Source organism: Apteryx mantelli, chromosome 9, assembly GCF_036417845.1.
Source record: "Apteryx mantelli isolate bAptMan1 chromosome 9, bAptMan1.hap1, whole genome shotgun sequence".
Taxonomy (NCBI): domain Eukaryota; kingdom Metazoa; phylum Chordata; class Aves; order Apterygiformes; family Apterygidae; genus Apteryx; species Apteryx mantelli.
The window spans coordinates 9,872,129-9,943,883 of NC_089986.1; the positions used below are offsets into that span (position 1 = coordinate 9,872,129).

At 38.4% G+C, this 71,755-nt stretch overlaps 2 protein-coding genes across 7 annotated transcripts; one reads left to right on the forward strand and one right to left on the reverse strand.

Annotated features, from left to right (window-relative positions):
* The first annotated feature begins 14,983 nt into the window (after positions 1-14,983).
* TTC14 (tetratricopeptide repeat domain 14) lies at positions 14,984-25,774 on the forward strand. Of its 6 annotated transcripts, none has more exons than XR_010885005.1 (12): positions 14,984-15,166; positions 15,284-15,405; positions 15,672-15,871; positions 16,531-16,615; positions 16,707-16,836; positions 17,470-17,622; positions 18,328-18,399; positions 20,135-20,254; positions 20,336-20,458; positions 21,126-21,243; positions 21,374-22,879; positions 23,378-23,456. XR_010885005.1 is itself a non-coding variant. In XM_067301644.1 (12 exons), exons 1-12 carry the CDS (start codon positions 15,003-15,005, stop codon positions 25,258-25,260), a joined length of 2,382 nt encoding a protein of 793 aa, XP_067157745.1. In that variant the 5' UTR covers positions 14,984-15,002; the 3' UTR covers positions 25,261-25,774. The 6 variants fall into 6 exon arrangements, 4 of the variants coding, with proteins under 4 accessions (XP_067157745.1, XP_067157746.1, XP_067157747.1 ...); XR_010885006.1 differs by having other exon boundaries at positions 21,374-23,254; positions 23,378-23,448; XM_067301644.1 differs by lacking the exon at positions 21,374-22,879 and adding an exon at positions 24,276-25,774 and having other exon boundaries at positions 23,378-23,487.
* Positions 25,775-26,908: 1,134 nt separating this feature from the next.
* CCDC39 (coiled-coil domain 39 molecular ruler complex subunit) lies at positions 26,909-51,756 on the reverse strand. Its single transcript, XM_067301643.1, has 20 exons — positions 51,637-51,756; positions 50,944-51,063; positions 49,802-49,948; positions 48,568-48,726; positions 47,834-47,926; positions 47,622-47,750; positions 45,686-45,877; positions 43,816-43,919; positions 43,346-43,478; positions 40,031-40,225; positions 39,139-39,303; positions 37,679-37,816; positions 35,727-35,935; positions 34,015-34,138; positions 31,753-31,912; positions 29,929-30,035; positions 28,384-28,524; positions 28,065-28,244; positions 27,735-27,823; positions 26,909-27,090 (listed from the first exon to the last, which is right to left on the reverse strand). The coding sequence occupies exons 1-20, from the start codon at positions 51,739-51,741 to the stop codon at positions 26,961-26,963; spliced, it is 2,820 nt and encodes a 939-aa protein (XP_067157744.1). The 5' UTR covers positions 51,742-51,756; the 3' UTR covers positions 26,909-26,960.
* Positions 51,757-71,755: the final 19,999 nt, after the last annotated feature.

Consider the following 71,755-nt stretch of genomic DNA (forward strand, 5'->3'; position numbering starts at 1 on the left):
TCAAATTCAGACGCGAGCTGAAATAACTGCTAGCAGAATCTTAAAGTTATAGATGGTACAGATATCCACTGGAACTGGATTTTAGAGGAAACATTCAGAAAGGAATACTGAATTATATATCATTAGGCATTGGTACAGTTTCCTGCAAATGTTTTGAAAAGTACATACATGGACACAATACATTTGGGCTAAATTTACTACTGCCATAAGTGTTGTGACTTCAATAGTGTTTGCTCTCATGAAATTCTGACCTTCGTATATCATTATTGTGGGGAAACTTGTGGAGAGTAACATAGTTTTAAGAAGAGCTTTCAGCACACAGCTTTTCAGGTCACATAACGTTGCAAAATATGTTCAGGGGAAGGTCACAAAAGTGTGCAGAGGCCCGTAAGTAACAATACATCCCTGTTCAACAAATCACTTAAACATACGCTTGGCCCAGAGACTTATGATTATATTGTGATAATATCCTGCTCTTTCTTGATCTCTTTTGTCTTGTATGAGATGAAATTTGTGGGTTCTCTTGTTGCAGCTGCCTGAAAGAGGTACAATAGCAGAAGAGGGTGCCACCTAGGAGAGAATTGCCCATGCCCAGGCATTGTGGAGGACACATCCACACCACGCAATGAACCTTAGAGCAGTGTAGCTTCCTCAGCGCAGTGTACGTGAACTAACAAGTCTGCCTGTGAAGCTGTTTTTGTTACCTCGGATGTGGCACCACAGCTACATTGCTGTCAAGACCTGAGCACTGTATGCCCTGTCTGAATGTCCCAATCCCGGTCCCGGTGAGCAGTGGTCATGGGTTCTCCATGTGGTGCTCTTATGACCACAGAAAGCTGCCTGCAAGATTTTTGTTTAAAGGACATATTGAAGTTGAGAGACATATCATAGATCAGACTATATATATATTGATATGTAGATTCTGAGTTGAGTCACAGCCCAGAGAGATCATCAAACTTAAGATGAATCCACTATTGACCCATAAAAAAAGGCAGATGTTCCCAAGGAGATTGAGCTACAGCACTTACGCATTGGTATCACCTGGAGTGGTCAGGTGCAGCTACGCAGTCCTCCAGCAACAGTGGAGCTGCCTCCAGCTCTGTTTAAGCCATCAGGGCTTGCTATGCCATGGGCTGGGATTTCTGTGCTGCATCTCTTAGAGGCACAGCACAGGTTCTCACCATTTTTCTTCCATTTTCATGGTTTGGCACAAACAAGTAATAGCTGGAACTAAAATAGTTAGCATAGGTTTATTAACCGTGAGCAAAACAAATCATAATGGGGTAAATTGAAATTAGCTGGGTTGAATACAGGGTAAATCAATAGGATTATACAAAGGTCACAAAAACGACGAACTCGTTCTATTCCATGGCCTTCTGTGAGGACAAGCTTGAGAAAACATACATGAGACATATAAGAAAAGAATTTGAGCTCTAGTTAAATAGCAATAACCAGATGTTGATAGCAAGTGCTGTAAGCCCTGAACAGTGGCTTTTTGCTATATTAAGTCTTGTTTGTCTGCACCAGAAGAAGGACTTAGTCTAAGACCAGAATGATGCAGGTGGCTATGCTTCCAAAAGCTCCGTGCCACCTCACTGGCACTGGCTGGAATGCAGAAGGAAAAAATTTCTTGTCAACAGACAACTGATCTAAGAATAACTCTATCACATAGGCTTTCAAGCTTATTTTGTGTATAGGTATTAAACAGGCATAATTCTATGACTACTAAGACTAACTCTATTACTAGACATTTGCAGAAAGTTCTTGGTGACTTCAGTTCACCATCCAGGGCAGTTTACACTATTGTTTTGTAATGTATTATTACAATATTCCAGGCTTCAAGCTTGCCTGAGCTATTGCTGCAGGCAGCAGTTGCTGCAGTATCTAATATTTTACTAGAAACTGATTGAAATAATTTTGAGTATGAAATACAAAACTTCAATCTCTGCAGTGAATGATAGTCATCTTCATAAATATATCTGTGCATACATACATCAAAATTGCAGTTGTCTCCATCCTTGCAATTTGATTCAATTAATGTTATACTTTTTAATGTAAGCCAAACAATTGTTTATTTCCTAAAGCTACTGATTAGTAAAGAGTAAAGTCTATATGCAGTCTGATAAATGGGCAAATGCTGAGTTAGAATAATATGACTAATTGTATAACAGAGAACAGTGGTAGATCCTGGGAAAATAAATTCACTAATAATCTAGAAAAGGATGTAACTCATATGTTATGAAACTCCCTGATTATTCTTTGGATGTGCTCTGGATGAGTTAGAGGGGGAAAAAAGGATAGAAAGGAACAAAAATAGTCTGTTTCTCGGAGATTTTAAAAACTTGATGAAATGCAACAAACATTGGATTCAACCTGGAAAAATGCCAGCTAATCCATCTCAGGAAAAGTAATTCAGGATGTATACATTAACTGTGAAAGCAGTAATGTGAAGGACTGGGAAATTGTTTGCCTGCCTGTGTTCCTGCCGCAGGAATAGGGAGGTCATTGTTCTCCATACAGCTCTGATGTGCCGGTGGTGGAAGAACACATTCACTTCTAGGTAGCTCATGACAACAAACAAATTGAAGGTCATTCAGTGTAGAGCAGAAATAACTATTGAGGGTTTTTTGAACAGACAAAAGAGGGATGATTGAAATGGATAAATATTTATAGCTTGGTCAAAGGAGGGTTAAGTCGCTGAGAGCTGAAAAACTTACCAACTATCTGCAAATGGGATAAGCAGCAAAAAGGAAGAGGAACTATTTAGGCTGTTGCGAGGCAGAAGAGCCAGTAGTGAACACTGAGACAAAAAGTTTCATACAGAAGTGAACTAGACAGTTCTCCCAGGAAACTATTTAAACCTAATTGTTTGAAAACTTAGAAATTGGACGAAGTCTCAGTTAAATATATTTCAGTGAGTAATTTGTTTATAGTAGCATGAGGACATGACCTTCTCACAAACTCCCACTAACTTCAGCGCACGTTGTATGTGCCATATAAAGTGATAGGAGGGACTGGGCCAGCTGTTAGAAGTGCCTTGGCTAGGGTATGGTGAACTCCAAACAAATGACCCATGACCGGACCCTGGACCAGCCAGACCTCTAAGATGAGTCTGTATAGATCTCCATAGACTGAGTACCCCCCAAAAGGCTTTTAAACTCAGAAGTCAGGTTTTATAGGAATATAAACTAAAGCAATTAACTTCTTTAACTAGAACAATCTCTAAAGAGACCACAAATTTAAAAAATAACCTGTCCTTGCTGTTTGTGAATTTGCAGAGCAGGTCCTTCCTTCCAGATTTACCTTTTGACCACTCAGTGTCTTCCTGTGCCTGGTCCTTTGGAAGTTTCTCTATGTCAGCACAGCATGTCGCACTGTCTTTGCTTGGGCTGCAGGCAAAGCTGCTTGCTGTGTTTTTTCCATCTTCTTTTGCCTTACTGTGCCAGTGAAAGCACCTCTGCCAAATGGTCTCAGTTGTGCTTCCATGGAAGGAGCAGTCTGCCCACCAGCTAGATGGGTCCATCCAGTTCAGATGCATTTTAAAGGAATATTCACAGGCAGAGAACTCACGAATCAAACACTTACTGTCCATTACAAGCTCCCGAATAACTCATTTCTCACCTGTAGTTTAAACAGGTAAAATTAAAAGCCTCTGGACTGTTTGGTGATATATATGAAAGTAGTTAGTGACTTCAAGCTATTATCTGTCTCACAAGTGGTCCAGATAAAAAATGCTAAAAGCTGCTACTGGAACTGGTGTTGACAACGCTGTTGGAAATCACAGTTAGGAGTGTCACTTAAAGATGAATCACAGAGTCCAATTTCCCACAGTAACCTTTGAATCAGGTAAGATATTGCTGTTGGGGAAGTTTTTGCTGACACTACCACAGTCTCTTCATATGATGCCAAGACCAAATTATTACCTTTATATTCACATTATTATTAAATAAAGGAAATAAAATTCTATGCAATTATCTCCCAAAGTATTTGGGGTGACTAGCAAGAAGCAGCACAAAACTACAAGACCTTTCTGTTGTTTTGGTGTTCTAGGACAGGTGACGAGACCTTTTTCACTGACAAGATCCTTTTCGTTTTCAAGTGTGTTTTGCCCTATAGAAATGTCCTCTGTTTGTTTGAGGATTTTTTTATGTCAGTATGGGAGTACAGTGTGTGCCGGGAGCAAATAATGACTCTAAGATGATTAACATGTTATTATTAAACTACGGAATAATCGCTATCCTGTCAAGCGTCAGTGTGTGCATTTCATCAACCCCCCAGGTGACTACAGCTCCTCTCCTCAACTCCCAGAAGCTTTCTTTGATCTACGGAGAGAGTTTTTCACGGTCAGCCCCTGAATGTGACCCATTTGGAGCTGCAAACAGTGTAAAGAAAACAAAGGTGGGAAAACACTACTAAGTCACCCCCGCAAAAATACTGTTTTGTACTATCTGGAGTGAGCCTAAGCTGACTTTCCAGATGGCACTATACTGTTGGGACTGGTAATACTGAACAAGCTAAGGCGTAAGAAAGTGTGAACTGCTCAAGAAATACAGCTAATTCTGCTTTTCCAACTGCCTGGTGAGTCACATTGAAGGCACCTGTCTGATGAAATGGACCCGTACGATACGCTACAATTGCTTTTCCATTGGTCAAAGGGCAAAATCCGAGTCCATCTGAGTCAGGTCTCTGGAGTTTCATTGGCTAAGTTAAGCGGCTTGGCGGGCCGAGCCCAAGGTCAGCATCTTCACTGGTAAGAGGTGTTGGAAGCAAGCTAGAAGCGAGGGCAGGCCTCTCCTTGCCCTCGGGAGCTGCTTTTAAATGGAGGCGTTACCGCCGGCCCCATCTGTGCTGCATCGCAGCTGCGTCGCCGGTACATCTGCGCCCAGTCTCGCGCCTCTGCAACTCTGGCCCTGCCCTGCTGGCTGGGCTTCCCGGCTCGGCCTCAGACCTGCCTTGGCACTGCCGCCTCGCTGGTGACCGCTGGGCTGCGTCTGACCCTGACCGCTGCCCTCGGCCCCGGTGCTCCCCCCGGCCTGCCGCTCCGCGTCCCGGCTCCTTGGGGGCAGGTCACTGCTCCCGCCCGGCTCACCTGCCCTCGCCGTGCAGGCGGCCCTTGCTGCTCCCTGACAGTTTGTCACCTTATTGATTTCCTATAGCTGGGTAACCGAATTAACTGAGCTTTTGGGGGAGGTTCAAAATAGAATATGTGGACTTCCATAATAATTGCTTTCTAAGGTCCAACGTGTTACACAGGAGCAGCAAATATTATTTTCCCAAAGCCAGGAGTAAATGGCTTGTGGGCCATAGGGAACACTGAAAATATAAATATGTAGGAAATCACCTATTAGAAAGCTTACAAAATAATAGCATCTCTCAGTTAGGACTTAGAGAATTTATAGTATTTCAGGTAGTGATTAGTAGAGCTATACCAGGACTTAATCTCTTCTTCATATAGACATGGCTCTGCAGACAAATACAGACACATATGTGCGCACACATGTAAGAACCACTTAAAAAAATTACTGTATAGAGGCTGGTTTTACCTTTTCAAATACAAGATTATTCAAATCAGTTTCTAACAGTATATAAATATTCCAACAGGCATTGCTTTCAGCAAAGCACCATGCAAAATTTTCTGGCTGAGATATTGTTAAAATACTTTATGTAGCACATCTTAAGCTAATTACTAGCTCAAACAATTATCTAATTAAGTATTTTTGACATATGTAAACATTATTATCCCACTGTGACAGAGGAGGAAATTTAACACCTGAATTCAGTTCCATTTTATTATGGGAATGTTTCTCACTTAATTCAAAAGGACATCATTTGGTCTGGTACAACTTCTTCTGAGCTTTTACCAACAGCAAATTGGATTCTTGACAAAATTATTTTGTATGGAAAGTGTGTGATATTAAAAATTTCTCACCCAAGCTCACAAAATATTGTCTGTAAGATTTTATCTTGTCATCAACCAAAATAGGTTATTTGGGGGTTTAGTTTTTGTATTTATTTTTATGAATGAAATATTAACATTTTTCACTGAATATTTGTTAAAAAGAGTTAAAAAGAAAAAAAAAAAAGCTTGTGTGGTGGACATCTCAATGTTTTGTCAGCAGGAGAATGATTCCTGTAACAGTTAATGGAATCTGTCTTACATTCATACCCATAACACTGGGCCAGTCTGTTTTCTGGGAGGAAAGAAGAGATTCCAGCTGGATAGAATAAAATGTTCTAACTTTATAGGCTTTCACTTGACAATTCTTTTTTTTGTGTGTGCTCTTTACTTCTTTTTCATTCTCCCAGCCCATTTTTGCTGTTTCTTGCAGCCTTTATGTCCATTAGTTTTATCTGGTTGCCAGTCTGAGTCTAAGATAATTATGCAGAGGAAGAGACAGTGCTATTTTACCCTGATATGACATTTACAAATATTGGGTTTTTTTGTATTACTGAGTTGTTAGCATGTTGTGAAAAAAAGCCAGATTTCCAAATGATGGCATATTTTTCCCAAACAGCCAAGTGAGACTGAAAGGAGACAGATAGACCATGAAGTGGTATGTTCAAACCACAGTTCACCTGCTGATAGAGTTTAATTCCTGCCATCCTGCTGCTGCATCTTTTCAGCTGTGAGAGCCACTGTACAACATAAGAGAACAGTGGCTTTTGCCACTGAAAAATTAATTTGTTTTGTTTTTGGGTTTTGCCAGGGAGCTGGCATTTAATCACCAAGATGTGTCATGCTGCTAAGCTGCATGACAGCTTGATGCACCAAAGGATGCTCCTCACTGAAAATGTAAACTATTTATGCAGTATGTTTTTCTAGTTAAGGAGTCTACAGATTGTTTCCTGTAATGGCTTTCCTTTTTTCCAACTAAATTTTGAAAGCATAATGCACAAAGTGTCTGAATTGCCATTCTGGTATCAGTGAAGCTGAAGAGCTCTTGTACTCTTATCTTACTTTACAATATATTTCTTCCTGTAATCATTATTTTAAAGCAGGAAAGCAATAATATGTTTTCCCTGTAAAAAAAAAAAAAAAATGTGTATCACACTATCCAAGCTACAGTTTTCTCCTGCTCTTTGTGGCTTCTGACATAGCTGTTAAAGAGACCGAATGACTACTTAGTCTCCCAACTGTGTAAGCTGCAATTTCTAAAGTAGAATACATAGCATTATGGCAGATCTTAGGTAGCAACGATTGCTCAGGGTTTGCAATTACAACGTTTTAGACTTCTACTCATTATAGCCCTCTTGTTATATTTTAATTCCTCCATTCTTTATTTGAATTCATTGCTTTCAAAGAAAAAGCATACCTTATACTTTTCAGATGAACTTTGCGATCACTCCCAACACCAAGCAGAATTATTCCATTTTATTTTAGAGAAATAAAGGATTAAAATTTGCAAAATGAAATTAAAAATCAAGTTAGAGAAGTGAAACATAAAATATGATGAAACACTACATTTAAGGATACCTGACAGTAATTTATTTCCCTAACTGTCCCTTAAATTTCTCACAGGCATATTTTGGCAGTGGGAGCCAACAAGACAGTTCAGCCACGTTTGCTGCAAGTGTTACTTTTCGGGATGAGCCTCCCTCCTGGATCATTGACCTTCTGTTTATATTTGGGAGTGTGTGTGTGCTATCTAGCATAAGCTAAGTCTTACAGCATTTTTTGAAAGTGATACATTATTTCCTTCTAACTTTTTAACTTAGGAAAACATTGTTTTGGAGCTTTGATTAACTCCTGGTGTCAATGACAGTACAAATTAGAACCAGACTAAATTTGTGCTTGTCAGGATTTTGTCGATGGCTTTTTACAGAGAGTATGTGTGACATTATGTACAGATGAAAAAATGTGGATTTCTTTCTCCCACTTAATATTCTCCTACACATGAACACACAGTCCCCTGTGTTTATACTTGTCAGTTTTAGGAGGATTACACACAATTACAAGAGGGGAGTTTTAAACACTAGTGTTTTAAATTTGTATGTTTATTCAGCACTCACAGTCAACTCAGCACAGAGTTACATCTGTAATTAGTTGTGACAGCAAACACTGACATTTGCATATGTAAGAACTTGATTTGTGGCACTAATTATCATCTTTTCTTAGGCAGAATTTTCAAAGGTATTTACACACCTAACCTACTTACATGTTTCTGGAAATCTTGTTAGGTACCAGTCTGTGAGTTTTCATGGCAAATACCTTTATGGTAACAGTTTCATAGCATATATTACAAGCAGGAGAAAATAAAGATGAATGGAATGCATAGTTTGCATTTGCAATTTTGTCTCTGTATTTGATCAGTGATGAAATATTAGAGATTGTATTAAAAAAAAAACAGAAACTCAACTCTTACTTCACTTTTGACATGCGTTTCTTGCTTATTCTGACTTACTTGCTTACTCTGCTGAGTTACTCTGTCAGTGCTTGTTATCTGCACACATACACATCGTTCTTTCACAGATGTATTATTTTTTCACATTTCAAGCTACCTGCTTTTTCCTTGTTTCTGCTTTAGATTGAGTAGTACATTTTCATTTGTTTCACAGCTATTTAATATGTTCTGTTCTCTGCGATTGTGTATTTGAGTTCAACAGCCTTATTAAAACAAGAATCTAGGGAACATCAACAGATATATATTATTTACATTTCAACAGCACCAGCCAAACAGTGTCTGGACTTCGATACTTGAACACTGATATGTTGTGATTAACGTTTTCCTAATTGTAGACAGCAGTGCAGGCACAGAAAGTTTAACGGCTGATTTCTGATTTTCTTGCTTGACCTGAAATCTGCTGAAGTCAATTGGAGTCCTCAAAGACTTCATCCAAAATCCATCAAAGAGGCACTAAACTTTCCATTAAAATCAGTGGTAGTTCCCTGAGCCAAAAGGCAGACTGGAACACCAGGAACACATCTGTGTTGCCTGGTATTAAAAAAGTTTTATGATACAAAATGGAAACCTCTATTGACATAACCTAATTCATGTTAATGTTAAGAAATATTTGTGAACAACAAACACCTGATACACTCAGAATAAAATTCAGAGCAGATTTACATTCTTTCATGACTTATTAATTTACTTGCAAAGCAGTCCAGCTGTCTAGATTTGACGCTGTGAGTAATTCACTGAGTGTTTAAACAAACAAATACCATACACAGAAATCAGTTTGGTATTTCACTGTTCCATATTGTGTCTTTGGTCTCTGCTTTTGTTTGCTGAATGAATTACTGAGTGTTTTCTGTCAGGAGACCAATGAACGTCTTCACTACCTCTGAGGGTTACTGTTCATGGACTTTAGTTACTAGCATTATGCCATGCAGATAATACTGGAATTAACTTCCCTTTCCATTTGCAAAAGGATTTGTTAATCACTGTATTTTAAGCCAGTTCTTATTGGAAATAATAATTGCTTGAACATCATACCGGATCAAATCAGCTTATCAACTTTAATAGGAATTTCATCTGCTTAGGCCAAAATTCAATTTTTGATACATTTTATTTAATAAACGTATGCTGGTACATTAAAAGGGAGCTAATGTGAAGATAATTAATCTGAAGTTGACAACAGTTTAACTCTTCATGAGTTAATTAAAACAATTTTCGCTTTTTATATTTAAGGTAACTAGTGACAAAATTTAAAAAAAACAAGAGGCTGCTAATTAGTTCATGGCAATCTCTGGTTCATTGAGAGCAATTAATGAGATAACTTCCAATAGTTATTTGTTAATTGCTCTTCAGTGAGTATTTATTATACATGCTACAAAAGTTAGAACAAGTGACTGTGAGATAGAAAAAGAAAGAGGTTGTTCTTACCAGAAACAGAAGAACTCCAACAGGATTAAATCTTCAAAATACTTTAATGACTTCTTTGAATCTCTTTGGAAAGTTCATATATGTCACATAACAATTTAGAAAGATGAGAATTGCTGGAGAGAAAACTTTACAATGAAAGCATTAGTATTTTTCTACTAAGGATGAGAAGACTTAATAAATTGAGATTGGTCGTAGGCTTAAATTTAAAATTTTAAATTTTTGCAGACTTGAGATTCAATATTGTTACTACATTTTGCTGTACACTGTAAATATAATTTGGGGTTGTAAGTGATGTCTACTCTGCTTGCTGTCTTGGAAGCTGTGTGATGGTTGACTCTAAAACTCAGAAACCGTGATGACTGTCCCCCACTATAAAGCAGTCGATGCTATCGGCCTATGGAGTGTGAGAGGCTGAACGTCCCTAGAAAACCCCCAAACCTGTCTGTTCAGCATACCTTCCACCGAGTCCCTCATGTATCATAGGTATTTCCTCTATAGGCAGTCTTTCTAGATATACTGCATTGCGTATAGGTGGGCGTATACATATAGTCTGTGTCATAGTTATCACTGAGTTGTGTGACTGGTGTCCTTGTCAAAGTAAGCAAACCTTCATTCGCTACAGCCCGTTTTTTCACAAGTAGAATACAAAATGTCAGTGCCAATGTTTCCTTCAGTAATATTTTAAGTCTCACCTGAAACCTTCAAACTCTTCTCACTGATCTGCTGGCCCAAAATGCTGCGCCAGGTGCACAAGCAGTTATCCCTAAAGCCACACAAAGGCTCAGCAGTGCTTCTGCCGGCAGAGTTTGACAGAAATCACTGAAAGTCCCGGGGGGTTCTTGGCTGACATTTCTTAACTGTTACTTCTGTTGTGCTCCAGCAGTGTCTAATTGTTGATTCAGGGCAGTTTCCACAGTCCATCTTTGCTTATTTATTACATGGGACAAAGTATTCTCTCTCTATGCATTTCCAGAAATCTGTGAAGTACAAAGGTCCATGACGTTCTCAAAATATCTCCAGGTAAGTCTACATGTCACTTAACCCTTAATCTCTCTTACAGACCATGCCAAAGTTGGCTTTATGATGAACTTATTAAAAGGGGAAGTGCTTGAATGGACACGGCCTGTGTTGTCATTCTGAGTTTGTGTTGTTTTCACACATTCTTCATATTTGGTGATTTTGTTTGCAAATGTACTGTTTTCCTCAAAGTAGGGCTACTAACTGGCTACCAGTCATTTTGCCCTGAACTTCTTCTCATCGCTCTTGAACTAAAACAGTATCTTGGATATCACGTCATCTCTGAACAATCCCTTTGCTGTTTTATAAATTGTCAAGAAAACTGGGCAGTAGGACTGCTTTTGGCAGTTTGCTAAAACAACCCTGACAAACAGCTACAAATATAGCTCTTTATGTTAATTCTCAGTAATACCATTAGTTTCATCTTTCTTTGCCCAAAAAACATACTTGAACATTTTGCTCCCATTTGCACTGAGCTAAAACTTAAAAGTCCAAACTGTCTCAAATATGTCCAAACTTTGCAGAAATACTCCTTTGACAAGCATGGTGTTGGAGGATCTAATCTTTTTGTCAGTGATAAAATGTGACTCTTGACATAAAATCCTTTCCCCTGTGCGATTTTCTTGTAAGCTTTACCACTGGTACTGGATACCTGGGAACATTCGAAAAGCAGCTTGACCTTGTTGCATTCAAGCTGTGCTTACTGGAGTTTGATGAAAAATCTACTTAGTACTTCACATATCTACTTTAAAACCTTGTCATAGCTGTCAGGTTTGGGGTTGTTCAGGGGCCCTGTCACTGTCAGTGATGTTCTGGGACCATGAGGAATTTATGGTAAGTGAGACTCTGGGTTCAAAGCTAGCTTGGTGTAAATTCATAAAGCTTGGTACTGGGAGAGTGACAGGGTACATGATGGATCTTGGGAGCTGCCTTATAACATGTATTGACCTGAACTCTCACAAAACTGGCATCATACTCATTCGGACATGTCTGGTATCAATGGACCTGGAATGTTCCTCTTCGAGTAGTGTGATAAGTTCATTTTCATCAGTTTTTCCTCAAGAAGCAGCAGACTTCTGCACACCATCTTTCCATACATAATATATGGGACGGGTCACTGTTTATCCACGCAGTCCCAGAAGTCTATGGTATAGAGGAGTGATGACAGCCTAGTGCTGTATATGCAGCATACTCCCACCTGAATCCCTGGAGTCTCTTAACCTATGTACTTACAGGTTTTAGTATGTAACCTGTGAATTACAGGGTTTTATATATGGGTTTACTCCATACTGTCCTATTTAGTATTATCCCTGCTTGAACTGTGGTGGCTGCCGTATCCTTCTATCTAAAATATTTCCTATTGGGTAACGGGAGGCAAACAAGCGAAGCTTGAAACACAAAAAATGCACCATTGAAAACATACAGGGAGATTTTTAAGAGCACAGAGGATATCTGGGCAGTATCCCGAGAGAGACAAGGATAGCAAAGGCTTGTGTGTGCCCTGAGTGAAGCGGGGCAAAGCATGAACGATTCATATTTAGCAACCATGTTTTGCTTCTGAGTTCATTATAAAAAGCTGAAAAATAGGAAAGAAAATTACAAATTCATGCATATATAGCCTGCTTTGGCAAAGCCATTTCTGAAGATGGAGTAATTTGGGTGTATTTTAGTATTTTTGATTAAGATAACTTCAAAATTTGTTGGACCCAGTTAAAATTTAGTATAGCCAAGTAATGCTTGGAGAAAGCTAAACTTTTGTTTTCTGTTCCAAAGAGCTTTCTAGAATCTCGTTCTTTACTGTTGTCTTTTGTTCACATGCTATCTCTAAATCAGATGTCCCTGTCCAGTGGCAGTGACAGCACGCAAGGAGAAACAATCACTTTCGATCTCAAATTAACCCTCATGTTCAGGAGCAACTATGCTACAATCTGTGTGTTAGCATGATGCTTAAATTAGTGAATTTGCTATAACACAATTGATTTCTACTCACAGAAGGAAATGTCTGTAAGAGAAGTCAATAATTATAGGTAGTTCAGCTTTAGCCATGCATTTTTTTTCTGGTTTGGCTCATCTGGAAGCCACAAGGTACTTAAAATATTTACTCATAATGTCTTACTTCTTGTACTTTCTGTGTGTGTGTGCATACTGGACTGGAAAAATGCTTGCATAAGAAGAGTTTGTGCTTCAAACAACTTTTATGGCCAGCTGTTTTTATTTGCTAGGCCACACAAATTAACTCTTCCTCAAAATACTGTTCCCTCAAATAAAACTGTCAGTGTCTGCTATTGTACCGCATGGTTCAGGAAAGTGCACTGGCACAGTGATTCATCCAGGAAAGGCTCCCAGTCTACATCTGGATCTGTGCAGGTGCATTAACCTGTCCATGTGGATCCATCCCTAATCAGTCTTAATGTCTAGAAATTTCCTTCTAGCGTTCATGTTTTTTTCCACTATAGTAATCAGAAATCTAAGTACACACCTGGCATTATGCAAATCAGAAAGACTTTAAATCCAAATGCTGACGGCTGTAATTGTGTTATGTCTCCTCTTTATCTTCTGTTATGATCTTAAAAGAGGAGGACATACAATTAAAAGAAAACATAAATGTGCCCTTCTAGTGTCTTCCCCGAGTCTGTTCGACAAGCGAAATGCCTGCTGGCTTTGAGCTGAGCTTCTGAGACCAGCGTCTTTGATATGATCCTTGCCCTCTTAGTCATGCTGCTTCCTAGAGGAGTTTGTGTAACCGATCTGCTGACAGTCGGATTGCTATTTTTTCTTCCTCAACACTGTATTGAGGGTAGAAGTGACAGTATGCTGTTTGCAGTGGGTTTTCTTCCTTCTTTTCTTTTTTAAATTACTGAATGTGATGCCAGGGACAATTTTTTCCTGGGGATTCAAGAACTGGGATCTCTCCAACAGGCCTGGATTAATTCCTGCTGTTTTAGGCACCTTTCTCCGTTAGCTGGAAGAAGAGATCAGCGTGCAGAGCCTCCTGATTTAAGTGTCTTTTTAGGTTCTAAACTTAGTAAACTGAACCACAGACTCCAGCACTAGGCTTATTTTAACTGTTCAACTATCTCAGTGCATTATCTTTTCCTGAGATAATTGCTCAGTTTTCCCATTGTTTCAATATAGCTATTCTGGAAAACAGACTTTTTCTCACCAGCATACTTCTTTGTATTCACTGATATGAATTTATGATGAGAAGCCTCACAGAGGGCTACATTTAAAAAGAAATGTTATAAACATTGCAAGCATTTACTTTCAAGGTGAAAAAAAAAAAGCAGTTCACCTGCATAGTAAGTCCCAGCTATGCCCAGCAGTTGTTTCTGTAATGCAATTTCATTTATTCGTCTTATAACAGTTCAAACATTTGGGAACCGATTGAGAACTAACCAACAACTCTCTGAGTGAGGTATTTCCTCACAGCTAAACAATAATATATCTATCTTCTGAAGCAAATATGCTTAACATTGAGAAAAATGTATTTTGCAGTAAGTACCCCTGCTACGCCTTCCCAGAACAAGATATAGTAAGGAAACGATGCCTTTTCTTTCTGAAGATTGGAAGTTGAGTCTCGATATAGGTGTATCTCTCTGCCCGTGCCGCCGGGACGGGCTCGCTGCGGGCAGGGAGGCGGCAGGGGCCCCGCGATGGCGCAGCACCCTCTCCCGGGCGCGGGCGGCAGCTCCGCGGCAGCGCGGGAAGCGGCCGCCGCAACGGCCGCGGCGGGAAAGCCGTTAGCGACCGTTAGAGCCGGTGGCCCACCTCAGCTCCCCCGAGCCGGCAAGTGTTTCAGTAGTTCCTGACAAGAACCCTGCAGGGTTTGTATTTTTTTGTGTGTGTTTCAGTGTTTATTTTTAGTTATGCTTGCACGCCCTTTTTAATATTAGCGCCGCAGACCCGAAAAGGTGTCGCCAAGCCCTGCGCCGCGGCCGGCGCCCCGCGCCCCCCTCAGGGCGCCCCGCGCCCGCAGGCTGCGCCGAGCCGCCGCGGCGCGTCCTCCGGCGCCCCAGGGGGCGCTGCGGGCGGCGGGGGCCACCGGGCCCCGCCCCTTCCCGGCGGCTCCGCCCCGCCGGCGCGGCGCATGCGCGGCGGGGGCCTCGGGGCGGGGGTTCCGCTTCCGGCGGCGGTGGCGGCGGTTGCCGGCGGCGCGGCGCGATGGACCGAGAGCTGCTGCGGCAGGCGCTGAGCTACCACGGCCCCGCGCTGCTCTCGCTGCTCCGCGCCGAGCAGCACGACAACCCCGACTTCCGAGGGCTGCTGCCGCCGCCGGGCGCCGCCCCCGAGCCGCCCCGCGGGGCCCCGCACTCGCCGCCCGCCTGGTGAGGGGCTGCGGGGCCGCTGGGCTGCGCCGGGAGCGGGGCGGGAGCGGCGGTGTGGGGGAGCGGGCGCGCCGGGAGGGGGCCCGGGGCCTTTCTGACGGGTTCCTCTTCCCCAAGGAAAGAGAGGACAAGCACCGACACCGAGATCCAGCGCTTCATTGCGCGGAAGGCGGATCTCCTTTTCGCTCAGGCCTGGAAGCCCAACGGCCCTCTTTGCGACACAATTGAGGAAAATGAAGGTAAGCGTGCTCAGAGGTGAACCGAGCTCTTCCTGTGAAAAAGTGTAGTTGTGCGACGTCTACTACGTAGCATAAGGATGCAAAAAGCTGGGTGCTGTTAAAAACAAGGTTGCAGAGTTTTTCGTGTTGTGCTTTTTCTAGTTCGTGCGTAAACTTCGTTATCACAAATTAATCAGTTTTTAAAATATTTTGCTGCAGTGAAGTAGTCTGTAATTTCAGGAGGTAGCTCGGTCATTAGCTAACTGTGAATGTCTCGTGTGTTGCAGAGTATTATGCTGTTATGCCTCCCCTGGAGCAGTTCATGGAGGTTCCCAGGGAAGACAGGAGAGAACTGTTCTTTCGGGACATCGAACGTGGCGATATTGTGATTGGGAAGATTACTTCTATTCGTGAATTTGGCTTTTTCATGGTGTTGATTTGTCTGGGAAGTGGTGTCATACGGGAGATCTCGGATTTAGAAATCACTGTAAGACAGCAATGATTAACAGTATTTTACTCTAGAACAGTAGTATTTTTAATGAGTGGCTACATCTTGCGCCTTTTAATGGAATGGCATGGGTAAAGGTAGAACTGAGCTCTGGGACAGGGAGCGATAGTCTGATTTGACAACATGTGATGCTCTGCTGAGTCAGCAAGTACTTCCACCCCTCTTCCCCTCCCCCCCCACTCAAAATGTGTTAACTGTGCATCAAAAAGTTCATCTATTTATGGATGTGTAAATTCTGATTTGCACCAAGCCATGCTAATTTAATTGTGTTTTTGTTATCTGAGGTTGGCTGTACACTAAAATTAAATTGGTATTCCTCTAGTTTAATCTTGGAGGAAGAAAAAAACTCTTGATTTTGTTGAAATGCTTTGGACCATTTAGCTGTAAAGATTGATAGAAATCGGCTAGTCCTGTTGGCTTCAACAATGTTACTGTATATTTTACTTCAGTGGGATAACTGCTTCTGTTTTTAAAAACTTGTATATGCGTGTATTTTAAGGTGACTTTGCATGTTAAAAGGTTGTTGTGCGGATGAATTCTGAGTGGAGGGGGAAAAAAGGGCAAGTTTTGTAATGCAGCCTATTTGGTTTTATAATTACCTGTGATCTTTATCATAGTTTTACTCTTTTTCATTGCAGGCTCTTTGTCCGTTGAGAGATGTGCCTTCCCATAGCAACCATGGAGATCCTTTATCTTATTATCAGGCTGGAGACATTATTCGAGGCAAGTAGCCACAGAAGTTGTTTCAGGAATCTGTTTGTTTCATTTTTGAGAGAATTCTGCCGTTTTGTCATAATTCTCACTGTTTTTATAGCTGCAGTCAAGGATGTTGATCGTTACCATGAAAAGCTCACGATATCGCTTTACATCTCGGCTCTTCCACCCAATCTTTCTAGTACAAAACTCGGAGTAATTACCTCTGATGAATTTCCATTACATTACAGGTAAGAATTTACTGTTCAGCTGTACTTACTAGGTGTGTTCAGTGTGTCTGAAGAGTGTCTTTGACAGACTGTCCTTTAAATTTTTTGGGGTTGTGTGTGATTTAGTTAGATGGTGACATACTTTGTTCGTTGTTCATCTCTTTAACATATGTGTTTCTGGATATGTTGGATGTGATTTGTTTTTAGAATCTTTCCCAAAAGGTAACAGAAGCAAAAAGCAGAGCGAGGTTATGTCCTCTAAATTTAGAACTTGAGGTATCTGTCGTTGTGAGACTGTTAAGAGAGACTCGCCAAAAATCTATTGACTTGGAAGCCTGAAATGTTAAACTCTAAATGACCCTTAACAAATGGCTGTCTCACAGCTGTCTCTGCAATTTCATAAGACTTTTATGTGCACTAGAGGATAGGTGCTAAAATGAATTCCAAAAAACTCTTAAGCTGTAGGACGAAAAATTTGCTAAATAGTAAGAAAATTTACACAGTGAAAGGGAACAAGATACCATTACATAATTTGCTTGTTTGCTAGTAATAAGCATCAGTACATGCGTACTTGCTCTGAACAGAAGCATCATAAAATTGAATGTACAACAGTAAAATAAGATTGTGTTTGTGTGCATCGGTGCTTTCTTTAAGGCGAAGCATGGAAGTTGCCAATACTTTAGAGACATACGAAGAGGTTTTGCATCGTTCTCCAGGATTTGCTAATCCATCAGTAGTTGAATATTTAGCAGAAAAACTAGGACTAAGTGAATCAAACCCACCATCTTTGATGAGAGGTCTTCAAATGTAAGTGATTTTTACATTGGTTCTATAGCTTTGTGGAGGTTATTCTAATCCACTGAAATAGGCTTGTGATTGGAAGTTTGTGTTCAGCAACTTCCTAGACTGCTGATACTTAAACCTTAGTCATTCTGTTTTGCATGACTGCAACCTACATGTCCTTAAATATTTAAAGCTAACTACTCTAGAGTAAGAAGTTTAAATTTGAAATTCTTTTACTTTGAAAAACCAAGATGCCTTATCCAACAAAGTACATTTGATACTGATTACTTTAGGAAGTTATTACTTAGATCTTGTTAACATCTTTGGATTGAAATGTGAGATGCTTAGGTTCTAATGTGTTTTATGTCACACGTTTATTCATAATGTTTGTTTTAGTAATAGATCTGAAGTTTTGGGGAATATAGCTTCAACTTATGTAGCTATTGATAATCTGAGCCCTTAAATATTAGGCTCCCAAGCAGGTGTGAATATGGTATCTTGTTAAATGTACTGCAACCGTATTAGTTCAATTCAGCACCTTAGAATGGGTCAGGAAAAACTGTTTTGGAAATGTAAAAGAATATTCCTGACTGGAGGACAGGAGGGCATTGTACAAATAATATTGCAGCCTATGTTAGATTTCATTACAGCTTTTAAGTTCAGTTTTATCGATTTAGAAGACAACTTGAGTTTTTGTTCATTTGCTCTTTTTTCTTTCTTTTCTTAAAGCAAAAATTTCAATGAAGAAGACTTTGCTCCTGCATTGAGGAAAAGGCAGTCTGCATCTTGGGCCTTGAAATGGTACGTAATACTTCGTTTTCTTGTCAGCACTTATTCCAAGATGAGGTTACAGGTTATATTTCTTAAAATAAAATATATTCTGAACCAGTTTTTCCACAGTACGTACACAGTCTGGCTGTAACCAGGCAGACTTGCTTGAAAGTAGCCCTAACTGCCAGGTAGATACACGATAGAGAAGGTTTGCAGATATGCTTGCAAATACATATCAGGTTTAATGAGAGAACTTTCCAGGATACTTACAGTATGCTGGCCAATAGATTACATGAGAGCCACATTTGTGACAATACTGAGGAGACAAAGTGCACAGTTCTCAATTTTACAGTTAGCAATTGAATGATCTAATGTTGCTTGCCATGCCATTTAAGCCTCAGACTGTAGATTTAACAACTGCACCTGCTATCTTTGAAAAGTAAATACACTGATGTGGCTGCATTTGGAACAGCAGCTCTGGGTAGGTGCCGTTGCGTGTAGGCTAAGCAGTGTACTTGGGCATGCTAGAGAGTGGAGGAGATGGGGGTGAGAGAGACTTTTTTTTTTTTTTCCTGAAAATGTAAATTGTTTGTAGAAAAAACTTCTCTTTGAATCTACCGGCTCAAAAAAATGGGAGAGAGGCCTCAGAATTTCTGACTTCTGTGCTAGCAAAGCAGCTTTTTTCATGAAACAATAGTGCTTTGTGACTTCAGCTAATTATAGAAAGGCTTTTTTCTAATGTTTAATATTAAACTTAATTATTTTTACCTGAAAAAGGTAAGAAAAAAGCTTGGTCTTTAAGCCAAGAAATGGGACTGAATGTTTTTTATTGCCTTGAAAAGGGGAGTAGCTATGGAAATGGAGGAAAATCGCTATGTGATGATCATTTTGTACTTGTCCTTGTTTGAAGAAGCATAAAGTTGCCAGAAAACAGTTTTCCCCTTCGCTGCTGGTCTGGGGGCGGTGGATGGAAACAGATATGAGTCTTTTCCCATCTCGACAGCCTCTGCTGTCGCATCCATACAGGTTGAAAAGTGTCCTCATCGTTCTCTTCTGCACATCCTTCCTCAGTTCCCAAAGAGAGAATTTAGTTTCCCTGTGAAAAATTTGTATGGCCGGCTGGGAAAAGAGTAGGATGTAATATAGGCTGATGACAACTATGACACCAATTTTAATGTAGTAAATCAGTTATGTTACTAGAGTTATAAGTAGTAATGTATCTAACAAGTTATTAAATCTGATTTTTTTTTTTTAAATAAAAAATTGAAGTCTCTAGATATTCCTCTTGTATCAGTTGCCTTACAGTAAGTTAATCTTTTGGCAAATGTAGAAGAAAGATTCAGATAATGAATATGAAATATAAAACCTCCAAAATATTTCAGTTTAAGGTGAACTGGCTTCAGTACATACCTCTACCAATCTCATCTCATGTCCTTGGTCTAATAGTGGATTTCGCTCTGTGTGTTATTAAAACTGTTCCAGTGTTAGCATGATAGTCGTATATACAATTCTGTGCACAAAAGTGCTTAAATGTTCGTTCTGCAAATGAAAAAAGTGTCATGTAGTAGTACTGTCTGAGGAAGTGCTCTCAGATGCCTTAAACTTTCAGATTAAGGACAGTATGTTGGTGTGCAATGATGTGAATATGGCATTGATATAACGAGCTAAGCTTAAGCACACACAACCATAGTTTTTAAGTTATTAATGGTATGGAATCTGCTTAGGCTAACTGTACACAATATTTTCTAAATATTTTCTTCTCCAGTGTGAAGACCGGAGTTGATTATTTTAAGGTTGGGCGCCACGTGGAAGCCATGAACGAGTACAACAAGGCCCTGGAAATAGATCCACAGAATGTTGAAGCTTTGGTAGCCCGTGGAGCTCTGTAAGTATCCTTGCTTCGTTGGGTTTTTTGCTTTGCGAAAGACTAACTTTGTTTGACTCTGTAACTCTTCTGTTCTTGTAGGTATGCAACAAAAGGAAGTCTAAACAAAGCCATAGATGATTTTGAAATTGCATTAGAAAACTGTCCCACCCACAGAAATGCAAGAAAATACCTCTGTCAGACACTTGTGGAAAGAGGCGGGCAGTAAGTGTTAAACTGTTTTTATGAAGTTGTTAGCAATTTTTCTCATAGTATTTTTATTATATAGTTCTAGTTAGGAGACAGAATGGCATCTTTCCTTCTTGGCTTTTGCCAAAAAAATGAAGTCTGCCTTGGAAATAAAACTGCTTGTGCAGTTGGCTTACACTTTCTCCTCTGTCCCAGTTAAAATCCTTGCAAAACAGTGGAGATTTAATCCTTGATACGCTTTAACTTATAGGATACCAGGCTTATGTACAGTTTTGTGAAATATTTGAATATATTAACAGAGATTATTTTTAGAAAGTATTTGTAACTAAATTGTATTCTGTTACTTTTCTGAAATATTTATGGTAACTACTGTAACAAAAAAATATACTTTTTAACTAATATTCAGGGAACAGATTTCTTTTGAGACCTGTGTTAAGAAGAGATGCAGTATTTTTTGAAACTGGAACTGAAATTCTAAACATGCTTGATGATGATTAGGAGATAATGTAGTGTTGGGAATATTGTTTTATTTCTTTACTGAGGTGGGCTAAGATGATAGATTGGGTCTTGGAGCGATGCAGTGTCATAGTACAAGTAAGAAAGGTAGTCCAAAAAATAATAAAAAAAGTCAGAATAAATTCTGTGGCTTACCTGTATATAAAACTTACAATTTGAATGTTAGGTTGGAAGAGGAGGACAAACTACTAAATGCTGAGAGTTACTATAAAAAAGCCTTAAGTTTGGATGAGACTTTTGAGGAAGCAGAAGAGGCCTTAACGAAACTCCGTAAGCACATGCAGGTGATTCTTTACTTTCTCTTCATTTAATTCTCTCAGTTACAATAAATGACCATAAAAATTATATTAAATCTTTTGAACGGAGAGTAATAAGTTCCTTATTAGTCTTATTCTCTGCTTCCCCTCTCCGCAGTAAATCTTTTATAGTAAGCATTATGGCTGTACCTACCAGAAGTAACGTACCTATTGATGACTTTACTGTTCTGAACAGGATAGTAAAGAAATGCCCAGCAGTGGCAGCAGGGAAAGAACAAAAGCCATTAACCCTATCAGCCAAACCTGGGATGAGAATACTCCACCACACAAGCAAGACTAATAATGTTGAATTAAAATATTTGGTGAATACAAACATGCAAAGTATAAACTCTTAGGCAGGCCAAGTAAACATTGCAAGCCCTGTCAGCAGCAAGATAGTTGTAATTTGGAATAATAAGAAAAAGATACAATAACATCAGCCAAAACTAACTCACAGGAAGATCATGTGAGAGGGAAGATTAATAGCTGATCAGTATTTAAGATTTAAAGGAAAATAGCAGGTGGGAGAGGTGGAGGGTTGGAAGAAGTTCGAGTGTCTTATTTTCTTCTCTGGTGTATGGGTTTGCACTTGTCTATGTACTTTTGAACTAACTGTACTTTTGTGACTGTCACTATGTCTTCACTTCCACACAGCACATTTCCCAAGTGAGCCCTGGTGGGTCGCTATGCTAAACTTTGTTGCCCGTTGCTTTTTTCTTTCATTTATCTCCTTTCCTTGTATTGTCTTTCAGAGAGGATCAAAGAGTAAGTTCAAGCACCGAGGCACAGGGTTGTTTTGCTCTATGCTTCTGTGTTTAAGGAAATAAATAGACATAGGTAGATATTAACAGGGCTTAATTGACACTTCTTTAGTTGGTGGAGCCATAATGCTCACAGGTTGTGCTGAAAGAAGGGGGAAGCGGAGATGTATGATAATCCTTAATGAAACTGAATTACACTCCGTATATACAGCACCGTATGCTATTTGAGCACTACCCATATTTGGCAATATAAAGAAGTATGACTGCTTTAGAAAGAAGTTTCAAAGTCTTGGTTAAAATGATGAATATTCTCAGCAAGTAGGAGATACAGTTTACTCTTCTTTAGCATTATTCTGGTAGAATGGTCATTGCAGCAGCTAAAACACACGATCGATGGAACTATTGTTCATTGCTTTGCATAGCCTTATCTGCGATTAAGGATTTCCTTTATTGTATCTGTTATGACGGTTGCTAAGTATTGAAAACCATAACCAGACTTTCTGCTCACTCTGAATAGAGCTATTCTTTAGGGCTGTAGATCACAGAAGTCTGTGATCTTTAAAGGACTTAAATAGTGTATCTTTAAGGATTATTCATCTGATAATCAGATGCTCTATTGCACTTACATGTATTTTAATATGCACTCCAGTACTTTCAAACTGTTGTGCAAGAATGGCTAAAACATAATTAAAAATGTTTTCCTGTAATACTGATTATGTGTTTTTCTCCAATGCATTTTCTTCTGAATTGGACCGTTGTTGCTGTATCTGACATCTGGTGCTGCTCATCACCCACAAACCTTTGGAACATGATTTCTTATGTAAACCATGCATCAAACTGGTCTGTGAAATTATTACAAAATGGTTTGTATTCAAATGTGGCCAATTTGACTACACTTCAAAATGGGTTCTGCCATGCCTTATTTGTAAACTACAATAATGATGCTTTCCCTCAAAATCCTCTCTCTCTCTCTCTCTCTTTTTTTCTCTCTCTCTCCCTCTCACTTCCCTCCCCCCTCCCCTTCATACTGCTAACATTGATTTTCTTGCATTTGCCATCTATACCTTTTGGGCTGCGTGCTTCATGGTGTGCTGGATCACGGGTACCACTGCAATGGCTGGTCAAATTTATCTTTTAATGGGATAAAAACTGCAATATGGTCCTTAATGTAAACCTGATTATCACAACGGCTAATGCCACACTCCTGAACAATATTAATTCTTGATCTGGGAATCCTGGTAAAACATCTTTGGTGTAATTATACATTTGAATGGGGTTGGGGACATGGGGAAAAATACCTGTGGTAACATTTTTACTTTTAATGTGATTTTTTTTTTTTTTGATGTTTGGGTTCAAAAAAGAAATCTTTGGAAATGAGGGAGAAGCAAGCTGCAAAAGAAGAGAGACAGAAAGAAAAGAAAGTAGAAACAAGTGCAGAAAAATTGCGTAAGCTCTTAAAAGAAGAGAAAAGGTAACCTTGTTATATTCAGTATTCTGATTCTTGAGCCTATTGTGCCAGAGCATTAATTTCTTTAATAAGAAAAGAAAACCCACAAACCCACCCCAAACCAGTAAGTATAAGAACTGTTATCTTAAGATAAAGGACCCATTGCAAATGCTGGAGTTTTCTGACAGTTAAAGCACAGATTAAATAGCCAAAGCATGATGCTCAAGCAACACCATTTAATGATTGTCTGCTGTTTTCTTGGCCCTATCCTTTTTACCTAGGTTGGTGACAAAAATAAGCTCTAATATCAGGAATTTACGAAATTCTGCTACTAAATCTGAATTTCTAATTATATTATCTTTACCATAACCATGGAAAAGGTCCTATGGTTTCAAAGAGGAAATGGCAGTAAGTGCAGTTAAGACTGTGAACAATTCATTTCCAAACAGATTGTCTAAGAGTAAGCGAGGTAGAAATGTAAGTTTCTTCTCCAGCATTTTTCCTGGGCAATGTTCTTTAAAGTATATAGCCTCTAGTAGAAAAATATGTGGAAGATAAGTTGACTAAAAATATTTAGGAAGTGCAATGGGATATTAAACTGGGAAAGATTACTTTTATGATAGAAGTGCTCTGTGGATTTAATATGAATTCTCTTTATAAAGAAATGGTATTTGAAATCGTGTCTTGACAGGTCAGGCCCAGTTTCCTTTCGTGTCCAATTTCAGCCAAACTCTGGAGAGTACACTTTTGCCTTGAACATACAATCTTTCCCTGATACTGAAGATTATTTCATAGGTTAATTACATTTTTAGGTTGAAGAAGAAAAGGAAGAGATCAACTTCTTCCTCCTCCTCCTCCTCCTCTTCCTCCTCCTCGTCCTCAAGTGACTCTTCATCAGATGTATCAATTTCTTCTTCCTCCTCTTCTTCTGATCACAAAAAACGCAAGAAAAAGCATCGGAATAAATCCGAGTCTTCCCGCAGCTCCAAAAAGCACTCATCTAGATCTTTGCATTATAAAGATCAGATTAGGAAAGATGAGTGGTATTCGCCTCCAGCTGATACCTCTGCTTCCTTTCTTAACCAAAGGTTTGAAGTGGAAAAACTGCTGGAAAGGCAGGACAGCTTAGTGTATCCAAAAACAGAGGTAAGAGAGAAAGACAGACACTGTTCTCTATCGAGGACTTCAGCTGAGGATGAAGACACTTTTGGAGGTAGGTCTGAAGATTCAAGAGATTCTTATAGTAGCTCCAGAACTCAAGCAAGTAGTAGCAAAATTGAACAATATGGTAAAACGGACAGATTTTTCTCTGGTAGGAGGAGTTCATCAGGTTTGTTTTATAAATCAGATGATAAAACTAAGATGCATTATTTTAGGAAATTAGACAGGGAAGTAGAGGGGAAAAGAGAACAGTTTAAAAGATATGGCTCAGGTCAGGACAGGTACTATGCATCTCCAGGAGGGTCTGACTATTCTGGCAAGTCAGTGGGAAAGTACAAATCATATTCTAGCACTTGTTTACATGAAAGTGATAAAAGTTATGATGGTGGTAGGCATTTATTAAGTCAGCATAAAAATGAAAGGAGAGAGTATAAACATAGAGAAAGAAGTTATGAGGAGACCGAGGAGACGAAGGAGACTAGTACAGCAAAGGAAGTGGACGAGGAAACTACTCTAAATGGTAAAGAACAATCAGAAGGTGGCATTAAAAGAAACCTGCCCCAGAACTTACTTAACATATTCAACCAAATTGCTGAATTTGAGAGGGAAAAAGGAAGTAAGCAGAAGAACCAGTAAAGTACCTAAGAAAATGCTATTATGCTGGATGTAGGTAAAGGAATTATTTTCAGGTATCTGTTAAGGAAAAATATGCCCTTGAAATGCATATGAAAAGTGATAGTAAAGCAGAATCTGTTCTGTTGTGCAGAATGTGTGGCAAATATTCTTTAAGGTAAAGAGATTGCATCTCTTTCTGCCATACAAGGATATGTCATATTAAATATCAGTTGTTATTTAAAATCAAAGTTCCTTGTACTCTTGACCTGGGATGTTCCTGTACAATATTCTTGGTGTGACTGGATGAAATCTTAATCCTTTGATGCCCTTAAACTGTAGTTAGTTGTGTAACTCACATCAAATATGCACTTTAACGACAGGTGATTTTTCTTCTTCCTAGGGTACTATTGACTGTTAACTATTTTTGTATTAAACCTAACCTCCAGCTATTCAAAGGGGATAACTGAATGGAGCTGATGTGCCATCAATGTATATAACTTATTTGATCATTAAATTTTATTAGTTTTGTGTCTTAGTTTTTGTTTTAAAGTCACTGGTATGTTTGACTGATACTGCTGAACTGGTGCATTGGTTGTATATACTGCTTATACTACCTTCTGTAGAGAGACTTCAGAGTGCTTTATAATTTAAGTGAATTCAACCCACCAGTGTCTGTGAGAAGGCAAGTGTATTATGTTCATTAAATGCATCAAATACATTCTTTAAGTAATGTATATAATAAAGTTGAGGTAGAAGCAGAGGGTGCTCTAAAACAGTGCTTATTCTCCTGAAACATTCAAGTGTGGGCCTTTGATCATTGCTGTTGTTGTGAGGGATCTGTGTTACAGCAGCTTGAAGGCAGTGGTTGCGTTGCTGTAAGTTTTCCCTATTTAGAATGAGCTCTCCAGAGATGACCGGCAGAGCACGCTGAACTGACTGTCTGGCTGGTTATGCAATACTGATTGCACTTCCATCTGCAAGTTTTCAAAGTAATTCCTAACATATAGCCCAGCTGCCAAAAAGGCACTGTGTGATGTTGAATAGGAAAAGTATAATTCTACTGACTTGAATCCTGTACTACCATCTCTCCATTAAGATATGGTCTCCGAGATGAGTATTTGATTTATGGTCCAGAATGATCTTGAAATGAACCATAAGTTTTATTGCCCAGGTTGTTGCAACTGTAACCTAAAATTATTTTCAAGATAAGTGCTCTGAATCACTTTTAAGGAGGGAAGATATTTACATGAAAAGTTCAAATCTTTGTTATGAAGGTTAAGCTTGTCCCTTTTGGACAATATTACTGCCTGTTCTGCAGGTTTTGAAAATATGTAATAGACATAATGTAGTCAGCTTTTCCCTTGAGATAGGAGCAATCATAAGATATCAGTTTACTAAAATTAATTGCTTTAACATAACTATCCTTTTCATTGTAAGAACATGAATTACTGGTTTCTGAAGAGTTTCCCAGATCTTCAGTTCTCCAACAGCGGAACTTGAGAAAGTAATTTAAAAGTTAATTTATTGTGTAAAACATACACTTAATAACATTAATACTATATAATTTATTGCATACTCTGTTAAGAAGTTATATTTCTGGTAGAAATTAGTGCTAAGATGTATTCTAATTGCCATTAGATCTTGCTAAATAAATTAAGGTACAACTTAATCAGTTTAGAAGCTTTAATCAGTATAAGGTCTTTACTATGGCATTCCAAAGATTAAGATTTTTTTCTGGGTGGCTGTGAACCAAGGGCAGCTGCTTCTGCAGAAGTGTTGACAGAAAAGCTCAGATCTATGACTTTAAGTGCTGAAGTCTGACTAGAAGCTGAACTTAAGCTTCTGGAGGATCTGAAAGACAAAAACTTATTCATCAGAATACTGAAATCCCTACATGTAAAGTAGAGCTTCTCCTAAAGGTTGCTTACCATAAAGCCACTTGGCAGCAGTGTTTATTCTAGATAAGTGATAGACTTCTGTAGTAGATCTATGGGAATCTTGTTAGATCATAATTGATTCAACATGTTAAAAGCAATATTTTAAGTAGAATATACTTTGAACAAGGGGAAAAAGATAGCTTATTCTAGGTACTTGGCAGTTATCAAGAAAAGCATATATGTCTAGCTTCCCTATTTAATTAGGAAGGAGAGTGCACATGAGCAGCTACAAGTGCAAAATCTGGCTGGAGCGCACAAACTTGTGTTTTTATAATGGGAAACCACTTTTTAATTAGCACAATTAGAAAAAGTAAATGTATTTATTCTGCAATTACTGTTTTATTTTAAACTGTGATGGATGCTGACGTAAATTGTTATTGTGTGCTAGAAAAATCTAGTAGACTTGACAGAGGGGAACATATAAAGAGACATTTTTCATAGATGGTTCAGTAGGTAGGGACAAGACTCAGGGAATCTGGAAGAATGAGGAATTCTGTTATTTAGGGAATAATTTTACTGGTTTAAGTTTTAAGTTAAAAGAGCATTGCAAGCACTTACCTGCTAGAGGCCAGTGAGCTTTGCGATGATGGTGAACTAGAACTTTGACTACCACCAACAGAGGAAACTGTAGGAAGTTCTAAATTGGACTAGAAAATTAAAAAAACAAATTGTGTTGACCTTAGGATTGTGTAATAGAACTCAGTATATTAGGAAAGTATAAAATTCTTCTTTGTATTTCAAGACATGTTAAAAGCAGATGAATGTTTCTTTCCTATTTTACTGTAAGCAAACTTTATGATAGAATTGAGGAGTTGCCTTTGAAAGACACTCATCAGTAGGTCTGAACTATCAATCAAGATCTTAGCAGCAGTCAACTAGAAAACTCACCTGGTGAAAGTACATTTGAAAGGGTGTAGTTAAATCAGGATTTGCTTCTAGAACATCAGCTAACTGCTTGTCAATGGTTCTGTTGAAGTTTTTCAATTCACGAAGATCAATGTCTCTTTCTTCTTGTGTTTCTGTTTTAGTTTTCTTTACAGACTGAATTTCTCTGGATAGTCTGGAACACTTTTAACATAAATATTTTAAAGTGTGCTATTGTGAAAATGCTATACTTCAGAAACCTACCAAGTATAAATTCTGTAGTTTTAACCATACTGCTGTGTATCACTATAAAGTTAGAAGCTGTCATTACTGATGTACCAACCTGTTTTATAACCCTTTTTAGCTTTGGCTTCTGTTCTTCTATGTCTTTATTCAGCTGCAAAATAATAGCTTGTTTTTCCTTTTTTTGCTCTTGGTAGAGGGCCTCCTGCTTCAGTACCATATCAAGACTTTTTTCCATGTTCTGCAAATTCATATCAAACAGTAGTTTTAGTTTATAAAAGAGTTCTGATATCCCTTCAAATTTTATATCACTTTGTGGTAGGATCTCTTATTGCTGCTACTTGCTTTTAAATGTAGCTCAAGCAGTTAGTATTAATGATTATGCAACTTGGACTTTCCTGACTATCAGACTAATTGCTTAATAGATAAATACCCAGGTAAAGAGACCACTAGGTGATTTACATATATTAAAAAACTGACTTTCAGAGTACTAACAATGAAGTTAGGCACTTCTGAAAGCATATATCTCTATGTGCTGTGTCAGCAACGGATACACATGGTATAGTCCTGAATATTGCAGTGCTTAACTGATCAGTGCAAGCTATCCTTCTAAAAATAAAATATACGTTATTTATTTACATCTCCTGTGGGGAGAGATGGGTACCTTTAGACTTGAGTGAATAAAATGAGCTCCGTAAAAAAAGCAGCAGGAAAGGGTGTATCTTAAAACCTCATTACATCCTAGAACTTATTCCATGATGGAGATGTGTGTCGTTGTTCTTCAGACTCGGATGTAGATTGTTTCTTGAGTAAGGTGCATGTCCTGTGTTTAGAATAGGCAATAGGAATGTTGCCTACTTTTATCTAATAACTGAGGGCTTAGAACAATGACCTGGGATATAACAAGGTGCCTTTTGATTCCTTCTACCTAAGGAAATTTTAACTAAAATGTCCCACCTCAGAGATCAGTGTTGCTCTTTCTTAAGGGCTGTGTGTGTGTGTTGATTGCAAAAGGAGCCAAGAGTAAATACTTGACGTGGGGGCTGAATGCAGATTACGCTTTTCTTGTGTTAGTGCTCAGCCCACTAAATTAGTCAGCTAGCTTTCTCTAGCTGTACTAATACTGTTTCCACAGACTGAAGCATCTTTAACACACATAAAACATTGTCCTAAAAAATCTGGGGACCTAGACACCAGGGGACACTTCTGGGACATGTGAGTTTTAATCCCTGCAATACTAGACACTGTAATACAATATGCTACAGAGGATTACAACTACCTACTCTTTCTTTTTATCAAATGGGTATGTGAAAATTATAAGCACCTTTGTGGCTGGATGCCAGCACAGATCAAAATTTTGTTCATGTGCCTGTGGGATTTTTAACCTTATAGTTGTATGCGACTAAAAAACTTGAAGTTGCATTATGACTCAGAGAATTCAGATTCACAAGTACTCAAATCATTTTGACAGGAGACGTAGAGCCTTCTAAAAATTGTATCCATTGATGCAAAGTATAGGATGTAAAAAGGAATGCGGGAAAAATTTATCACAGAATTTCCTACTCTTTCAATGAGATGGTTTGCGTGGGTTAAGCTATATGTTACAGCCTTGTCTATTCAGCTGGAACTCTTGCTTGTACTTTACCTGGAGATTTTCCTGAAGTTCTTTGATCTGCTTTCGTTTGTATCTGTATTTTTCATCAGCAGCTCTTTTTTCCTCTTCTAGTTTCAATTTTTCATTGTACTCCTCACCTGTGATACCAAACAATGACTCAGTGTAAATGCTGAACAAGCAGCATGTACAACCTAGCTCAAATTTAAGATGTTCAATTTTCATTTTAAAGTAAGTTGCACTTCAACTGCATCAAAGAGTACTAATATACTCTGCATCATTTCTGGCTAAACCAAGGAAAGAAGCATTTTCCAAGGCTTGACTTGACATTCTGCAGCTGTGAATTTATGCTGAATGGCAGTTTTTTTGACAAATCGTGTAGTTTAGTTTGGAATTATTCATTGCTGAACTCAAGATGGTATGTTCAGTTACATTTCTCTTTTTGAGTCATAAAGTCACATCACCCAAATAGGTACAAGAGAAAGAACCTTCTTCATCAGTTTTGTTTTAGCAAGGCACTGATGAAAGCTGCTACGTTAATTACTATTTCTAAGAAGTTTTAGGCCACTTCCATCTAATTACACCATGTGTATTTTCAGCAGACATGTAATTCTGTTATTCAATTTATTAAAATACATATAATGCGAGTACTATATTATAAGCTCCATATATGAAATGTTAAAAAGTAGCCAGAAAGCTTTTTTTTGAAAGAAATCATTGTTTCAGATAATCCCACAGAATAACAGAATTTGGTGTAAAGGTACCCGTAGTGACTACTTTTCCATTGATATCTCTTACAGATACCTTAAGGTGTAGGGTTTTTTTTTTTTTTAAACTCTATCACTTGTCCCAAATGACTGTGAAAAAGTAACTGGCTTCATGAAAGACAACGATTTAAGAGCCACTGTTTTCAGAGCCAGCAGAGGGCACAAAAGTTAAATGATTAAACTCTTTCTAGAGTTATGTTTATATAATTGCTTGTGCTGATGCTTTTTGTAAGGCTAAACAAAGAAGGTTCCAGTGAAAAAGGAAAGCAAGCACAGAAACACTTAACAAATGCTCAAGATATTTTCCAGAATTCTGTGAAAAGCCCACCCCTTTTAGTTGGCTAGTCACTATTTTAAAAGTTGCTGACACTACATTTTACTCTTAAATAAAACTTCATTTTCCCTGATGACAGGTTGCTTCTTTTTCTCTCTCCTCCTATGTGAAAGTCAGATAATGATAGTGTAGCTAAGGGATTTGCCTTCGTCACCAAAGCGTTTATACTTAGCTGGCTGTAATTGAGCTAGCACTGGAAGGGGTACAGTTGCTCTGAGTACGGTTTTGTGCCCAAGCTAACTCAGTCTACCAAGCGAAGACTGCCAGTGGCTCAGCTGTTCTTCTTCTGTTGTTTGAACTAGTAGATATGCATGATGGAGCCCTGCAGATAAGGAAGTGCTTTTTGCACTGGGCTGGGTAACGTGCCCAGTTTACCCATTAGAGCTATGTACTTAGCTGGGCACTCCTCTCGTTAATCATTTTTGTCCCCAGTAATGGTCTATATGCTTTGCCTCCTCTTTACTCTTCCTGCTCATGACTTTTCACAATATTTACATAGGCTTAGAGATGTTTACATAAATCAGATGATAGAATGTGAACATTAGTTAATTCTGGCTTACTGCCCTTTTTTCTGTGCTTAGTTATTCTGTTCTGCCTTGCTGAACAAATCATAGCAACGTGTGAATTACTCCCTTTTGCTACTGTCAGTTTAGTCTCTGGCTGATTCATTCATGTCATTGAATTTCCCTAATATATACCAGCTTTATACCATCATCCAGAAGTTGCACAGCAAATAGCAATTTCCATTTTACATACTGGTCTCAGTGACTTCCTTGAAGGAGTTTCGGTAATTGCTGTTGCAGTTATTAAGTACATGCAGAGTGTTTTGCAAAGCTACAATTTCTTTTTCAGCTTTGCAGATCTTTGCATCTAAATCATCACCTTCACGTTGAAGTGTTTCCTTTTCCTGTGCAGCCTGAAAATAAAACAGGTATTTTAGGTGACTGAACAGATAGTAAAAACATTAGGATAATTATAAGGAAAAAAATACCAGCAATATTTAGTAGTTAAAATCCTAGGTAGATATGGGGACTCATCCATGTGGTTAGAACTGGACTGAGATTTCAGCTACTAGGTAACTGGAAAGAGTAGTTATTTACAGCAATTGAAGTTCTTTAAGGTGTTTCATGTGCATTATAATTATCTGCCTCTATACCTAAGCTTACAAAGTCCTGATTAGCAGTACCCATAGTACGTACAAAGCACAGTTCTCATGCTTTGTCCTGCTGGCATGAACTGCAGCACATGCCACCCCTGAGTTTCCTTTAACCACAAAGTCCAAGTAAGAGTTGAATTTGTACATTATATAAACCCACCAAGAAAGTATTAAAAGCCCTTCAGTTTTTCTGGGAATTATCCACTTGAAAGGCCTCATTAATCTGATCTGTAAGACTGGTAAGAAACCCAGCCAGCTGGAGAAGGGAAGTATTTTCTATAGCCCTTGTATAAAAGATGTATTTTCTGGATTATGATTAGTTGCCACACCTTAAGAGGGATAAGGACTGCAGTGTGGTGTGCATATACAGCTGTGGGAGCTGGAGGGAAGAGACTAAAACGCGGGAGAGGCAGGAAAGCTGTCACCACCCTAACGCTTCACTGTAGCTAAACATCATCTGCCAGAGGCAACCAAGGACAAGCTACAGGGAAAGGGGGGAGACAGTGGAATATGTATATTAGCAGGGAACCGTTAACTTTTCTTTCCCCTTGAAGTAGTCATCTTTGTGTTTACCCACTGGAATGCAGAGAGGTGAAATTCTATCATCTTGTCAAGGAAAGCAGCGATCGAAGAATTTTCTGTATGCTTTTCAGAGGTAATGTGATGTCTAATAAACTGAATACAACGTCAAGTGGCTACACTGAAGATGTGAGTAATGGAGACAGACTTGCTTTTGCAGATAATGCATACAATGAAGTGCTCTTTTATTTCCTGGTGAAGGTAACTGATTTAGCTTACAACTTCTAAGTATACTTGGACAATCACCTTTTGATGTTATGCACTTTTCATCCTCTTTGCTACAGAGTTGGGGATTAGCAAACGGGTTTCCTTTTTTGAAAGTAAAACGCAAATGCTTTTTTAATGTCAGTAGTACAAAAAAGTGTTACAGTTCCAGATGAATGAGACTTTGGAAGGAATAATAGAAAATGGATGCTGATTTGGATGGAACTTCTGTAGCCCACTGGCTAGCAACTCAGAATAAGTTGTCCTATAGGAAAACCTGCCCAGATGCAACATTGTACTAGGAAAGCTTCCTTCAAAGGCTCTTCTGCTACTCAGAAAATCTAATATTGTGGAAGTACCCCACCACAGTTGTAGAGGTTACACCCACAGTGACCACAAGGGCTATATTGAGGGTCTCTTGCTTGGATCTCATAGTAACAGAAATACCATCATTTAGAAATTTCTCACTTAAAAATGAGAAAAGGATGGACTGTAGAGCCAAGGTGGCTGTTAGAGGCATTTTGATTTAAAAGCAAATCAGACAATTTGTGGATATTCTAGAATCAGGCTATTGCATTATGGATAAAGACTGAATTTTATTTCAATGAAAGGCTGAAGTGTGCATACATGAATGATAAGTTTATGGAGAAAGTTCACATTTTTCAAGTTTTAAAAGCCATATGGTGAAGTAAATACCTCAAAATAACATTCTCTGAAGGCTAGGAGAATTTAAGATTATATCAAACACTGTGATAAACTTGTTTTCACTTGTGGATGGACTACCACTGAGCCAGTAGTACTTTGTGTGACTTTGTAGAAGATTAATGAGCACTGAAGTGTAATTGTTGAGATTTTCAAACTGCACCAAATTAAGTCTCTACTTACATCAGGACTGACCACAGATATTAATTTGAAATCTCTGTACTATTTAAATAACCAACAGTGTCAGATAATGTAAAACAATTAGACTGAAAGTAAATGGTAGATAAGAGGTTGTCTTAGTTATTACTAGAGCCCAGGGAAATCTACAGCTTAATACTCTACTACCTCAGTCATCAATTATAATTCTAGTAAAATACCTTAATTACATAGTAGGCCTGAGTTTTCTCCTCTTCTCCTTCAGGTGGCATCATGACAACAGTAAGAATTTCATATCTGCATCTCAGTTTATCGATTTTGTTTAGGCGATCTTGGAATTCAGCACTAATTTATTTTGAGGAAAAATAAATGGGTTGAGAAAATGTTCATTCTGTAGTGTTTTGCGGGCAGTTCTTGCTATATAGCAGCTTAAATTACTGGTTTTCCTCAAGCATTCCCTCCATGTATTAGGAGGCAGGTGTGGCAGCAGTTGAGCTGATACTGGTTTTTGTTGCTCCCTCAGCCAGTCATTTGTTTTTCTGGCTATCTACAGTTCTTCTCTCTCAGCTCCAAAATGAGTCAAATTTACTACCGTATTCCAGATCATGGCATCATGGGAGGCTGTGCCACAGTCCTCCCCAGAAAATATTTAAAGGTTTGGCATTTAAATCCTACAGCTGCACAAACTGCCCCCTGCTGTTATTATCTTAATATTGCCACTGCTAGATGAACGTAAGCAACAGTAGGCAACAACCCCAAATCAAATTACATGGAAGTACCAATTAGCTGTGTAATTATCAAAGGAAAAAAAACACACAGTCTGCACCCTCGGTGAGCAGTTAAGCTTTAGTCACACTAAATCACTCTAATTTCCTATTGTGTGGGGTGTGGTTAGCCGAGGAGTGAATAAAAAGCCTGCCAGATTTCAGCAACTCAGCTGCTGAAGCTCTGAATTTTGGCTGGATTTAACCACTCACTACAATGTAGATATTGGGAGTTCAGAGCTAAAGACTGTCACAAATACATTGCATATTACAGAAGGGAAAAGTTGCTTTAAACGTGGCTGCTTTATAAGCCGTTTCCTATATCATAATAGGTGGGCAAGAAGTGAGACAAGTGTGTACTGCAGGAGGCTTAAGAATTTTGTTATAGAGGACAGGTAATGGAGAGCTCATTTATTTAAAAACAAAACAACCCCCCCCCCCAACTTATTAGATTAGCCAAAGAAATTACAGTTTTATCAAGTACTTTTGACTAAACCCTCTTCAAAAGCAACTTTTCAAAGTAGTTTGTCAGAGCTCCAGAAGCGGTTTTCACAGCTCCCGATTATTTGGAAAAATGCAGGGTCGCACATGTGATCTTTACTTTAAAAAGCTCATGTCTGACATTGTAAAGTCAGAGTAGCAGCACATCTGCAGCTGCAGTTTCCTCTCAATACTAGAGAGGATCTTTGCTAGCAGGTTAAACAATGGTCTCCTGTCCACCCACGATACTAGGCGGCAGAGACTGAGACATCGTCAAAGGCTTAAAACTGCAGGCTTGTTTTCAGAGAAAGGCTAGCAAAAAAGATCCTCATCTGGTTCAGGTATGACTTTGAGCAAGATTTACTTCATCCTCAATTTCTCTGTTGGTGAAATAGAATAAAATGCTTATCTCTCTGTAAGGAAGTACCCGTGTTAGAGGTAGAAGTTTTAAAATAGAAGTTTCAGTTGATCTCAATTGAAGTTTTACTTTTAACATTTTCAGCCATTAACTTAATACAATTTAAGAACAGGGAAAATTACCAGCTATTTTTTTAATTATGCTGAAAAGGGAAAAAAAACTGGAGAATGATTAGTTTGGATTTTTAGGGAAACATCTTTTGGTGTGTTTTAAGTTGTATTGTGGCTCTTGACTTGCTGTGAAGGAAATTTTGAAAATAAAGAATAATTACCTTATGCGTTGCCGTTCCTGATCCACAAGTCTTATCTGTGAATCTATCATTGCCTTATGAATCTTAATTTCTTCAGTTCTTTCTGCTATCGCTGTCTTTAACTTCAATTTTTGTTTTTCCAATGCGAGAACTTTCTCTGCCTTATTAGACAGAGTATCTTGAAGACGTTTCAATTCTAGTTTTAAGAGATTGTCTTCAACCATCATCTCCTAACAAATGTCAAAAAAACTCAAAATAAGAAAGTATCCTTTTTATTAAGATATTTATAAATAAGTTAATAAGTTAATGAAAATATAAAGCATCCATTATCTTACCCTCTGTATATACAACTGTAAGACTCATTCTGCTCTGCATTTAAGAATGTTCTTTTCTCCTTTGCTAACAGTTTACATGGTGAGTGCTATATGGGTAAGTTGCTTCCTGAATGGTTTTCTAGAAATTCTTCAGAACCACTAATTCAGACTGAGTTATGTTTCATTAGACATTTTCGTGTACAACTTTCTTGTAATTTAGCATTATGAATTGTGAGAATATAAAGATGATTTTAAAGAAATGAAGCAGACCTTACAAGGAACTTTCTCAAGCCGTTAATATCTATCTTGAGCTATTACAGCTGTCTTGGAAAATGTTCTAGATTCTGTTTATCTATGAGTCATGTTGTGTTATGACCAAATTTATATATATCAAAGATCATGAAAAGCAGTCAGTGGTGAACCTCATTAGCATGCAAACACCTTGAATCATTAAAAAAACAAAAACAAAACCTCTTATGGATCCCAAACTCTGTAACTATTTTTCTTCTCTGACTTCTCTTATGCTATCAGCTTTTTTCCTTTGTTCACCTGAATTTCACCGCCTAAAAAAAGTTCCTGGTTAGGGAAAGAGATGGTTCTGAGGAGCAAGTGCAGCAAGGAGGCTGATAGCAAAACTCATCTTGCTTTTATTGGGGTGTTATTCTGTGTTGTCACTGCTAATTAGACCTTGCACGGTTCTGCTATCCTTGAGGAGGAGTAGAGCTTATTACAGGAAAAATGTTCAGTCATTAGAGGTTTTGGGAACATGATTCCATTTCCCTGTTTTCTGATCCTCAAAATATAGGGAGGACTTCTGTTTTATTTTTAATTCCTTAATGAATGGGACAGATCAAAACTGCCTCCTGAAAAATCTCAAAATTTAATAACTAAGTCAAACTAATCAGCATCACAGATTGAGAATGAAAATAATACTGGGTGAAGGCATGATGGCTAGAAGAAGAAACATTTAACTCTGAGCTGTTTAATAGACAGCTGAGGAGGTTTGCAGGTTGGAAGGGAAGAGGAATCATAACATGCTATTTAGTATGGTCAAAATGCTTGAGCAATCAATAAATACTCTATTTTAAAAGCAATGTTCTCAGGAAAAAAAGCACTCACATCTCAGGAAAAAAAGCACATTCCATCTTAACATGAGGAAAAACTTTTTCACTGTGAGGGTGACAGAGCACTGGAACAGGTTGCCCCGAGAGGTGGTGGAGTCTCCTTCTCTGGAGATATTCAAAAGCCGCCTGGATGCAATCCTGTGCAATGTGCTCTAGGTGACCCTGCTTGAGCAGGGGGGTTGGACTAGATGATCTCCAGAGGTCCCTTCCAACCTCAGTGATTCTGTGATTCTGTGATTCACAAGATACTTATTGTGGTATAAGCAATATCTGATTAAATTGGTAACTTCATTCCCAAATGAAATTTGTGCTGCATAGAGGGGAGAATCAACACTTTGCCTAGTAAGATAATAGCCATGAAAGTGACTTCAAATCAGTCTGGGAAGGAAGGCGTGAGCCAGGAAACTGCGGTAGGGTTTCTTATGTTGCTCTGCAGGAGACTGACAACAGCCCTCAGATCAGATCGCTCATGAGGTTGTGCGTTTAAAAAAAAAAACATGCCCTGTGTTAGTAAAGTTGGAAAATAATACTGTACCTGCTTAATAGCTTTGGCTTTTTTTAACTCCTGATCTGATTTCTCATTGAAAAGATTTAGTTCATTTATCTTGACCATCACACCACTTGTTTCTTCTCCTGTCTTATCCATTGCTCTCTTGATGAAATGGACATCACTCTGTTTCCAAATAAGTTATATTTAATTCATTTCAGTGAATGCAAATTACACCAAAACCTACCAGTTAATTTTAAATGAAATATTTTTAAGTCTTGGAATCAGGCAGGGACCATCATCGTTTTGTGTCCATATGCTGCTGTGTGGACAGTGCCTTGTGCATTGCAGTCCTGATGCAGGCTGCTGTTGCAACATTAATGACACACATTGCTTGTTTTATTTGGAGTATAATAATTATTTATATGATATAGATCTTTTGACTAATAATCCTAATATGATCATGTATTCTGGTCTCGATTTAAAAGAAAGCCCTCACCCATCTGACCCTGGCTTTTAGATTCTTAGTTCATCTGCATAAAACTATCTGACTTTGATAAGACTCCAGAGTATTAATAAATTCCTGGAGATTTCTTCCAATGTTTGGTTATACACACTGCTCAAGTTTTGCATCTCTTCAAAACTGAACTTTGTGGACACCAGTTTCCAGACATCAAATCTTGTTGTGGCATTGATTTCTAGGTAAGGGGCCTGCCTATAAGCAGTTTCTTTCCCTCACTAAATTGATCTGTTTTTTTCTTAACTTTTGCTGTGAGAAGCCAGTCATGACTATTTTATTAAAAACCTGACTTTCCTTATGTAAAGAAGAAATCTGTATGGTTTCTCTTTAAAAGGGTTTTCAAAACATGGGCTAAAATGTAGCTGGCTGATAAATACAGTTGCTTCATATGCATTACAATAAGAAACTAAGTTGGCTACAGAATAACTGATTGGTTCACCTCTGCAAGAAAGTAACTGCAGTTGTAGAGGAATAATGATGGATACTGGGGAGTGGAGAATTGGAGAGCAAGCATATATGTGCAAAATCCTCCCATGGGGACTACATTAAAGACAAAAATATTTCCAAAATATGTGTCAACAGAAGGATCAGCTAACTCAAATACTGTCCCTTCAATTTAGTAATGTTCTAAATGCAAATGTACCTATTTTATGAAAAATATACAAAAGCAAGTAGTGTCACAGAATAACATTCTCTAATTCTCAGTCATTCTAAAGATAAATTCAGACATTTGCAAGCAGTCAGTCATATCTTGAAATGAAAGTTAAGCTTGTCTTCCCAATATTTCAACACTTGTCTTCATGCTAATGCATCTCAGTTGTACAGTAATGATGTACTTTCTGGAAGGTGCAGGGAAAGTGTGAGATATGAAGTTTTCTGTATGGCTTACATATATTTAAACCTAGTACCAAGTTATTAATAAGAAATTTACTTAATTCATTAAGGTCTTTAGAACTTGCACAGAAAACCTGATGTTCTAGGAAGTTACCTGAAGTTTCTTGTGTTGTGCATGTAAAACATTATATGTATTTTTCTTTTCTTCTAAGGATTTCTTAAGTTCAGCAACTTTTGCTTCCAGAACTTGTTTTTCATCTGCATTAACCTCTCCTTCTAACCGTGACAGCCGTCTCTCTACTTGTTGAATATAAAAATCCTGTTAAAAAAATTTAAAAGAATAAATTAATAGAGTCTGAGATAAGCAATTATAGCCTTTCCATAAAGCTAAAACATGAGATATAAGCTTGGAACTAGATGATGGCTTTAGGACAGTCACCTAATTAAGCTATTGTTTTATAATAATCTATGGCTTATAAACCTCATTAATGTGAAACAGCAGCAAAAATGTTCTTAGATGACTGATGTGCCATGATGGTTCAGAAGTAATCTTCTAGAAGAGTAACAAAGCATACCCAGCAAAGTCTGCTGTAGGGAGGCTTGCAGGGGAGTTGCCATCTTGCTATTACCAGTGGATGTTGATGTAAAAGGGCAAATTTTCAAAGTGGTGCATAGGAAATATGCAGAAAATCCAATTAGTAAATAACAGGATTTTGGCATGTGTTTCCTGTATTGCTCTAACAATTTACCCTGAGGTGTCTGTGGTTCAGAGGGATTAAAGTAGAGAATTTATTTGAGAAATTAGTGGGAAAAGGAGAAGATCCAAAAATAGTGAAATACACATGCATACAACATAGGTGATATAGAGCAACTTTCAGTTACTTCAGTTTTATTCACACATCTAGAGACAGAAACACAGACTTCAAATTAATACTGCACAGAATTTCTGAAAGAGTAACACATTGGTAAAGATTACAGAACTCAAGCTATTTACTCTCACTAGCTCCAAGGAATGATGACAAAGTGAGGGCTTGTTAACATTTTACCTGGTTATACATTATTTCCTGTTGTCTTAATGCATCCGCATCAAGTTTACGAAGATGACTGTTAAGATTTTTAAGTGATGTTCGACTTCCCTCAATTTCTGCCACAACACACTTCTCCTTATCCTTCTGCACCTTTAACTCTTGAGTTTTCTTGAAATGTAGGTCTTTCAAATGGTTCATTTCTGTTTCTTTTTCCTGATGACAAATTAATGATTGAGTATATAAGTAAGTTCTGAGGAATGATTTGCCTTCATTAATCATATATAGGGAGATTAAAAAAAAAAACCCACACTAATAGGAATGTGGAATTTCATAGATCTTCAAAATGGTTGGTTGGAAAAGTCTGACAAAGTTATTTGGGGGGGGAGGGGTGTTTGTTTTTGGGTTTTTTTTTTTTTACTTGGATCGTACCCTGCTATTACATGACTTTTTATCATTCAAGGAATACTGCTACTTCTACCCTTTCAGAAAACTAAATTCCTGGCCTCCTTTAAAAACAAACAAGCCAACCAACCTCCTTCTGTCTTCTAGTATATTTAAGCAGGGAAATCCCATTTAATTTCTTCTGAATGACTAATACAAAGCTTTCCAATGGTTTATTAAAACTTGTAATTCTCTCTGTGTGTGTGTGTATACACCTATATGTATTATTTTCAAGTGATAATAATTTTGTTTGAATAAGTATTTACATGCCTTAATCTTTTCCTTCAATTCTCAGACTTAAGTTGAGATAACACCTAAATCAGTACAGAAAATTAGGTTTTAATAGTGTCTATGACAGTAAGGCAATGCTGAACATTGCAGGTAACCTGAAGCGTAATGAAAACAAAAATTGAGATTATTCTTTTTATAACCTTAACAAGGAAAACTGCTCCCTTCTCTCCCTCCCTCCTTCCTCCTACGATCCAAATGACGAGAGACCCTCCGAAGCTGAGGCAGTTCAGCACGCTAGCTTTGTGCAAGGTACAACACTAGAAATGAGTGATGCGGCGTCACATTCTACTAGACCCTTTGACAATCCCAGCCTGAAAGACTTATTTACATTCAGCACAAGTCTGGTACAGAGCGTGAATATGCACTGCTGAGTTAACATAGCAAAATGCCTTAGAGTTCACTCTTCAACATGAATAAAAATGTGCTCGTTCTTCCTTTTAGAAGTATACAGATGAGGTAATTCCTTTGTTCTTCAAGAGTTCATATTCAAATTCCCCCAGATTTTTTTTTCTTTTTATTTGAGCTTGCTGTAAGTGCAAGGCAAAATCCAAAACTCAGGAAGTAAAAAAGCAGATATAGGCTTAATATGAAATAAGCCAGTTGCATTTTTGCACTGATTTCAGTGGTGTTTGGATCATGCCTGGACAGAGGCATTTAATTTCAGAAGTAAACTATTTTAATTTCCTGTCTACCCATATGTCCAATTTTGAGCTATATTTCTGAAGGTAATGACTATAATGATAAATTCATTTATTAGAATTGGATCAAAATTTGACCTTCATTTAGTAATCTCACTTGCATATTTAAATGCATTTATTTAACCAAAATTGTTTCTTTTCCTTTAAGTGAGGTTGTCTATATAAAGAGATGTTAAATAAGCTTCACTGTGCAATAGTGCTCTACCACAGATTTAAGAGGGAGAAGTATCAGAGGACTAAAGCAAAAAATGGTGAGATTTCATCCAAATTGTTCCTGTAAATATCTCTTCACAGTAAATTAATAGATGCAGCAAATAAACGTGTCTAATGTTGATGGAAAGCATGCTTCTGACTAATACATTACAGACAGTGTTCAAGAACAGTTCATCCTAATTAAAATATTACCCTAAAGCTCTAGAGCTGCCTAGCTCAATGTCATCTTAGGTTATCCGCCACAGATGCAAGTAAAGAAACTCTGCTAATGGTTTAGCCACCCTGGTAAAAGTCTTAAGGGGAAGCAAATAAGGTTTTCAGTTTAATGAAGTGTTATATCATTCTAGCTTGTTTTTAAATTCTCTGAAAAAACAGAATATTTAGAGTAAGGCCTATAATTTAAGAAACTCTCTGCATAGTTAATGTATGTAAGATTAGTAAGTTTGAAAAATAAGACTCAGAATCCACTACAAGGGATTGTTTCACGTAGACGCTGCAGGAAACAATACAAAAAGGAAAACATGAGAGTACAATGGTGTGCTGTAGATACAGTTTTGTTGTCACTTGCGGAAGAACACCTGCTCTGTCACATTCATGTAACCTGGTCATCTTACAGAAGAGAAAGCTTCAACATACCCAATAGCCAATTATCCAGCAAAATGCAAGATTTATATCAAATCAGTCAGAAGCTAAATAGTAAAATACTCTAAAAGAATTAGTAGCAAATTGGGAAAGAGTAGAGTTATGATCAGACATATTACAAGAAAAATAGACACATTTTACAGATTGTACATGCTACTTCCCAAATCAAAATCTTCATCCATCATGAAAATGGAATCTAGGTTAGCCAGTAATTATTTAGTAGTCCACAACATTAGAAAACAAGTTAGATTTATCAGAGTATCATGCAGTAGAATTAAAAAAAAAAAACGGACACTGGACTAGCTAAATCTGATTTAAAACACTGCAGAAAGTTTTTAATCCAGATTTGCCAAAATCATAACTCTGCAGGATTCAAAATTTTGGTGGTGGTTTACTAAAACCAAGAAGTGTTCAGCAGAAACATTACTGAGAAGTCATCCTGACAAGTTTCTCACTCCTTAGCAACCTTCTTGTTAGCAAACTGATAGCTTAGAAGTTCAAGGCCCCTGGCTCCTCAGCATCCCATAAAGCAGAGTGTTTGGAGACAGGAAAGCTTGACAGAGCTAAGCAGAATACAAGATAAAATGTTTTTCAGTATCGTTACAAAGCAGCAGAAGAACATTACCTCATCTAAGTTTGCCACATTTCAGTAAAAATCTTTATTTTAATCAAACCAAGAAGCTGCAAGTAACTGATGGTGCAGATGTAAATGTTCTGTTCAGTACGAATATGCAGTCTGAATACTGGTTTTATATATGATATGTAAAAGACGATTCTATAATCCTTCCCACACTATTATGTTTATCCTGTGTTAATACATGGGGACACATTTTCTAAATTACTAGGACCGCTTATTTTTCTCCAGAGTTTTCCCAACACAGATATTGACCCATCTATATCCTGATTACTTCACTGTTTGAGATGAAGTAGCTACTTGTCTTATTAATATCTACATTCCATTCTAATCCATAAATAAGCATTTGTTCTATATAGAACTTGCAAAGTTCAAATGAATCCTCATTTGCAGAAACTATTTAAAACATCTTACCTTGACAATTTTCTCTTCTTCCTTTAGTATTTCTTCCATCCTCAAAGCTTTCTCTTCTGAAGTTAGTGTTTTCTCAGTCACAAGCTTCAGTTTATTGGAAAGACTTGCATTTTGTTCTTTAAGAGAGGTTAATCTAAACAAATTACATGATGTATCAAGTTAAACTAAAGGTTGCATATACAAGACTGCTAAAACTAAGCAGCCTATCTTACTGAGCAGTTGCATAATAAAGCAGGCTAAACTTGACTATATGATAACCAAGGACTTATTCAGATTTTACATCTGCTTTAAAAACAAAGACTACCAGGAGTATTTCCAAGCTGCACAGTGCTAGAAACTATACAGGATGTGAAACAATCAGAAAATTGGATGCTTTAATAAACAACATTATTTAAAGTTCTTTGCTCAATCAAGGATCCGATTACATCACTAACTCTTACAAACTATGTTTCTAAAAGTCTGTTTCTTACCTGGATTTTTTTTTCTGAATTTCTTTCTTCAGATTGGCTACTTGTACTCTCGAAGACTCTAGATCAGAAGTAGTTCTTGCCACAGTGCATTTCAAAGTGTTCAGCTAATAAATTAAATAAGAGTTTGATTGCTCCATTTTGTACTTTGTACATGTTAGGCCCCTTAAAATTGTAACTGTTCTCTATTTATTGAAATGTATTCCATTTCTTTTAACAGTTTTCTAAATGAAAAGTGCTGCAAATTCTGAGCTGGTGTAAATCAGCACAGCTAGTAGAGTCAGTAAACTAATTCATATCATCTGACTACTAGGCCAAAAATACTTAGTTATGAAGGTTACAGGATGAATTATGAAGGATGAAGTAGCTGTAGGCTGCAACCCTTGTCCAACAGCATCTGTATGAGTGGAACCAGGCTTTTATAGAGCATATCTGATTTTGATGAGGTTCTTTGTAACCATGGATACCCTTATATATCTAATTACTATTTCTAGTCCAGACTTCCTTGAGTATGTAGAATTATTTTGATTAAGATACAGGAAAGCTGTTCAGAACAAAAATAAGCAGACATCTAATTTGGTAAATAATACATGACAACATAAATGGGATAGGAATACTTGTACTTTAGAAGTAGCTTGTTAGTCTTCACAGTATCACTTAACAGTGTAAGTGTCTTCACTTTCACAGATGAAGAAACCTCATAACCTGTTCAAAAGTATATAGCAGGTTTCTCAATGTGTCAGAGTGAACTGCAAGTCTCAGATTCTTTCTGTTTCTCAGTTACATCCCACAGAGGCTCTGACACCCAACAGTGGGAGACTATTCTTATTAACACATTACGAAACAGTAATTGTGAACATCTTGAAGGACCTCACAGCTCAGAGAGAAAAAGCTGCCAATTCTGTGACCCCTTAAATTTGCATGAAGTATAGGGTAATCTAGTAGTCTACAGCTTGTGAGCTGCCTGAGGAATCTGGCCCCCAAAGCCACCGCCATTTTCCCCCAGACTGGAACTTCTGACTGAGGGGGATTTTTTGGGTCATGTAGAATATGGGTATTTTAATTAGGATATCAGTTTATGAACCAGTTACTACAGACAAGTTATCCAAATTTAATGCCACAATAGATACACAGAGATATTTTTGAATCACTGAGCTTGCCGAGAGCCCAGACAGTGTTACTGTTTTCCTGTTAACAGAAAAGTAATACTAGTGTATGTCCCTTCTTAGCAGACTCAGGAGACTTAAATTATCTCTGAGAACTACTTATACAAGCATTTAAGAAATGTAGCAATTCAGCTCATTCCTAATGCTAAGTACAGATTAAATATAATAACTAACAGAATCAAGCACAGCTTGTTCATTAGGACAGCCCTCTCATACTGCCTCTTGATTAGAAAGCTATGTATGTGAAAAATAATTTTCTTTCCAGTAATTTTAACATAACTACAAGGACTATCAACACTTAGAGCACAGGATAACAATTGTTCGGAATCCGGAAGAGATTTCTCCGATCTTTATACAATACTGCAGTCTCCATATGCTAACAGCGAGACACACCTTCTGAAGCATCTAATAGTGTTACACAATTCAAGAGAAAATTCATCCATCTTATGCCAACACAACAGAGAATACAAGGTAATCGCAGTGGCTGTGCTTTTGCTCTTCTGCAGCCCTATCAGTGAAGGGACTAAGTTCAGGATTCAGATTCCAATAATCAAGAGCAGACTGGGAGGAACAGACTTGTTGTTATATAATTAGGAGCGTAGTATAAAAACAGAGAAGAGTAGTTTTTATTCCTGTGTTTCCTTTATCTAGTTAGAAGTTAAAGATTTTTTCAGTCTGTTTTTTCTAAACTATTTGGTCATCATTACCTCATCCTGCAGCTGAACTCTGTAAGTATCCTGGGTTTGATACTCGTTTCGGAGGCTAGTAGCTTCCCGCTCAGCAGAAGAGATTGTCTTTTCATATTCCACATTATTAACAGTTTCATTTATCAAAAAGGAAGTCTTCTCTTTGAGCACAACTTCTTTTTCTCGCATCTCCTGTTTTATCTCTGTTATTAACTAGCAGAATAGAAATATTTTAGACTTGCTTGAATTAGTTAAGATGCTTTGCATTAATAAAGGGTACAACCAGAAGATAGATTGCTGTTAAGACTTCTCTTTGCACGAGACAGCCTAGTTGTCACACCATTCTTAAATTACTTTATTCCACTGGTATATCATAACACGCAATATATTGTAATACTGCAAATGTTTTGGATTGGCCAGTTCCAAAATATTATTCCAAAATTTTTTTTTTTTATTAAAACATGATCTCATACACCTCCATGAAATAAAAATAATTTTGATTGATTACCTAAAAAAAACCCCACTATGTGAATGAAACTTTAGATGGACCTGAAATGGTAGAAAAACAAGAGTGAAATTACAATGGGATGCTTACCTAAGCAGACATATTTATAGCTGTTCAGCGGAAATTGTGTATTCTTAAAGGTTAAGTAAAAGATCAGTTACTGGGAAAATTATACCATAGCTCTAACATGAAACAAAATATATTTACAAAAGCATCAATAAGACTACTCTTTGGACTACTAATGTCTGGCAGGTTGGCCAGAATTTTTTTTTGATCTGTTACAGGAATCTCATAACCTGAGATACCATAAAATACAACATATTGCAGCTAAATTAGACCATTCTATTCTCTATTCAGTAGTATTCCTCCTGGCATGTTATTTTCTATTAATTTTTTAAGTGTTTGTTACATCTTAAGCCTGTTCAAACCATATTTCTACTCAGGGTATGCCTAATACCCATATGGACAACATCCAAAAAAGTTCTAATCTTTCAGCAGGAAAATATCATACTAGCAGAGTGAAGATTCTTCTTGTAGATGCATTTATGCTCCCCCCACCCCCCCTTCAAAAAAGGCATTGTTTGGAATCCACATTTATAATATTTCTGTGCATGCTGATCAATATAGCATTTTCTGTGGCATCTGTTTTGGTGCCCTTCAAAACTTTCTGAGGAGTTCCTACCTCTCCTGACAAAGTCAGGATAAAATATACTTTTTTTGTTCTTCTTTCCACTTTAACATCTGTGCTTAAGACAGTGAGAAAAAAAGATGAAGAATGTATCTTTTAGAAATTAATACTAACCTGTAATACCCAACAGGGTCTTTTTTGATTTGAAGAGTGCTGTTGCTTCTCTGGATTTGCAGGACATACTTAGAGACTAATTTTTAATTTTAATATGATTATTTATCATAATTCTGACATAAATGTTAGTCATGCATTTGTTCATGGAGGTAGAAATTTTAATTCCTCCCAGTTCTAAATGTTCACTATTTTATTTTGTATTTTGTATCACAGCTCAGACTCAGTTCCCTCATTGCAATTTATTTGTCCTTATGTTCTAAGAAACAACACTCCATCTTGTTGCTTCTTAGATCAGACAGAAAAAGCAGTACTAAAACTGGCACGCTTTGCATCTTCCAGTGACCCTGAGAGTGAAAATTAAACCTTATATAGTATCAAGCAGAGCACCATTACTTGCACTGAGAGATACTTCTTTCATAATAAAGGTAATCTCTGACAATAAAATTCATCAAAACAGTGCACTGTTTTTGCATACCTTTCTGTAATACCTAAACTCTGAAACAGCTTAATAAAATTCACAGGTCACCACAAGAAGAACGCTGTACATCTAAAAGACTCCGTTGTTCTACATCGAGAGTGGCAAAATTCCAACCAATTTTACAGATATAAAAGTAGGCCCAATATATAGATCAGTCACAACAGAGTTTTACCATAGTACAATGATCAATCTGTTGATCTCTTCTTTGCATCTGTTCTATGGCATTCTCCCACTGCCTGATGACTTCTTGCCTTTCCTGATGAACTCTGCGAAAATCTTCAGCTGTCTTGTCAAGCTCTATCTGTTTAAAAGGAAGGACCGCTATGATTTCTGATTTAAGAAAAAAATCATAGCAATAAATCTTCAAGAACTTTAAGCACCAACCTGAGCTGTTATGGTTTCTGTAAGCTCATTATCAAGAGCTCTGTGTTTCTGATTTGCTTGCACCGTCAGCTTTTCTACTTGGAGCGTTAGTGCCTGAAATGAAATGATACGAAAGGATAATATATTTAATAATGAGTAAGTAATGTCTTATACATTTTTAAAGTTCTGCTACAATTAAGGGTGGAAAAGAACCATTATGAAATCTGAACTTGTGACTGGAGTGTCTGTTTATACTGTCTTTTATTACTCTAGACAGTTTTACTCAAAAAGCCTTACTTTATCCTCGGTAATATTAATAAATTCGGTTCTAATGGGAAAAATCTATGTTACCTATACATATCCGACATGCATTTTTTAAACAAACTCCACACTTAATTCAGTGTTTACTGTGTTAAGCTGTGTTTACAACTGGTGGCACAGTTTTCTAATGACCACTAGAAATTACTATTATTTTTACACTTTCTTATCTAGGTAAAAATAAAACTTAAATTTTACCCAGAAGAACAAAGAAATTAATGCCTTTCACCCTTGTAAAACCTAATCTCTCTGACCTTTAAAATGAGCCTTATACGGAATTCCACTGTTGTGCTAAGTGGAGACCATCATATTTTAGAAGTGCTGTTGTACAAAATCTTGTCTCAGTCTTATTTGACTTGACAGTATAACAAAGTCTTTAGATGCTAAAAATAGCAATTTTGTAGAAACAAAAACAGAGACCTATCAGATCTACTTACTCCTAGTTTCCCTTCATCTTGGTGTGCATACTTCTGGATTGTGACAGCATCATTATCTTTGCGATTTAATTCCTCTATCCAACTTGCCAAAACTTCCTCATCACAGTTCATCTGTTGTCTTAAGTCTTCCAGCTTCTTAGTGGTTTTGTTTATATCATTCTAATAAAATTTGAGATTAAAGGGTTAATGTTAAATGTCTAAAAAATTCTGTGAATATTAATTGAAACAACCAGTTCAAGCTTCCGTAAGAACTTAAGTTTACAGAGATCTTATTGTCAACAGAGTTGATAAGTTATGCTTTCTTTTTTTATTCAGTAAGTTACCACAGATCAAAAGTGCAAATTATTTTAAACAGAAAAGTCAACCTCTGGCAAGATATACCTTTTTATTAATATGTGCAATATTCATTCCACATAAGAAACTGATCTGAGGCATCATACAGTAAAGTTTCTCCCTCAGACACTAAGGCCCAATTTTAACATCCTTATCCCGTAAATCACTTTACACATGGTCTCACATGACTGTAAAGAGACTTCCTGATATGAATGTGATAGAATCTGGATCCAGCTGAATAGCAAGGCCATCTTGATCCTGCTTACCTTTTGAGAGACTGGAGGCTGTCAACAGACTTAATGAGAAAAAAGAGAGCATGAAGAATAAACAACACAATTTAAATGATTCAAAGAAAGAAAAAAAAGACAGTTCTGTAAAATAGGTAAGAACTGTAATTAGGTAACATTACCTAATAACCTACGTTTTTAATTCTTGAAAATATGCAACAAGCTTTTCATGGAGGAAAAAAGATTTGCTGCCAGCAATTTAATTTTTAAAGTATAAAAAAAATACCTGCAAGAATTAACAAGATGGTGATATGGAAATGTGGCTGGGCATCTGGCATTAAGAATATCTCTGTTGATACCCCACCTTCATAGCTTTGAGCGTGATTCTTACCAGTATTCATCATGCTCAGTTCCTGAGTTCTTGATTGTGATAACTGTCTTGAAAGACTGAAGTCTTTCAATACCTAGTTAATTGCTAAGTCTTGTCCAGTCTATGCAAGGAGTTCCTCAATGTCATTCTATGCACACAGTGAAAAGTATATCTAGATCACTTTTAGTTTGTAAGTTTTACTTACAAATAACTTTTTGACTTTTGTAAGTGTAAGTGAGCACAAAAGAAATTCATAAAATTTAATTGCAATACGGAAGTTCTCTTAAAAATTTTTAAATCTTACTTCTTGACTGTTTTTCTTTTCTCTTAAGGAAACTATCTCATCTTCCAGTCGTTTAATCTCACTTTTGAGACGTCCACATTCTCTCTCAGCAAGGGCTTTAAAGTGTTGTTCGGTTTCAATTTCACTCTCTCTGGCTTTGTAAAGAGACTAGAGAATAATACAATTCAGCATTTTACAATGAATAACAGACCTTTATCACCAGAAAAGCATTTTATATGCAACCGAATCAGAACTCAGAAATGGCCTGATTTTGATTTAAATACAGAAATTTTCAGAGTAACTTAGTGTTCAGATTTCAGTATCTCACATACTGTAATATACCCACTGCACTGCATCGGATACTCACAGATCAACCATTTATATCTTAATTACCCAATTGGAAAATATTTCAGAATCTTAATCTCTTAAAATCAAAATCTTAGTCTTTTAATCATGGATGGCTTTCTGTCAGATTCGGGAGGCACATCAAGAGAAATAATTTTATTGTTTTGAGCTGTGCACCAGGCTGGCCTATGGCAGCATCTCTATATCGTCTTATCTTCCTGACAAAAGTGATTTGATAGATCTTTTTCTATATAATAATTAATCTGTTACTTACTAGAAGCTTCTCTTAAATAAAGAATAGTTCATGCTGCTTCTTTCTTCATGTGCAAACTAAAACTTGAATCTAGCATGGTAAAACTGTAGAGGCTGTTCAGTTGCAGGGAAGTTTCTTAAGGCTTTTTCACATAGAATATTCTACCTGAAATGTATGCAGCTTTGACTTGGCAGTTGTTGAAAATCTAAGCTACCCATTCCAGTCAGTAAACTCAGAATCTAAGTGCAGGTGTCTGACACCTTAATCATCTCTTTTCCTTTTTCAAGTCCAAAAATTAACTCTTCATTTTCTCTTTTCTTGACCAAATTTTTCTTATCATCTATGAAAGTGCTCATTTATAAAGAATTCTTGGATGGGCTTTTTTAATAACCAAATAATATCACCAAGACACATGATTTCACTTCTGTTTCCTGTGAAAGTCCTAGAAGATAGGCCTGAGAAATCTCTAACAAAAGTGACAAAACACATAGGGATGCAAGCCACAGAAAAATCTTCACATTACAAATCTGTCTGATAAAATGGACACACTAGACAAGCAGTTTACCTGAGTGAAGCTGAATTCTTGTCTTACGTTTTTTAAATGAGATGTCATTGCTTCTATACGCTCTTCAAAGTCAGTCAGTTGATTTTGTAGGTTTACTTTTTCTTTTTGCATCTCCTGCAGCTATTTTAAAGTCACAATTGTCAATTAACTATTTTAGTTGGGCGTTTGTTACCTGCAGCTACTTAAAAATACAATTGCAATTTTAAATCACAAAAGCAATTGAAAATACGCACTGCATATTCCTCCACAGAAATGGGGGAAAAAGAGATTTGAGATTAAACATTAGTGGCAAAAGTACTTTCGCTTGTAAAGGTGACCAGAATTGCCATGGACTTATCTTGCTGGGCAGGCCTTCACCCAGCATCCAGGTGCACCCCCCCCCCCCAAAGCACTCCTGAGTGTTACGAAGTTATTAAGTTCGCGCTAGGGAGAGGACCGCGCCCCCCCCCCCCCCCGCACCCCGCGGGCGCGGAGCTGCCGTTCTCCTGCCCCGGCGGCGCCGCCTCGGGGAGCGGGGACGCGGCCGCCAGCGCGGGGAAGGCCCCAGCCCCGGCCCCAGCCCCGGCCCCGGCCCCGGCCCCGGCCCCGGCCCCGTGCGGAGCCGCCGCAGCGCCCGCCGCCGCGCGGGCCCTCAGGGGAGGCGGGAGCGGCCGCGCCGGGCTCCCTCCTCGCCCGCCGCCGCCCCGCGCTCACTTCGTCCTCCAGCGCCTTGTTCTCCGCGTTGGCCACGGGGACGGCGTAGCCATCGTCCCAGCGGAGCTCGGCCAGCACCGAGGCGCGGGAGCCGGCGCTGTCCATGGCCGCGGCCGGCGGCGGAGAGCTGCGCCGCGGCGCCCCTAGCAACGCCAGGCCCCGGGCGACCTGGCACCCGGCAAGGCGGCGCCGGCCCGCGGCCCGCCCTCCGCCCCGCCCGGGCCGCGGGGAGCCGTTGCGGGGAGCCGTTGGCGGGCGGGCGTCCCGCTCCCGCTCCGCGCGCAGGGGGCGCTGCGGCGGGCGGCCCGCGGCGCCGCGCCGCTCCTTGGGGAGAGGAGGGGGATCGTCGCGCTTCTGAGCGGCTCCTCGTGGTCGGCGCGGCGGGGCTCGGTGGCGCCCTCGCCTCGGGAGCGCGGTGCCCGCGGGATCCCCCGCTCCTCCTGCGAGCGGGGCGAGCCTGAAAGCAGGCCGCGTGAGGCAGCAGCGCGGAGCTAAGCCTCGGAGGTCAAATGCCGGGCATCGAATCGTTCGCCGGACTCCCAAACCTGCCGCCTCCCAACGAGAGCCTTTAAATTGCAGCAGATTTCGCGTTCGCTCGCGTCCTTCTTTCCTGACTCGCCCTCCCGATTCCTGCCTCTGCGACAGCTCAGCGACCGACTTTTTCTTGAGCAGAGGGGCCGCAGGGGATCTCACCGCGTGCCTGGCGGAGAGCCGAGCTACTCCCTGAACCCGTAGGCTCGTCCGATTGCGATAACTTGCAATAACTGCAGTCATGCATTTGCCTGCCCCTTGCACAGCAGTTCATTCTTCTACCAAGTCCCAGATCAGTCCCATTCCCCCTAAAAGCACATCAAATCTCTGCCTCTCCGTCAAGATCCATGTGACTTGTCCTCTTGCTATGCCTCGCGTCTCCCCTCTCTCCTTCCTGTGAGCCTTTATTCTTGCTCTTCCAGACTACGAGGAGACACCTGCAGTCGCGGCTCCTCGTTACCCCAGGGCTCAAGGCAGCACCTGAGCCACGGAGCAAGTGTGCACCGCCTCCTAAGCACTTGCATCAACTCGCGAGTAGGGCTGTTAGTAGCAGGGTCACTGGCGTTGTCTACACTTTTTCAGGTAATGATCTTGTCTGCAATCGTTTGCAACTCATCTGCACTTGCACTGTTCAGACTGAAATCCTGTCTTGGGCTGATGTGCTGCTCCCAGCTCTTCAGACTCCCACCCGATTCCCTGCTTTCTGCCAGAACGTGAACCTGTGTCACAACTGCGCAGAATCAGTGATCAAACCAAGTATGGGAGAGCTCACCTGTTGCTGATGAGGCCTAACAGCAGATTTCTAGGAACGCGCAGAGTTCATGCCCAGTTTTTGAACAGACCTCTATCGGATCTTCCAAAATCAGCAGGTAGGTTCCTTGAGCCAGAAATTGCATTTGGCTGTTGGCTATTACATTTTCTTGAACCCATTTATACTCCTGGCTTGCAAATCATCCTGTGCTAATGAATTCCATCATTCAGGAATGATGAAAGGGAGAACAGTGTGCTCAGGAAACAGTCACTCGCAGAGGGTTTCTCTGGTGAGACTATGGGCTTGAAATGGCTGATCAGCTAAATTTCTTTCCCTATCAGCCCAAAGTCTGTTCTCAAAAGTGAGAAAGGAGGGGATAAGGAAGAAGTATCTGCTTAGACTCCAGCATGAAGAAGGATAGCTTCATGCTCTCAGGAAAGTGCATCCTGAAAAGGCTGAATGAATATTGCCAGGCCTTTAAAGGGATGACAGATGAAAAGACAAGGAATGAGTCAAAGCATAATCAAAATTTGCCTTAGCAAAACAGCAAGAAGGGTTGGCAAATGGTTGGAGGAGGTTTAGGATGCAGCAAGGAGCTTGATATAGAACATGGGACTGTGAGCAGATACCATAGTAGCAACACTGATCGTAGCAGGAGACAGTGATCTTACTAGACATCTGCATATGCTGTAAAGCAATGTTTTAAGAGAAGAAAAGATCTCTGAAGAACAGTGTCAGTCCTGATGAGGATATGCCGAAATGTGACCTGCAGCATTGTGCAACTATTGTTGGTCTTTGTGAGTCTCTTCACCCGTCCATCCCCCTGTGAAATGTCTCTCTCTTTAGTCCTAAAAACATTGAAAGCAAAAAAAAACAACATCAGTGCAAAGAGGCAGCCTAGTTTCTTAGAAATAGAGGAATGGCACTGCAAATCTGGTGCCTCAAGTTAACTGTAAAATGAATACAGAGGTCACCAGGAAGGTCTTTACCTTCTTTGTTGTCTTAAATGGCACAGTGGGCTATGAATGGCTTTCAGTCTTGCTGAATAATATTTTTGAAGAAGCAAGCTTCTCAGTCATGATAAACAGCAGGAAAATATAGTGGCTCCAGACAATATCTGGCAACAAGCAGCCTTCTATAACCTTTCCATTTGTCTTCTGAAATGCATAAAGTACTGATGGGCAGAGTCCTCTTTGCCATACACTTCTACAGTCTGCAGGTCAGTGATGTCAGTCTGATGTTGAGAATAATTTGCAGACGAGGGTTAATGCCTTCCAGGGGAATATTGAATGATTTGGCCTACATTACCAGTCTGGAGAAGACAAAGATGGTGATCTTCTGCAGGAGCATAAAAGATAGCTGAGACCTATGGCCATTAAGGAGAGAAAAGGAAATTTCTATAGGCGCAAAAATCAGGCTTCTTACAAGATGTGTATTCTTCACTCTAGTATATGCAGAGGAGACGTCTAAAAGACTGACACGTGCAGGCAGCTGGCTTTTCAAAATAAATGGTTAGGACCAGCAACTGTCAGTACTATATCAGAAATGGGGCAAATCAGAAAATGGGGGGGTGCAGAGGTCATGCATTGGTGTGATAACAAGGCAGCCGCTCCGGCTGTTTGCAAGGTATCGGGTGAAAGGGCTGCCTGCTAAGGGCTGTGCTTTTTGACCTGCTAGCGGGTAGCACGCCAAGAGATAGCTGCTGTGGAGCGCAGCTAGGTGACCTGCCCGAATGATGAGGCTGAGCTCCAAAGACGCTAGAAGCTGCTAGAGGTACACCGGAGACTACAGTGGCGCGCTGGCACGCAGGTATTAGTGGCCACTTCCCCCACCCAAAATAAGAACCTCCTTTTACTCACGATGTGAGAAATAAGTGCAACTCACCTTGTAGGGATTTTAAATTAATATCTGTAATGCAATGCGGCATTGCGGTGTCGAACACCTTAGAAAAATGCCTGTTCTTGTTTTCCAGGCAGAGCTTGAGTGTTAAATAGCGTGTGAGACCGCACAGCGTCTGGTAAGAGGAAAGCAAATTATGGAGCAGTTGTTTGTCATCAGGTGAAGGCAGTCAGTCCCGTTCACCAAGCAAGGCAGGCGTCCAGGGGAAAATGGTGAGTTATGACCATGTACCACAACGCGTACAAGCAAGAAACCAAACTAAAGTCTTTTTAATGCAGTTTGTTAAGGCAGTTACCTAACTTCTGAATGGTCACTTCTGTAATCCTAAGTGTTCTGTTCATAGGTTTTGTGAGTGCAGTATTTACATGGTGCCTTAAAGGTGTGAAGTCTTACATGAGTAGAGAGTATTATTTCACAATTTTTCATGGAAATTCCCTGCCCATTGATTCCTTTTGCCTGACACGGACTAAATAAATCTTCGTGAGATGCTTTTGTTTGTATGGCTTCTTCCTTCTGCCTGTGGTAATACACTCTGTAAATAAGTGCGTAGATGTTTGACAGACATGCTAATCCAGCAGATGGTGCTGCATGCCTGTGTATTTCAGGGTTTTTTTTAAAACAACAGTTATCAAGTTCCTCAGTTAAAAGGGAGAATATAATTTCCATTCTTAAAAAAAAAAAAAATGCAGAAGTTATTTTTTAGTAAAATTTATGGGTGTTATTTTTAAAGATGTGTTAGAGAAACAAAAGTTATTGTGGACAAAATAACACTGTAACATGACAAAGTATTTTCCTCCATTACAGTTCCCTTTGAAGTGCTTGAATTTTCAGTTATGTGGACTACTGTGCCCATTTGTTCAAAACACATGAATACAAAACCACTGTTCCTCACCTTTATAAAGACTTACAGCTCCTCTTGTACCTATTAAAAAAAAAAAAAAAAGTTTTGATTTTTTTGTGTTTATGGCCAAGCTCTTTAAATAGTTGGTGGGAAATAGTCTGTGGGAAAATGAAGGTTTTAGTTATGATTTGGTTTCTAACAAATACTTTTGTTATATAAAATACAGAAAAGCATTTTTTTGCAAAAGTTGATCTAAACCATCGGGTTTTATCACTGCAAAAAGACTCATTTAAAGGGTTATTGGATTGTTTATAATTAAGCCAATGTAGCAAGTTAATACATATTTAATCAATAGATATAATAAATTCTACATGTGGTTCTTTTCATCTGCATTCTTAGAGTGTTTCATAATGTTAATGATGGGATGTAATGGGGCGTATTGTAGATTTTCTTTCCGAGGGGTAAACTAAGAAAGTTAACAATGAAAGAAGCAGAAATGGGAAGAGAGATCAATGGGCCTGTTCAACTGAATAAGAGACAGAATATGCAGGAAATACGAAGGATGGAGAATCTGCCATGATAATGATTTATGTGTTGACTAAAATCTGATGTCTTTATTGAAACCTGGATCTCCCAATATAGGGGAAAAAATGTCGCATAGGAAGATAAGTTGCTCATAATTCAACACTGATGTGTTATCAATTTCAGATAATCTGTTGCTAACAAGTGAATGATGTAAACTGGCACCATGTTTAATTTTTGGTCTGTTAAAATAAAAGACAAATGTAAACCAAAATCAAATACTTCTGAAGTTTGAAGAAATCTAGATTTGCAACTAAAATTCATAACTGACTTCCAGATTTCATCTGTCACAGTCCCCAGTAGATTCTCTTTGGCCTCTTCTATACTTTAGCACAGCTGTGCTGGTAAAGGCTGTGACTTTTGCTGATACGGTTCTGTGGGCACGGGCTTTTGTGTGGTGGATATGGATACAGAGGAGAAACTCTCCTTTTGCTGGAATAAATTATTTCATTTGGAAAAATTACTGTAAGCCTGTACCGACATCGGGTAATTTATTTTACGGGTACAGTCTGAGTTTCCGTTACGAGACTCTGCCGGGATAGCTGTAGCTGCAAATCCTTTCAGAGGTAGACAAAAGCTTACTTTGCAGGCCGGCGGCGAGGTGGCTGCCCAGCCCCCCTGAGCGTTAGCCAGCAGAGGGCACTGCGGCCAGCGGCCTGATCCGCGCCCAGTGGGTTAGGATGTGCGTTTTCAAAACACTGTTCAGAAAATGTTCATGTAAAACCATTACTAGGTTTTATTTAATAACCTTCTAACCCCCTCTCTCTCTCCTCCTCCTCCCCTGTGTTCCTCTAATGCCTTTTACAGCTCTTGCTGCACAGCGTGAAGCCTCAGAGCTGTATTCATCAATGACTCACACCCTTGCTTAGGGGCCAATTTTCATGGAAGCTATACAGAAAAATCTTGAAATGCACCTATCTCATGCAGGGCACAAGATGATTTCTCTATTCATTACTATTCCAAAAGGACTTGTTGCCCTTTGGAAATGTTCAGATATTACTTACATTTGTGTGTGCATGCATACATGTGCAGAGATAACTTGCCTTTAGATCGGAGTGTTCTAAAAGTAAAAATGTATTGTTATTATCATTGACACTAGTCAACTGAAAGGTAACTAAGGCCCTGCTTACATTGTGGGGCAGCAGGCAAATGCAACGGAATAAACACCAATCTGCTTTAGATGAGCACATCCTACAGACTCGAGCATAAAACTTGTTAAAAATCACCCTTTGGTTTGACACTCTGATTAGCAGCCTTCTGAGGATTTTGGAAGCAAAGCTAAGGATTTACTTTAGGAGACCAAATTGCACTTTTATCTCCAGAAGTTATTTTTGTAGGTCAAGGTTATAGTACATTTCTAAAACAGTAGGAGAAAACACATTCCTTTCTCTTAAAGACATTGTGTATTAACTCAAGGGGAGATAAGATCATACAAATTATTAGCCAAAATCACCTCTGATTAAAACCCATCTGACAGGAAGGGAGTCTTTGCTGAAAAATTACAAGTCATGGAATAATTATGTTCTAAGGGATTGCTAATTATAACCAAAATTACTTCAAACAGTGTTTCGGAAGAGACTGAGACTTACTGCTTAGCATGAAGCAGTTTTATTTACATAAGTACAAAGTCGCTTACAGAATTAGACTAATTACAGTATTTCACTGTAAATTGTTGTAAAAATGGTGTCATGCAATGGTGAATCAGAACTGGTAAGAAAAAAAGGGAGTATAATATACTTTTGCTTTTTCTAACTAACTCCAGCATTTCAAATCATAATTGTAAAAATAGCAATTGCTTTCTCTTTGTTTCTTAAACAGAATGGAAAAAGCTCTTTCTGCAGATCAGACCTATCCAGTGACATGCGTTTCCACTCTCTGTCTGCTCAGGTGAGTTCTTCAAGGAGGTGTGAAAGATCAGGTCTGCTTTTTGCTATTCGTGGGTATTGTTTTGCCTAAGTGAGTTCTGCCAAAGTAACTTTTTGCCTGGCAGAACAGTTTTCTCCATTTTAAGATGGCCTAAAGAGAGGGCATTGTCTTATGAGAGTGCCTAGAATTCCTAAACTCCACTGTGTATGTGTGTTAAATGTAACAGGAAAATTCATAACCCTGTCAGATATTAAAATAGGCAGAGAGCCCCAGAAAGGCAGTAGTATGATCCTTGTCTCATAGATGAGGAAACAGAGGCACAAAGAAGTTAAGTAACTTGCCTCAGATTGCACAGAATACAAAGTAGGAGATGAGAATTTCTTGCTTGCGTTTTATTTTCGGAAACAAATGTAATGCCCGATATGAAAGTAATTGCTATTCTGTTTACCTGCGGTAGCCTATATCCAGTTCTTCCATTCTAAAGTCTGTTTGTACTGTAGAGAATATGTAGGGCTTGTGAATGTAGCCCTAAGTAGCATTGCACAGTCGAACTAATTGCTAGGCCAAGCAAGGTTCCAGACTAAATGGGTGAATAATTTGATCCAAGATGGATTTGTACTTCTACCAACACAGCCTGAAATCTTCTAATGCTTTTGGATTTGACTGTGAGCCATTCATTGTTGTTTGAGCCTGTTTTCTATTACCATATTTTCTCTGGGTATCGTTTCTGTGTACTTTATCTTTGTGTAAAAGGCCATATCTTTACCGTATTTCCAGGGAGTAGTGAGTAAAAGCATACAAAATTTATTGCTGTAGGCCAAAAATATGATAGATAGAGCTGGTGCATTACAAAGTTCTTGCCCTCAATCATGCAGAAGGCTCTCTACACTTCTGTGAGCAGTGGTAGATATGTGGCTACACTGTAATGGGAGAAGGGTTAACAGCAAACCAAGACATTTTCTGTGGCAAAAACAGAGGGAATCTTCTCTAAGCAATTACCTTTTATGTGATAAACAATGCTATGTGTTCAGTGGTCGATAGGAGAGGGAGTATTCTTCCCCTAATCTCCTTCCATTTAACTTAAAATAGAAATGCTGTTATTTTGACTAGCAGGCTGGTGTATCGTGAAGCCTGGCTGTAGATGCTTGCATATTAAATTTACACTGGCAGCAGAACCGCTACTACGATAGGCTATGTCTCTCCTTTACTTGAATAAAATACAGTAAGCGAATAAAATGTGTTAGAGCTACAGGGATCAGTTATGTACTTTTTGCACACATGTCTGTTTAGATAATGCGTCTCTTCAGAATACAGAGTGCATTGCTTTTTGTTACAGATTCTATTGGCGGCATGAAGTTATGGCTAGTTTCTCATGTGTACTTTTAGCTTCTATTGACTCTGAACATCCAGCTTCTAATTACTAATGAATACATTCCAAAATAATTTGCTTTGGTTAAAGGACACGTGACCTGTTATGATCAGATATTTGCTGACAGTATAGATAGCTTCTGCTTTAGATAACCCTTAAAGGAGGTGCAAGCTTGACCAACTCAGGAGAGAGAGGCAGAAGCCATGTTATGTGGTTAATGTAATAAAGAATTTAAAGGTTAGGACAGTATATCTGGCTTTCTCTGTAGAAGCTTTGGTTTTCAATTGAATGTGATTTTCCTCATGGATGTGGTGAGACCTTTGGTACAGAAGGACCAAGCAGCTGAATATTCTAGGGCTGAATGGGCCCTGACTCAGTTACAGGATACAGGAAAGACTCTGAAGCTTCAAGGCAGCATAGCATGCTCATAGCTTTTTCTGTGTTATGTATAAACAGTGTCTCTGTCCACTGTTCTTTCTAGTGAAGTGCAGGTACTGTGATCTCTTTCCTGACCACCAATTTTTCCTGTGTCCTCATTTTGACTTCTGAAATACGTTTTCCGGAAGAAGATTTCCACTCAAAAAAGAAAAATTAGGGCACAAAATTCAAGATATAGAAAGTTAGTCCCTCTTCAGATATCAAAAGTTATATGGAAAAGTGGTGATAATTACAAATGGATCCTTTCTATATTGCTTTTTAACACTTTCTTTATAAACAGTGGAGTTGTAAAGCAAGGGCAATGCCATGGAAGTCCAGTGGCCTTACAGGTACAGGAAATTGATGCAAGCAAAGGATCCGGCCCCAAACTTAGCCATCACCATTCCCGTGCTACTGAATTCTTGAGTGACTGCAGTTCCTTCTGCTCCCACTTGTGTCTATGAATCCTCTGTGTGTAAATCCTTCTGCATCTGGCTTATAAAATCATGTGTCTTTAATAAGATTCTTCATTTTCTTCTTGATTTTGGCAGTATTGAAGGAATCAAAACAGTTGTTAATTGTTTATTTATTAGTAGTTCTGTTTTTGTGGAAGGAAATTGGCCTTCTTCCTACCAGCATGGATGGAGCCAGAGATTGCCCCATTGTTGTCAAGGCAACAGCTTTTGCTTGGGGAGCAGCAGAAGAAAAAGTGACAGGAATGTCCTCCAGAGAACCAAGGTCTTTTGTCATATGTCATATAAACATGTGCGTGGTCTGTTCACTGTGAACAACATCTATTTATAGGTTTGTAAAAGTAGAAGTTATACACAGTTCAACATAATGAGATGAAGCTTATGTTTCTAACAAAAACATTCTAATGTATATGCAGGTACATGATTGCAATGCCCAGACTGGGCTTCTCTTCAATGTGCTTGTTCTGTTGTGCAAGGTCATTATATGCCCATATGAAAATACTGTCTTAAACCAAATGCATTTAGCCTTTTGGGAGGGAAAGGGGGGTTTACTTTCTTTAGTATCTAGAACTTATAGCAGGCAGACCTTCCTACTTAATATTTTTATCATTATTCAGAGCTCTAGAAGAAGGACCTCTATTGGTCTATGCTGCCCACTGAATTATACTGCTTGCCTTCACAAGGCAATTTGTTTCTCGTGCTGGACAAACTTTTTAAGAGCAGTGAACCTGATCCTTAGCTGGTGTAAAGCACATAGCATAGCTCGGTTTTTTCAGATGAGCTAAATTGTATCTGGTGTGGACTGCCTGAATTTAGTGTGGAAAAATGCCATCACAAGAGTGTTAGAAATGTGTATAACCTGGCAAAAGTATTTGTGGTCTATGGCAAGGGCAGGATCCAAGGTTTCTTTCTACATGGCAATATTTCTGGAATTCCACTGCCTGAACAGCCAACTATTAGACCATCTTATGTTTTTATATTGTAACTGGAATGCTCAATGTGTATTCTCACAGAGGCATAATAAATGATCCGTTACCTATTAGAAATGCAGCAAGGCTATCAAGAGTTTAATAACGTGTTTTAAATAGGGAGGTCAGACAGTCCTAAGATCTCTGACTGTGCTTAGTTTTTGGTATGAAGTGATACCTGTCTTCACCTTGTACAGTAGTTACTTGATATCTCTAAAGGTCACATTTGCTGCTGTGTTACTGCTGTATGTATAGAAAAATACTGTATTGGACACAGCATACTCTTGTTTGATGTTATGATTCTATAACTTTCCTTAAAAAGATAAATCCTGTAAGTATTGTAAAGTTATATTAGTAGTAGGAGTATAGTTGCTTATTTTTAAGATTTACATGGGGCAGCATTATTTGTATTTATAGGCAGTGACCCTAATACCTTGCATTTACCATTGAGATAATTTTCTCCACTTTATTTTTTACTTTCTTGGCCTTTTCTTGGTTAAAAAACACTGTTGTTTGATTTACAAAAGAACTTCCAAACTGTTACAAACTGTGATACACCTAGCTTTTGGACCTAATTTAACATTTATTCTCGTTTTGTGAAGTCATTTATGTCACTGGGGAGTGAGTAAGGTACATCTACAGATATAAAAGATTACATATGAATTGAGGCCTTTGAAGTGTATTTCATTGCAGTATCAGTCATATGCATAAGGTTCTGAGCCAAGGAGTACGGATTAAAATATATGCAAGCCCTTTAAAAAGTAGAATGTGAGAATTTAAGTTGCAACATAGTTTCATGAAATGATGTCTCCTGACATGTCAGATGAAATATCAGAAATCCTATTTCTGATCCCTTCCATGTAATATGACATGGGGACATAGATACATGTCATCCATAAAGGAAAACAGCACAGTCTTTCAGATAGACTCCACAGGCTGCCTATAATTCAGTCCCCCTTCTGCAGCCTCTCCACCCACTGGTGAGTCTCTCACTGCCCTTCCAACACCTAATGCACTCCTGACACAATGGAGGGAGGGCAGGAGCAGTGTGGTGAAAAATTAGACATTGCAGACAAAAACTTGACAGACTGTCTTTCTCCTGGTGTCACAATATGAACTGGCCAAGTGAAAAGTAATGGCCATTATCCCGTCTCACTGAATGACTTGAATGACTTAAATGACTTAGAGCCACATGCAGAGAAAGTTCTTTGGACTATTTCCATGCTTTTATTTATTTATTTATTTATTTATTTTTGCATGGTAAGATGTACAAGGCAGTTTTTTTACGGTTTGAGTAGCTTCATTTTTCTGACCTCTGTATAAAGTAAGGATAATTTCACTGAACTTACTGGAGTTACTTCACTGTTAAATGGATGCTGTGAGAACACTTTCACAGTCCTTAGGCAACTTTCCACCTGCTATTTCTCTCTGCTCGTGATAAGCTCCTATTTACATTTTCCCTATGGCTGAGGTTCCTGGCATGTGGTGCATTGAACCGGAACGTGCTTCTGACTTTCTTAGGAAAGATGGCTCTTTATGAATGGCTATAATGTTGTAAAGGCCTTAACTTGAGATAACATCCAGGACTATGGTATATGGAGGTCTCATGCATCTAAGTAACTTTGACATTTCTTTTGGTAACAGTCTGGAAAATGTAGGTATTGCAGTAAGTACAATGTTGTATTTACAAGCTTTACAAACACGGCATCAGGTTCACTTGACCGTGAACTTGAATGCTTGTCTCTGATATTCGAGGCTAGTACTTATATCCACCGAGATACTAGCTAGGCCTCTTTCTCTCATCTTTATCAGAAATCTTATCTTTGACCTGAGATACTTTTCCCTCAGAAAGTTTCACTAAAATTAGTAAATTCTTGTGAAAAGTTTCAATCCCAAGAAAAATAGTTTTCTTGGAAAAAATCCCAGCAAGTTCTCTACGAGACCTGTAGTAGAAAACAGCTGTTCTCTGCTTCCACATGCTGTTACTTCTGCTAAATGCAAAGCAGAGCCCTAGACTTGAGCATGGTGGCTGTACGAATGTTAGCAGCCCCAGGCTAAATGCGAGAGGAGAGGGCCTGAGAGCTGTGGAGCGCTATAACCATGTTATATCGCGTGGGAATTTGAGCCACAGAACCTAAGCTGTCCCCTGTTGCGTGCTACAGCCTCTGTAACCTGACCCTGGCGAATGCTTTCATGACTTGCAGTTGGGGCCGTACCTTTACACATTTGAAAAGCCAGGAGAAAACTGCTTGTACCTGCTCACCAGTTGCGGTTACTGTATACGGCTCTTAAAAAAATGTATTTGGAGCAAGCATGAGTGTGATGTGCTTTCTGAGCTTTCCATCTCCCATCCGCTTCACTGCTTTCTGGACTGCCTATAGGCAGCTTGTGCATGTCGTGTTTGGAAGCCTTGCAGCATAAGAAGTCACTGGATGCAGCTGATCGTAGGACTTCTTTTGCTCATATGGATAGCGTGTCTGGTCTTGGGAGCACATCAGAATACCACTTGAGAGGCAGTAGAAGATGCTGTTTATCTTTTATTTATTGCTGATGTAAATAAGATGCTGTAGATTATGGTAATCCGAGAAAGTTCAGAAAAATTACTACAAGTGCAGCATACCATAAATTTGTAATTTGCTTTCTTCCCTTTACGGCGGAAATTTATTTAGCAATCTGTTCCCATTTGTTTTTCCTGTTGGAAGCAAGATTTTACCACAGAATTAGCCAATATTTCATATACCTGCATCCATGTCCATTCCTTCAGGAGCATCCTTCATTTTTTCTCCCTTCCTTCTCTTTTTTGAATTTGTAGTTGGAAAGAGCAAATATGTATAACAAGGCATTTTTTGCCCCTCATAAAAAAAGACAGTCTTATACTTTCTTTGGTTTTATTCTTCCCATAAATGCATACTGTATTTTGTCTATTGGTATGGAAATGAAATAAAGACAAAACAAAAACCTGCTACAATTAATATAAAACTTCCAATGAAGGGATTCTGATTCCATATTTAATATGCATTTGAAACACTGATTTAGTTTATAGTAAAATCTTAAATTTTTTGGAACTATTATCTGCAGAAAAGAAAATAATATTCTATATACTGTTTTTCATTCTTTCACCTATGTTCAAATGTGTTAAAATCATATTTCTTTGCAGTGAAGCACTCCTGTTTATGAAGTCTGAAGTGCATGATAATATGACTGAAATTCATTATCAAGCAAATACAGTGTGGTAAGCTTTTCAGCAACTCATCATAAGCAATGTTGCCTTTTTCTCTGGCCTTACTCTAAATGTGTTTTGCGCTCTTATGCAAAGAGGACCTTCTGCTGGTTTTGACGTTATGTATAAATGATTTTGCTTTGTAAAATTGCCGTTATGACTGTTCACGTTTGGTAGCAGTGTTATTGAGTCAAGCTGTACTGATTTGAAAGTAGAACTTTTTAACATTAAGCCCCTTCAAAGTTCATTGTAAATTTGTGGTATCTTGCCAGCTTTACTCACAAAACAGCATAGAGCTGTTGGAAGGAAACTTTCCAGCTGCAAGAATAAGGGGAGCCAAAAAGTAACTTCCAAACAGAAATTATCCAGTTCATGATTTTGCTTTGATCACCAGATGTTTGTCATGTGACTTAAGCATTATAGAATAAGAGAGAGGAGAAAGTGAATGGTCTCATGCTGAGCTTAAATCTAAAGAAGAATTTATAGCTCAGCAACAGATATATACAAATAATTATTAGCTTTATCAGTTTTGATTGGGTTATTCCTTATTTTATTAAAACATGGATTAGAGCAAACTATGTCATCATTCAAAGATTTTGTTTTATTTCTTAGTTTATTAAACTGAAAGATTATGGGTGCAAGGCAAGACAGGTGCTTCAGATTAACAGTATTGATCTCCCTGTTTTGATAGGGTCTTGACAGAGACAAGTCACCAAACTGTTCTTTGTGTACTGGTTTATAGTGACATTAGTAAATTGTAAAGAGTGCTATTCTCTGCTCATAAGGGTTCCAGAATTGGAGTAATATCTTTTTTCCTTGTTTTAGCATTAACATTCGTTTGATTTAACTTCCTCCAATGTAGTGTACTTGAAGGAGGTTTTTTCAGCTTCTCTTCTGAATTAGTTGAGCTGTTTGAATGCACAGAATTGAAAGGACACTTCTGTCTTATCAAGTCCCAACCCTTTATCATCTCTGTCAACCATCTCATGTAATGCAAAGCTTCATCTAAAATCTCCTTTGGTTTTTTGCTCTAATTATTCCTGTAGGATGGATGTTGCAAAACTTTGGTGCTCTAGTGATTAAAAAGCCTCTTTCAGTGTCCAACCTAAGTTTATTCAGGATCTGTTTATAGCTACTTATACTGAAACTAGAAAATTTTATGATGCACACCATAGAATTCCTAAGGGACTTTGGATAAATCAATTAATCTGTATGTCTGACTGTAGTGCCAAATCAGTAGTCCTTCCCCTCCATCCTCTTCCACCCAGTTTGTGTCCCCTGCTGCCTCAGGTACTTCTCAGTTCCTTCACTGAGATGTGTCAGTAGATTAGCCTGGCAAAAGTGTACTCATTTTTGAGGGGATAGGTTTATGCTGGAATAGTGCACTGAAACAGCTCAGCAAAGGGACTGACAAGCACAGCAGAGAGGGGAGGAGAGAAGCAGGGCCTAGCAGTTCCATTTTAGTTTAGTTTGCTGTGGAGCCATAACCTCAATTCTAGATTGATAAAACTACGATAATACTTTCTTTACCCACCTTTTGTCTGCATTATCTGTTAAGCCTTTAAGCTCTCCAGATCAAAGACTGTGTCTTACGGTGAACTGCACAGTGACCAGCTCAATGGAGCCCCAAATTTAGGTATCAAGACAGTACTGGTATAAGATCACAATAGAGCTAGCACGCTTTTCCTGATTGCGTACCTTCCATCACACTTTTTGTGTTGGGCTGCAAACATGTCCAGCTTTACTAAAACAGATGAAGTTCTCTGCTATTTGCTTTCAACTTACTCTTTAATGATGTAATGTGAATTTTTAATTCGGTGGACTTTGTTTTCAGTAATGCTGCTTCCTGAGACAGCGTAGCTCTCACTAGCCATACAAATAACCACTGCTCTTTATAACATGAAATTTTTTACTTGCCTGAGAACTTACTCGACCAACTTAGCAGGTCCTACCAGAACCCATTTTTTTTTCTCTATAAAGCTTTCAAGTGTGTGATATAAATTTATTATATAGGTTTCAATGTAACAGAAAATGATGGCACCTATTAGTTTGGATGCTGGACAAAAATGAACATTTTATAATAGCTACTTTTATGTGAAACAACGTATTCTTAACATTTTTAGCAAATTCTGAGTACACTGTTTCCACCTTTTATTGTAATATTTTGCATATCCCTGATATCTCTCAGTCTGTTTCTCACAGCAGTGTTGAGAAAAATTTCATGTTTACACATTTTCTTCTGTAATATTATTTACTTCTAAGAGAACTGAATATCCTCTAGTATTCTGCTAGGTCCCCCTCTAGACTTCCACAATGACGTCGTTTTATTTGATCCTTTTATGCCAAAGATTGAATTTCCTTGTGTTGTATGGTGAGAGACCAGTCCTTATTTTCAGGCAATAGTCTTATGACAACTTCTGTGTTCCAAATTATTTGCACTCAAACCCACGATGCCAGCAGCCCTTGTTTCAGTAATATAACATCTGATTTGCTCTCAAGCTTCCAGGGAAAGCACATTTCCCAGTATTTACATGTATTCTACATCTTCCATTATGGAACTAATCCCATAGTTTTTACTTGGGTAAAATTAATAGTAATTAAGAATTCTGATGAAAAGTAAATGCATACTGTTATACTGAGCTGACTGATGGGAAGGTTGGGGAAATATGAATGCTCATGGGTTTTAAAGTGTACAGGTCTGAACTGTGCTCGGTACCTTAATTCTCATGGCTTGAATTTCCCTCAATAACTCTTTGAAAGTCAGTAATACTTGACTTTCTGAAATGTTCATTTAACTTACCATATAAACGCTATAGGTGTTTTTGAGACCAGTTGCACTGTCTATGTTCAGACAAATATCCACCGGCTACAGTGAAGAATTTTATCTTCAAACAGTTTTCCCCTTTGATGGGAGTTCTGCCTGAAGAGGGAAATTTGGATCAGTCCCACATGTTTTATAGGCTTAAAATCAGGAATTAATATGCAGTAGGGCTATGACAGTGGCTCTAATTCTACTCACATTAATTTTCACTGTTGTTATTAATTAAACCCTGAAAATCAGGGATTTAATGGAAACGCTGACAGACCTTTAATTATAGCATTTCAACAGTAGCATAGGATGTCCTCTACTGGTGCACAGGACATTCTGTACTTGAGAGAGTACAGAAACAAGTCATAGTTTTTGGTGTTCTTTATGTTTAGAATATTTTTAAAATCATGACAGGCTTTTACTCATTGTCTGCTATATCTGGGTGAGTTATACAAAATGAATATTTTAATTGTTTTGTTCAAGAATAATTTGCAAATGGAGATTTTTTTTTTTGGTAATCAGTCATTGTTCGAAATTATCTGCTATTGTTTTAGGATGTATTTCAGCGCATGGATTTCTCACAGGCTATTCATGTAGCTTATTGCTTTACGCTCACAAATACATCTACATCTTTTATTTAAATCACAAACTTATGGCAGAAAGGATCACCTTTTGCTCTCTGTTTGTCTAACATCTATCATAGTGGAGTCCCCATAAGGATTCCTATGTGCTCCCATACTATAAACAATAAATTATAGTAATTCAGCACAGATGAATTGTACCACTGTGCCTAATGCCTGTACATTATGTGCATTCCATTTAAGGCTTCAAGATAAAGTTTAACTGTTGAGGCCTTGACTGTGTGGAGTAATAGTTGTGTCAAAATGTATGGTCTGATTGCAGGTACTGAACTGTCAAGAGCGACAGTGAACTGCAGCGAATAATCAGATACTGTGGATGGCAGTAAGTTTACTGTGTTCTGTGGTGTTTAGTGTATTGCATTATTTTTTAGGCATATAACCATATCATCCTGGCATTTTTGTGTGTGAAACTCCATATTATACTCTACTTGCGAATTCTTATATGATTTTATCACAAATTTTGCAACGTATTTTTCTGTTAAAGAAAATTCCTGGATTTGTATGAATTAATGAGATTTTCAGTTTTCATTGAAGTGTGGAATGGAGATGGATACAAAGCTTTAACTCTAGAGGTGGTGATCCAAGTGCAGTCTAAAAGTCTGAAAACCAGAGATAAATTTAAGGAAATAATATTTATTGCTATTAACAGTATTTATAGCTAAAACAATGGGTGATTTTGGAGAGGGCAAATAATGACTTTTTAAATGTTTTTGTTATCGTTAAAAACTGGTGTTAGGTAGCTACCTGTCTTCTTGGTTAGATAGCAGAACTGTAAAAAATGAGACAAAACGTGTATGTTCTATAATTTGTGGAGAAAGGAATTTGGGGATATTCCATATTGCAAAGGCTTTAAAATTTCATGTGAATCATTCTAAGACTTGTAAATTTTTTATAGTGTACAATAATGTTTGGAAGTGTACATACAAACCAGTTTTATAAAAATTTTAGGCAGTTAGCAAAAAGGTGGGTTTTTTTTTTTTTTTTTAAGAAACCAGTGAAAAAGTGTGATAATTTGCATTTGCTTTGCCTGTTCTATCCAAGTAAGAACTTTGTAAGATTTGTAGTATACCTTGCACAAGATATGTTTGACCTAACCCATTTTTACAGCTAGTAGAACTGTGGGAACTGGTGGGTAGATACTGGGACAAGGTTCTTTAGTGAGCAAATGCCAAGATGAGGACTGGACTCCAGAAATTGTTACTCTTAGTTCCTAGCTTGAATTCTATGAATACATGAATTCTATTCTACATGAATTTCTGTAGATGAGAAGTTGTTCTCTAACATACTAATCCCAAGCACTCCGACTGGCGTTTCTCATTGAAGCTAATCTCATGATTAGCTGAGTGATGTAGCAGTTATGAGTAAAGCTTATATGGTCACATTTCTTTTTCATCTGCCTGCAAAGGTGGACCCGCTCTCATTCTTCTCAGACTTAGTACTTCTGGTGGACGTGCATAAAAGTGGCTTAAAACCCAAGCTAAGATTTTGATCGCTGGCCCATGGGGATACTGCACCAGAGGGCAAGTTTGCCAAGTCTGGAAAACTGCCAAAGCCACGGCACTACAGCCTGTGCCTCCCAGCCATACAGAGAGCCAAGACTTGCACGCTGAGCACCTCCTACTCATTCTGTGTTCACATGAAATTAAGATTCAGAAACCAGATTTACATAAACAAACTGTTCTACCAACTGTCTCTTGCTTTACTCAACTTTATAAATAATTCAGATTTCTAACTTTGGTTCCAGCAGTTCTTCAGAGCTCTAAAGTTTCCTTGCAATCTTAGTAGCAGTAGTTTTACACCTACTGATAGTTTTTCATTTTCCTACCTATTCAAAGCCTTCTTTCCAAGGATGGATTCTTAAAATACCCGATGACAAACCATTTGTTCTTCACTGGAATTTAAATGTGTTGAGGAGAACCAGGGAGACTGGTTTCACATTACACCTAGGACAGTCTAATGGCTACCAGCTGCCCAACAGAGCTGTCTGCTCTCCCTTCCTTTTCCCAGCCATATGCTCCCTCTGATCCTGTTACCCAGCTCTGGCATTCATTCAGTCCCCTCCTAAGGCAGTTAAGGAAGCTAAACTATCAGGAAACTAACCTTACCAAAAAATGACTAGTTTTCTGCTGGTTTACTCCTGTGATCTGACCCACTGTGGGAGCTGGTGCAGTGGAGGTAGAGGGCAGAGGAGAACTGCCCCTCTTGGTGGCAGGTAGCTATTGGATCTGCACAGCTCAAACATGGAAGAGCAGCCTAAGAGCTTGCCAGCATTGTATATCCGTAGTCATCTCTGAGAATGCAATATAAAATAGTAATGCCTATAGCAGATAATAAAGAAATATATGTTATGTAAATTTAGTCAAAAAGTCCTCAGAAATAATTGCTTCAAGTGGTTAGGAAAGCTGATTTTGGATAACAGCAGCAGAGACTTCCCCTTGCTTCTTAGCAGAGCCAGCATTGATTGGCTGGGTTTAGCAAAGCGCTCTGGATGTCAGCTATATACAAAATTGTTGTTAGCATTAGAAAATTGCCTGCTGTGTGGATGGGCTCAATGCACTATTATATGGTATGGATGCAAATTTAATGGGCTTGAAAATGGAGAGATTGAGCCTGAGCCCAGTAGGGCACGTCCTTGGCCCAAACTAACCCGTACCACTATAAATCAGGAGTCAGTCTACTGAAGTGGAAGGCATTAAACTAGTAGCTGATTAGAATCAGGGCCCACCCACTTAAAAGGGAGCTTTGACTGGGCAGCAGACCACAATGTGACTGTGATATTTTGATATTTGGTTGTGGTTTTTTTGTTTGTTTGTTTTTTTAAGGAGCAGAATAGCTGCCAGTTTAGACGCACATGAATTATAAACCTAAAATGTTAAAATGACATTTAAAAGTAACATACCAATACAGACAATATTAAAAGAATGCAATTTGAGAAGGTGTCCTTCCTCACACTGTAATGGGATTGCCACTGCTGCTCAGCACATCACAAGGAAGTTTTATTTTAAGAGCAAAATAATATCATTAACAGAAAATTAAACTTAAAGTCACCATGAACTATGGACCTAAAGCACCCTCAAGAAATGAAAACCAACTGTCTGTTGTAAAACCAGGAGGTCAAGTAGTCATTGACCAACCAAAAGCGGCACCGATTGCTGAAATGTACAGTACTTTCAAATCCAATTAACTGTTTCAAGCAGACAGTCCTCATTTTCTCTTTCATCAGGGAGAGAAATTTGCAATCATATATTCCAATGAAAGTTAAGTTGTTTTGATCTGATAATTGTCAGATGTATTTATCTTAATTTGTAAGTTTCTAATGCTAAAGCTCCAAGCTGTTCAGATATAACAGAAGTACTGGGAAATGAGGTACAGAATGCTGGAATTCAAATTAACCAATAAATATATTTTAATATATATCAGCAGGACTCTAGAGGATTCCATTAATGTTGAAAAATAGAAAGGATTTAGGTTAATTTGGTAAGAAGGCAGGTCAGAACGTTTACAACAGTGGCATAGAATTGTATAGAGATGCAAAATTTTTCAAGAGAGCAGAATTTTTTCAAAAACGCTGACTCTAGCTGTCACAGCCCTGCCTTGGTTAAATCCAGTGGAGAGATATGAGGACTTTCTAATTTGCTTTCCCTCTATTTTAATAATAGCTGTGCATAAGTAATTTATGAAAGGCCAACCAGGCAGTGGGCAACAGAAAATTAAACTCATTTTATCTGAAAGCAGGTGGATTTCTATATATC

What these genes read in the sequence shown, in the direction of transcription:
- CCDC39 (XM_067301643.1), bottom strand. Translation starts at nt 51,741, where the DNA reads ATGGACAGCGCCGGCTCCCGCGCCTCGGTGCTGGCCGAGCTCCGCTGG. An exon ending in AAGATGAAGGGAAACTAGGA is followed by an intron (nt 47,927 to 48,567) that starts GTAAGTAGATCT and finishes ATTTCATTTCAG; the next exon opens with GCACTAACGCTCCAAGTAGA. An exon ending in AGATTGATCATTGTACTATG is followed by an intron (nt 45,878 to 47,621) that starts GTAAAACTCTGT and finishes CTATTCTGCTAG; the next exon opens with TTAATAACAGAGATAAAACA.
- TTC14 (XM_067301644.1), top strand. Translation starts at nt 15,003, where the DNA reads ATGGACCGAGAGCTGCTGCGGCAGGCGCTGAGCTACCACGGCCCCGCG. An exon ending in GAATTTCCATTACATTACAG is followed by an intron (nt 16,837 to 17,469) that starts GTAAGAATTTAC and finishes GCTTTCTTTAAG; the next exon opens with GCGAAGCATGGAAGTTGCCA. An exon ending in AACTCCGTAAGCACATGCAG is followed by an intron (nt 21,244 to 23,377) that starts GTGATTCTTTAC and finishes GGTTCAAAAAAG; the next exon opens with AAATCTTTGGAAATGAGGGA.